Source organism: Meles meles, chromosome 16, assembly GCF_922984935.1.
Source record: "Meles meles chromosome 16, mMelMel3.1 paternal haplotype, whole genome shotgun sequence".
Taxonomy (NCBI): Eukaryota; Metazoa; Chordata; class Mammalia; order Carnivora; family Mustelidae; genus Meles; species Meles meles.
The window spans coordinates 77,619,118-77,688,847 of record NC_060081.1 but is presented as its reverse complement, the minus strand read 5'-3'; the positions used below and the strand labels follow the sequence as shown (position 1 = coordinate 77,688,847).

At 56.7% G+C, this 69,730-nt stretch overlaps 2 protein-coding genes across 2 annotated transcripts; both read right to left on the bottom strand.

The window, feature by feature from the left end:
* Positions 1–20,419: 20,419 nt before the first annotated feature.
* RBM38 (RNA binding motif protein 38) lies at positions 20,420–35,319 on the bottom strand. Its single transcript, XM_045981396.1, has 4 exons — positions 34,909–35,319; positions 33,988–34,111; positions 33,437–33,491; positions 20,420–22,059 (listed from the first exon to the last, which is right to left on the bottom strand). The coding sequence occupies exons 1-4, from the start codon at positions 35,143–35,145 to the stop codon at positions 21,759–21,761; spliced, it is 717 nt and encodes a 238-aa protein (XP_045837352.1). The 5' UTR covers positions 35,146–35,319; the 3' UTR covers positions 20,420–21,758.
* An 11,401-nt stretch (positions 35,320–46,720) lies between these two features.
* On the bottom strand, positions 46,721–67,787 carry RAE1 (ribonucleic acid export 1). The gene is made up of 12 exons (XM_045981123.1): positions 67,615–67,787; positions 65,146–65,242; positions 64,479–64,583; positions 62,115–62,207; positions 57,449–57,535; positions 56,441–56,527; positions 56,247–56,318; positions 54,740–54,847; positions 51,675–51,781; positions 51,517–51,592; positions 50,744–50,938; positions 46,721–47,865 (listed from the first exon to the last, which is right to left on the bottom strand). The coding sequence occupies exons 2-12, from the start codon at positions 65,233–65,235 to the stop codon at positions 47,779–47,781; spliced, it is 1,107 nt and encodes a 368-aa protein (XP_045837079.1). The 5' UTR covers positions 65,236–65,242; positions 67,615–67,787; the 3' UTR covers positions 46,721–47,778.
* Positions 67,788–69,730: the final 1,943 nt, after the last annotated feature.

Below are 69,730 nucleotides of genomic sequence, written 5' to 3'. Positions count from 1 at the left end.
AAATGAATTCAGCCGCTGGGGGGGCCTCCGGCTCCTGGCTGGTGGGTGGCCTGGGAGCAGGCTCTGCCTCCCACGGGCATGTCCACGTGACTGAGCCTCACCCTCTCTGCACCTTGCTTTAAGAGAAAGGGACCTGGACCAGATTTGATCTTCCAAGGGGCGGTCCCATGGTGGTTCAGGCAGGGGCACCAGAGTCGGGAACTCTCTGAACCTCAGTCTCCCCGTCTGCAGGATGGGCTGATGGGAACCGCGCCTTCAGAGAGTCTTGGAGGGGAATCAGTGGTGTTGAGGCCCATGCCATCGGCTGGCCGGGGACAGAGTTTGGCGCAGGATGGGGGCTCGGTTGGTGCTCTGTGTTGTCAGATCGGCGAGGGCCAGTCAAAATGAGAATGTGGGGCCCCTTGCTCAAAAGAAGCTAGGAATTTCCAGATGGAGACAGCAGAGCATTAACCCTGGTGCAGGGCCCCTCTGAGCCCCGCGTGACTACCAAGCCCCCCCCCCACACCCGTGACATGGGGGGGAAGCACCCCGGGGGTTGGAGGGGGTAGGAGACGGGGTGGGGTTCCTTACAAGGATGGATCCCTCTCTCCAAGCTCAACCTGCTGTCGAGAGGAAGACACAAGGTCAGAGCAGCACACGCAGCACACAGAGGCTCACGTGCAAGTCACAGCGGCAGGCACAGAACAAGGTCCTAAGTGGACAGTCACCATGTGCATCTGGGAAAGACCAGGGTGGGAGGCTGAGGCTCCCCACCCTCTCTCCCCTCAACTGAGGCTGGCTCTGGGTGGGGAGTTAGAGCAGGATTGAGCTGTACCTGTAACCTTTTACTTCTCGAAGAAAAGAAGATTAGCCCCTAATGGGACAAAAGTCATAAGAATGTTTAATTCGGGATTGGCGGTTTTATTGTTTTCGGAAGCATTCCGTACATTTTAAATTTTGTAAGCGTTCACCACTTTCAAAAGCCTATAACAAAGCCACCAGATTAGAAAGTACCTATTCTTTTATTGTCATCCTGTGAGAAAGGTGCCTCAGAAATCACGAGCATTAACTGAGCACCTACTCCATGCCTGGCCCAGGGCTATCTTCCGGGGAAACAATACCAAGTATTTCCCCTCCAGGAGCCCAGAGCCCAGCAAGGGGGACAGAAATCGGACACGAATATCCTTTGCCGGGACTCACATGACACAGCCCTGACCCTGGCATGGGGCTGCCCCTTGGCCACTTTCACAGGAAAGCGAGATCAGGTGGTTTTTGGCTCCTGCAGAAGGACCCCCAAAGCTTTGTAGGAGTCTGCTGCTGGGTACCCAGGGATGGGGGATGACAGGCGTGCGCCACAGCAGACACATTCAGACACAATCACGGGTGGGTGGAGGGAACACCCAAGGCTGCCCCAACCACGGCTAAGCCCCTTAGATGAATCAGAGGAATCGCCCTGAATTTTCAGCAGTCTTTCCTGCGGTAATAAGGAAACTGACCGCAGGCAGGGCAATCTGCCCCTCTCCCCAGTCCAGGCTTTAATTTTACAGAGGCTTGGGCTGGTGGTCCCTGCTGGGTCAGCAGGACAGGCAGTCCCCTGTGCCTTGCCACACTCTGTCATTTCTGTCTTCTTTGTTTTAGCTTTTTATTTTGAAATAATTTAAACTTGCAGAAAATGTATAAAGAAAATGCATATCTCTGTCCCCCAGCTTCTCCTAATATCCGTGCCCTATGTAACAGCTCAACTGTCAGAACCGAGACATCCACGTGGATGCGGTGGCATTAACACAGACTTTGGGGTTCACCAATGTCCCCCCTCATGTCCCCTTCCTGTTCGGGGATACCCAAGGCTTTGGTGATCATGGCCTCCGTCTCCGGCAGCCTGGGGAGGCTCTCGGCTCCTTTCTGGTCTTTCATGGCCTTGCCGTGTCTGGAGAGGGTCAGCCCTGTATTGTGTACGTTGTACTTCAATTTGGGTTTATCCGATGTCCTCTCATGTTTTAAAACAAGAGAGAATTCACAGTCCATAAAGTGCGCCCTTTTACACACACAGAGTTCCATGGCTGGGAGTCTGCCCACGGTTGTGCAACTGCTGCACGATCGAGTCCCAGAACATCGCTCTCACCCCAGAAGGACGGCCCCTGTCCCCCTTCCCACCCCCGCCATGGCACTTTCTCTGGTTCCTTCTCTCTCCGCGACTCTGTTCCTGCTTTTCTTTCAGTTTCTGTTTGTGTCTCTCTGTGAGTCACACTGTCGCTCTCACACATGTTCTGTTTTTCTCTACGTCTGCATCTGCCTCCCTCTTTCATTCAGAAAGGGACACAGGCCAAGCCAAGAGAATAAATAAAGAGCAACCAGAGGGCACACTCAGGGCTCTGGAGACAGACAGGGAAGGGATAGAGACTATCTGAGAGTTCTACCTAGATGGGGCAGCCAGGGGACCCCTCTGAGGAGGCGACCACAAAGCCTATCCTATGGGAGGAAAAGCAGCCACTGCTGGGACACATCCAGGCAGAAGGACAGCATGAGCAAAGGTCCTGGGGTAGGGAAGAACCCCAGGGGACAAGCCAGGGAAAGACAGGGGAGCTAGACAGGGGCCTCCCTAAGCACCAGGTTCACGGGCCTTGAGGCAGGAGCCCCAGCCAGCGCACTGCGAGTAAGTCACTGACAAACCTCAGAGAACCTTCCAGCATCCCCACTGGGGGCCAGACCCATCCAGCTCTGCCTTGGAAAGAACCTGCAGGGGAAAAGCACCACCTGGGCTGAAAACAAAGTCTGTGGACTGATTTGCCCAATCGTCTCCTTCAGAAACACGGAGCGCTTGCTGCATGCTAGAACCGTACGGGGCTTAGGCAGCAGCGCCCTGACCTCACGGGTCTAGAAGGAGCAGCAGCTCGCCCCCTCCCCCTGATGTGCAGGAGAGAGAGGCCCGGGCTGACATGGTCGTGGGCTCCCCCAGCACTGCACGGTGGACAGGCACAGACGAGCCTCGAGGGGTGGCGCCCCTCACAGCGCAGGTTCTGGAGCGGAAGGCCATGGGTTCCGATCCGCGTTCTGCGGGGTATCAGCTGAGCAGCCTTGGGGATACCGATCCCCCTCTCTGAGCCTCAGATCCCTCCTCTGTTAAGAGGCCCAGCTGAGAGCTAAGAGAAAACATGTGGTGAGTTCCCCTGACATTTGAGAGCCCTCCTTGGCCGATGGCTGCGCACAGACGGACGGACGGACGGCTGGCCAGGGGGATCCTGAGCAAGCTGGAGAGCCTGCATCTCCCAGAGGGTGCGGTGAGGCAGCTGGGGGAGGGGGCAGCGGAGGCAGCAGCTGGATCCTGGCTCCTGTCCTTAAGTCACTGAGGGCAGCACCAGGCCGGCTGGCTGGAGCCCAACAGCCTGAGTCTCATTTGTGATGCAAATGGCTGGCAGTGGCTTGGGGCCAGGGCACAAGTCCCCAGCGGGGGCCCCAGCTTTTATTCTGAGCGGAGCCTGGGGAAGGAAGGAGGGGGAGCCTGCCCCGGCAGCCTCGGCAGCCTCGGGGGAGCTTTCCAGGTGGGTTAGGGGTGAGCCGGGTCCCCAAGGCAGGGGAGACACATTCCTGGAGGCTGACAGGGAAGGCTGAGTCTGGGGCCACCCTCTGCTTCGTCAACGGCAGGAGTGGAAAAGTGGTGTGGCTGATCCAGGGCTCTGTCCCCCTGGAACCTATAAAGGTCACGGGTCCGGGTGATGTCCCTAGGATCCCGCAGAAACCAGAGCGCCGCTGTGTCACACTCCGCCATTTCTTGGCCATGCGTGGTGGCTCGGCAGCCCCTCCTGGATGCCTGGCAAAGCTGTGGCCACGTTGACCTTCTCCCTGTCTTCTCTGGCTCGGGGCGCTGCCGGGCTTCCCGCAGGCTGTTTCTTCTGCTGGAGCGCCTTTCCCTTCCCCGACGCTAGTCTAGCTCTGGGTCTCTGGCCCGTCATGCTGTACATGTAATTGTATGTATATTCATTTCCTTAAAGATGGTCCCACAAAACCTGCCTCTTTCCGGGGGGGGGGGGGGATGTCCCCTGATGCTCTCTCCCACCCCCACCCCTCCCCCCCCCACCCACCCCCCCACCCCCCCCCCCACCCACCCCCCCGTCCCCATCCCCGATTAGCCGAGTAGGTCACATTCCCCATTAGGTAATTCATTCTTTCAGCATTTACTGAGCAGCTCTTCTGTACCAGGGACTTTTCTAGGCCCTGGAGACAGACCAGTGAACAAGACAGACAAAAATGCCTGCCCTGTGACCCTGTACTCCCCCAGGGGTACAGGTAGTCGACAGACAAGAAATGTTCCAGCAGTAATAACTGGTAAATGTTGGTTTGAGGTGTGACCAGAGCTACAGAGAAAAATGAGCAGGGGAGGGAGACAGAGCATGGGGCTGTGATTTTTAATAGAGCGAGGCAAGAGGAAAGCCTCGTGGGTGCCTGGGGATGAGCAGTCCAGGTAAAGGGAAAAGCACATGCAAAGGTCCTGAGGCAGAGGCTCACCTGGGAGCGTCCAGCACTTCTCTGCCCCCTGAAATTAAATAACTATTTAATTATTTATTATTATTTTCATTTATTTATTATTATTAATTTTTAATTATTTAATTTCAGCCTGAAATTAAATAATTATTTAATGAAATTAAATAATTATTCCCGTGATGACTTACACAGTTTCAGTCTTACTCACTAGGACCTTGTATTTTTGTACTTGTTTACTAAACAAATGGAGAAAGGATTTACCTATGTGTTTATTTGAAGGGAGGGGTTGAACTGGTGAAGTTGTCATGGAGCCTCAACCTCGCCCTGAGGCCCCTGGGCAGCTCCCAGACTGGAGCCCCTGCAGGCCAAAACCTGGACTGGCCTTGTGTCTGGGGACAGGGCAGCGGGCAGCTTTTCCTAGGAGTCTGGGCCGCAGGCATGAACAGCTGAAGAACAGGGAAGGCTCCACAATCTCCAAGCTTGGTCAGAGGCATACGTGAGCCCCCTGTAGACACCCCAGAGGGAGCCAGGAAACCACAGGGCGGGGTGGGCGGGGGTAGGGGGGTAGGTTCCTGCCAGGTCACTGAATTTGGAAAATGAATTTTGAAAGTATGGTCCTTCAAGGCATATTTCAGGGAAGGGCACCTCACAGGTCGCCTGCGGGTCCTTGATCTGGGCGAGCATGGAGAGACCAGCGGGAAAAATACAAGTGAGTCCAAACTGGAGGGTCCGGATGCTTCCAAGGAGAAAACTGGGCATGGGGCAGGATGGGACAGACTCGCCTCTGTGACACCTAGTCGAGACATTGGGGGACAGAAGCTGTGCAACTATCCTGATGAAAACGCCACCACTATCCACAGCAGGGAGGTGCCGGCCCGCAGTTGGCCCGGGGTGCAAAGGAAGCTGGGTCACTGGGGCTCGCCGTTCCTTGGGACCTGTCTGTCCCCTCCTTCCCACTAAGCCAAACATCCCTGCAGCCCGTCCCCGCCAAAGACCAGCAGCGCTTCCCCTCCTCTTCAGGGAGGAAGGGAGGGCGGAGACAGCTGGGTGGCAGGTGGGGACCTCAGGGAGGTGTCAAACGCTATTCTGGGTGGCCGGGCGGAAGCAAGAGCGGAAGTCATGCTGGCGACCATCTTGGGCTCCATCACGGCAAACACGGAGATGCTGGGGGAACGGCACCCGGGGGTAGGGGGAGAGCAAAGACGCCAGGGAACGCTCCTTATCAGGCCCCATGCTCCCAACCCCAACCCGTAGGAAGCTGTGCCAAAGCCACGCTGGGTGCCCATTTTTGTTTTGGTGGGGGGTTGGGGAGAGCGGCTTAATGCATTCATCCCCACCCCGTTCCCTGGCCACTGTGCCAACCTCAGCCTCTGCTCCCAGACCATGCTCTTGCTGTGCAGGCCTCCCTACCCTCCAGCCTGGCTGCGTTCATCCAACCTCAGGGCCTTTGCACATGCTGTGACTGCCTCCGGACTGCTCTTCCCACTGTTGCCTCTGTGTATGACCTCTGTCCAACCAGCCGTCTGCTGGACCCACCTCTGACCTGGACCTTCCTGATTCTTCTCCAGCCACTTCCCTGTTTGTTTCCTTCACAAATTTGTAACTCAGTGATTTCTTGGCTTGTTCTCCTGATGAGGCGAGCTCCTATCAGGGCAGTAGCCGCACCCATCTTTTTACTGCTGCACCCCCAGTGCCTGGGCCCGAAGAGGCATGGGCATTTGTGGAGGGGGCAGAAGGATCTGGAACCAGCTGCGGCCCAGGACGGATTCCCCAGAGGACAGCAAGGGCACAGTTACAGAAAGTTGGCAAATGCCCACAGTGGCCTCCGCACGAGGGGACAGGTGGGAGGTCCGACCTCACAGAGAATTTGCTGTTTTCTTTTCTGGTAGGGAAGCTGGTACAGAGTGGCCTGGGAGGAAGAGCCCCAGGCCGGCCCGCAAAGGTGATTTCGAACCTCCAGCAAACTTCTCCCCGGCTGAGCCCCATGCTACTGTCTCCTACCCGGGGGCTGCGTTTCCAAACTTATGCAAGAAAAACAGGGAAGCCTTTCGTTACTCAGAAGCATGCTTAACTAGGACACAGAGTAAATAAACTGATATTTATACCACGGCCCCACCGGGTGGCCACTTGGCTCTGAGGCAAATATGGTCAAAACTGAGTGCGGACGACCTCGGAGAAGAGGAGCGAGGCCGTCCCCAGAGGAGCTTGGTGGGAGACGTCCACATCCCACACTCCCATGGACGCCTCTGATCATCCAGGAGAGTCTGGAGGCGGGGAAGGGGTCAATTCTCCTTGTCCCTGTGGCCCCCAGATGAGGCAGCTCGGCTCCTTTCCCCGGGGTCTGGATTCCTGAGGGCCTTTCGCAGGTCCGCTGCTGGCGGGTCCCACGCCCAGGGCAGGTATCCAGTCCCCCGTGAACTTTCTGATGAAGACGTGCCCCACACTGCCTCAGGTGACTTCTCAGCTTGAAAGATTATTTCCTTTACATTCTTTAGAATCCATATGTTCAGCGAGTATGAGTCCCCCTGCTATGGGCCTGGCCCTGGCACTGCGGCTGGTTCAGAGATGGGTCAGACACGCTCCTGATGATCCACCCCAGCGCCCAGTCCAAGATGGGAGACATGTATTAAATGAGCAAACAAAGAACCACACTGAGATGCCCAACCCCGATGGGTGCTCCGGAGGGGGAAGGCAAGCAGGGCGCAGAGTGAGGGGAGGGAGCAGGGAGGGGATGGGCACAACCCATGAGCCTCCGTGGGAAACACACTCCAGGGCAGAGGAACCTGCCCGTGCAAAGGTCCTGTGACCTCCTTCCTTCCCTGCTCCTCTCTGGTTCTATAATGATCTTGGTTATTGTTTGTTCGTTTGTTTTTAATTAATTTATTTATTTGAGAGAGACAGCGTGAGCAGGGAGGAGAGGCAGAGGGAGAGGGAGAAGCAGACTCCATGCTGAGCAGGGAGCCGGACATGGGACTCGATCCCAGGACCCTGACATCATGACCTGAGCCGAAGGCAGACGCTCAACTGACTGAGCCGCCCAGGCGTGCCCTGGGATGATCTTGGTTGTTTGTTTCCTTGCTGATCGTCCGTCTCTCCCAGGGAGCAAGAAACCCCCTGGGGGCAGGGGTCTGTCCACTTGGCTCCCTGCACCATCGGCAGAGCCTAGAATAAAGTCTGTGTACAGCAGCCGCTGACGCGTGTCAGCGCTGTTCACCGAGCGCGGAACCGATGAGTGCGCTGCGCTCCACAGAGCTGAGCAGAAAAGCCAAGAAAGAGTGAGGTCCCCCGGAGAGTGTTTATGTCTGCGTCACCCTGTCCTAGCAGAGAGATCTGGAGGGAGACACACCAATGTCATCTCCAGGGGGTGGCCTCGGACGGGATTTCTCATTGTACTTGGCCTCTGCTACCTTCCAGCGCGTTACTGTGAGATTATACTTATTTTTAATCTGGTGGTTGTTGTTGTTGCTGTTGTTGCATCTACAGAAGCAGTATGCGTTGTGGCTCCACGTTCAAAGAGAAAAGTTCGTGTTCACCAGGCACAGCCCCTCAGCCTGCCCTGAATTCCCTGAGCGCACCTTTCATCCCAGCCCCCCGCCCCCAGGGTCACACCTCATGGTGAGGGGAGGAGTTGGTCCCGGTGTCCACACGCAGGCCAGGCCGCAGGCGGTAGGGCCAGAGGCTGGGGCTCCAGGGCGAGTGTGGGTGGAGGCCGGGGGGAGAGGGCTGGGCCTCTCCCGCCCCTCCCCAGTGCCAGGAAGCTGGCCGCCTCCCTCCCTGTGTGACCTCGGGACACAGCCCCCCCACAGTAACCCTTTCCCTGTGGAGGGCCACCCCTGCCCCTGATCAGGAGCTCTACCCCATAGTGCCGGCCCAGCAGAGACTCCGGGTGCAAACGAGAAGGAAGAGGTGACCAACACATCATTCAAAACAGAAGTGACATGTGCGCATCCCTCAGGCAGGGCGGGCCCCCAGAGTTCTGGGTTTTCCCATGGTGATTTCTGTTGCTCTCTTCTGGAATATTCTTTCAGTCTTTCCTCATTTCTCCAGAATCACTGCCTTGCTGGTTTCTGAAGAGCTGCCCGATGAGGTGTGTCCGGTGAGCGGTGGGCACCCCCCGCCTCCCCCCGCACCCCAGCCCTAGTGCCCCCCGTCCCCCGTGTCCCCAACCCCGGTGCCCCTGGCCCCCTGGCCCCCAGCCCTGGTGTCCTCCCTGGCCCTCATGCCTCTAGTCCCGGTGCCCCCTGCTTCCCTCCACACCCCAGCCTCGGTGCCCCCCAGCCCCTGGCAACCACCACCCCCCTCACTGCCCGTACAGACTGACCTATCCCGGACACGTCATGGGAAGGGGAGCGCACAAGACGGGCCCCACAACGGCTTCTTTCCCTTAGCGCCTCATCCTCAAGGTCTGTCTGTGTTGTAGCATCTCTCGGCATTTCCTTCCTTTTTATGGCTGAATAATATTCTTGTCGTATGAAGAGACCATATTTGTTCACTCATTTTTCAACTGATGGACATTTGGGATGTTTCCACTTTCTGGCTACTATGAAGAGTGCTGCAGCGAGCACTCATGGACGAGACTGTGTGTGGATGTTTACTTTTACACGTCTCGGGTAGACACCCGGGGGTGGCATTTCTGGGTCACGAGGCAGCTCTATGCTTAATCATCTGAAGCCCCACTGGGCTGTTTCCCGCCTGACATTCTACCAGTGGAATTCCAACCCCTCCATATTCTTACCCACCAACTTACCGACAGCTACCAACATCGACCAACACTCACCAACTCACCAATACCTACCAACACCCACCAACACCCACCAACATCCACCAACATCCACCAACACCCACCAACATCCATCAACATCCACCAACACCCAACACCCACCAACACCCACCAACACCCACCAACATCCATCAATATCCACCAACACCTACCAACACCCACAAACACCCACCAACACCCACCAACTTACCAACACCTACCAACACCCACCAACACCCACCAACTTTCCAATACCCACCAATGCCTACCAACACCTACCATCTTACCAACATCCAACAATGCTCACGAACGCCTACCAACTTATGAACACTCAACAACACCCACAAACCTATCAGTTCCCACAATAACTACACACACCCATCAATGACCCGCCAGCACCCGCCAGCACCCGCCAGCACATGGTATTGACTGGCTTCTCACTCCAGCTACTCCAAGGGCGGGAAGCAGAATCTTACTTTTTTGCTTTGATTTGCAAGTAGTGTTATTCTTTTTTTTTTTTTTTAAGATTTTATTTATTTTAGAGAGAGAGCACACAAGCAGGGGGAGGGGCAGAGACAGAAGGAGAGAGAGAATCTCAAGCAGACTCTGGGTTGAGCGGGGAGCCTGACACAGGGCTCGATCTCACGACCCTAAGATCATGACCTGAGGCGAAATCAAGAGTCAGAAGCTTAACCAACCGAGCCCCCCGGGCGCCCCGGCACTAAGTGTTATTCTTTAATCCAGTTTCAGTTGTCCTGAAAGTCAGCCCCACGCCACACTCAGAGAGGACCTCAGAGCCCGTGTAAGGGAAAAAGACGGGGGCCCCCAGCTCCCCTGCTCTAACCAGCTGTACTCCAAGAGGATTCACCAAAAAATATTTTTTAAACGGAACCATCAAGACCCTAAAAAAGGAGACAAATTTGAGTTCTTCCTCTAACTCCAGCAAGCAGAGTCGTTCTGATCTCTGAAGGAACTAAAGAGAAAAACAGAAAAAAATAAAAGAAGAACGACCAGGTGGAAACATAAAAAAATTGAAAAGGGCTGAACATGACAGTTCTCAGGCCAAGCCTCACCCTAGAATCATCTAGAAGCTCTTGAAAACACAGCCATGCCCTCGCCCTTACCCCCGGAGACGGGGATCCTGGGTGGGGCCTGGGCAGGGCTGTTTTGAGAAACTCCCAGAGGCAGGTTTCGAGGCACAGCGAGGACCGGAGCCCCGATAACAGGGATTGCTCTGGGCGGGGCCGCGAGGGCCCTTCTTCTACCGCGGAGCGCAGACCGAGCCCGGAGCGGCTGACCCCTGTCCCGCGGGGATCGGGCCAGCAGCAAGCGATGCTACCGTTGCCGGTCCCCTGAGATCCCGAGCTCCTCGGAACTGGAGGGGTAGGAAGCCCTGAGTCTCCCCAGAGCCGGACCTGTTTTCTCGGGACAGGCAGGCAGGGCAGCAGGAGCAGCATGGGGAGTGACAAGGGACAGCCCCCCCCCACCCCGGGGCTCATCCCTCACCCTGGTCCTAAGTGCTCTCCCCAAGTGTGTCTCGTGAGGCGCTTCGAGCCATCATTCTCCATCGTTTTATTGATAGGAAAACTGAGGGTCAGAGCGTGTGAGTGACTTGCCCGAGGTCACGCAGCTGGTAAGGACTCAAATTCAAGCTTGAATCTGTCTGATTCCAAACCGCTGCATCATTAACCCTTGCACTAAACGCTCTTCTAAGGCAAAGTCGACTTTGTGGGGTGGGAACAGGGGCTGGCAGTCTATCCATCCCTCCATCTGTCTGTCTTTCCATCCCTGTACCTCTGCACCCATCCCTCCTTCCCTGTCTCTCTCTGTCCTTTCTTCCATCCACACAGCTGTCCCTCTCTCCACCTCATTCAGGGCTCAAACTGCCTGAATGTCCTCTCGTTAGACATGGGGCCAGTAAAACGTATGTGTGCCTGACGTGGCCCCTGCCATGGTCCCCGCTTGACTCTCTCCCGTGGCTCCTACCAACAAACTAAAATGCACCCCCCCCACACACACCGAGCTTGGTGAGAGGCCCAGTAAGGCCGGCCGGGGACTGTAGTAAACTGGAGAGCGTGTCTAATCACTGCTGTAGGGGAAAGCGGGCCCAGGGCTGCCAGAGAAGCTGGGGTTGGTGGCTGCCCTTTCCTTCCCACAGAGCCTTGAGAGCATCTCTCCGTGGCAGGAAATACACCCACACGCCTCATGGCTCATCGGGGCTGCATCCTACTTCACATCCCTGCTCCCTCCAGTGAGAGCCTAGCCGCAGGTTAAGGGGCTGGCTTTGGTGTCTGCCAGCTACTGGCTATGTGGCCTCTGGCAAGCTCCCTAGCTACCTTGAACCTCAGTTTCTGCGTCTGCAAACTGCGGACAGTGTGCAAGCATCTTGCAGAGCTGTGTGGGCTTCAACGAGCGGATACCGCGGAGCGGCAGGCGCGGGACCCGGCACAAGCGAGGTGCTCCGTCAGGGCCGGCGCCTCTGACCTGCCCGGCCCAGGAGGAGGAGCACGGCTGCCCCACACCCCTCGTCACCTCGAGGCTTCTCTTACACCTCGGCTGGAGCTTCAGGACGGTGGCCTTTTTCACAGGCCATCGCCTCAGCCTGGGCCCGTGGGAGCCAAGCAGCCTCCTGCAATGTTTACCTCTGTCTTGGCCCAGCAGAGTTCAGGTCGTCCGCTGGTCAGCGACTGGGTCCCACGGGCCCGGGGGTGGGTCTCCCGGGCAGTGGGAGGTCTAGGGTCGGGCAGGGGCGAGGCCGACCTCTGAGAGTGGCTCCGTTGGGGCAACGCAGCCCAGAGACCCCGGTCAGCTCCCAGGAGGAGCAGGACGCTGCCCCAGATTCACTCCTAGGACGCGCGGAGGCCGGGCTCAGGCCCTTGGCCCGGATGCTGGCGACAGTAAAAGAGACGGCTGCTCAGAAAGGAAAAAAGTAAAGAAAAGAAGGATGAGAGAGAACAGGCACGGGGGTGGGGGAAGCAGCTTAGACAAGGGGACCCGGGAAGCTATCTGGGGAGCAGGAGGGACATCTCCGCTGACACCCGGTAACTTCGGAACTAGGGCTAAGGGGCAAGACGGAGCCCAGCAGGACATCTGGCGGGAGAGTGGCTCCTGAGAGAGGCGCCCAAGAGCGGCCAGGGCCAGCTCACAGCAGCCAGGGAGGCTGACACCAGGAGCCGGGATTTCATTCCCGGGCAGTAGGGAGCCACAGAGGGCTCTAAGCCAGGCAACCGCACATTCTGTGAGTTACCTTCCTAGAAAATCAAGGGGGTTGTCATAGAGAGGAGACAGAGGGGGTAAGAGCAGCTGCTGGACCCCCACCGGCTCGGGCTAGTCCGGGGCACCCGGGTCCCCGTGAGCAAGCTGACAGCCACGGAAAGAACCCCGCCCCGTTAGTACTCAGAGTACACACACTCACACTTCGTTTTCTGACTTTTCTGACTCAGCTGTGAGGAGCACGGAGCTCGAGTAAGGCTGCCTGCGGACCTGCTGCCATTCACATCAGCTCCGTGTCCTTCCTCCCACGCGCACGCCTGTAGGCAGAGTATCTTAATACGCTTATGTTAGGACCCCCCCCAACCATGGTCATTTCATAATTTAGGAAAAAAAACTTTATTTTTAATTTCTCTAAAAATGCCCCCATCACGGGAGCGGGGAAGCCAGCAGGCGGCACCCGGAAGCAGCGGGAGACAACTCAGTTGTCTCTGACGCACCGAGTCTGGGGGCCGGGCTTGGGGAGGTTCGCCCCATCATCGACGGCCAGGCCGCTGCGCACCCCGACGCGTACACCAGGCTGCGGGGAGAGCAGGCAGGGGAACAGGGCTGATAAGCAGAGCCGGGCACTTATCGGCCCCTGCAGGAGGCCCGGGAGGTATCTGGAGGGCCAGGTGCCCACTCCACGCCATGGCCTGCGCAGACACCCAGCCCCAGGGCGCTCTGGGCAGCTGCCCCTGTCATTCCGGCTGTGTTGGGATGATCCCGGCCCAGGGGCTCCCAGTCTGGTGTTTCCATCTCTGGGGCACAAACACAAGTGGACTCAGCCACCAGGGCAGGGACCGCGGAGGGCCACACTCCCAAGCTAGCTGTGGGGTGAGGACGTGAAAAAATGGGGCGCGGGCCTCAGGCAAGGCGGAATGTGGCCTCCAGAGGCAGGATTCTTGGGCCCGAATCCTGCCTCTGCCAGGCACCAGCTTTCCTGCCCTGGGCAAGTGGCGGTGTGCACCCTGCCTTCCCAGCCTTGGTTTTGCCATCTGTGAACAGGGCGCAGTCAAGCTCCCCCAGGCTGCTGGGAGGGTTCAGGGAAAGGAGAGACACAAAGCCATCGGAAGTGTTCAATCCCTGCCAGTTCTCATCAGTCCTGGGGCTCCAAGGACGACCGCCATTCCGGGGTGAGAGACGAAATCACGCTGGGGGTGGCTGTCTCATGGGACAGCAAACACGGGTCCGTGTCCACAGGCAGGATGCTGAGAGGCAGGGGGCGAGCTTTATAGGAATTAGGGTGGTCTTCTCCCCTCTAGACTCCACAGCTTGCCCAGCTTCCCTGCGGGCGTGGAGGCTGGGGATTCCATGTGTGTCCCCCGCACGCTGTGCCTGCCCCCCGCCACGCCTACAGTGCGTGGCCTCCTTTCATCCTCGCCATGGCCCGGGCAGGGTGGCCACGGCGCTTACCCCACATGCAGGTGATATAACCGTGACACAGCCATCACCCCGGGATGGGCAGTGGTAAGGCAGCAGCCGAGATGGGGGAGGCCCAAGCAGCTGGCCCTTTGCCCTGGGTGACAATGGCCCTAGGAGGAGGGGTGGGGGGCAGGGGGTACAGTGGGAGGCCTGGCCAAGAGGTTCCACTGTAAGCTCCTAGACGCCGCAGGCCAGCAACACAGCCGTGGGGCCAGGCACACCAACCTGAGCCTGGAGCAGCCATTTCCAACCATGTCACCTTGCCCCTCCGAGCCTCAGTCTTCCCTTCTGTAAAATGGGACTAATAACCCACTCCTTGCGGGAGGGTTCTGGCAATGAGGAAATGAGCCAGCACACAGGAGAATATCAAACCATACCTCCGAGGAGTGCCAGACCGAGAACCCCACTCAAGGGCTCCCCATGTGAAAGCACTTCGGGTCTCAAGTCCCACTTGAGCCTGACACGTCCTAGGAGGACTGTTCACCAAACTCGAACACATCAGTGAGGAAGAAGTTCAGCTGTCACCCCTGAATCGCCCCCAGGGAGCCAGGGGACGAAGTTCCACGAGCACTCCCAGCCTCAGTTTCCCCATGTGTGAAATGGGCACAAAATGATAGTAGACTTAGCTCCGCGGGCTGGAGTGAAGGTGGAGAGGAGACACAGGCTGGGTCAGTGACAGTCCTCACAAATCGCCACGTGACCGTTATTCTCCTGGACGTACAGCGTTATTGCTGGAAGAGCCCGACGCAAACGACGAGTTGTCTACTACCTAAGGGACATTCTGCTTTCTTCCTTAATAACAGAAGGCCTCCTGTATCCGGGTAACTCTATACCCAGCCGAATACCTAGCCTCCCTCTCAGCGAGGGATGGTCAAGTGACTGAGTTCTGAACAGAGGAACATGCTGTGCAAGTTCTGGGAAGTCTCTGAGGGAAGTCTCAGCTTGAGGTACACCTTTCACGTTCCTCTTCTTCCTTTTGCTGCTTGGAACTTGGACACGAGGGCTGGAGCTACCACAGCCATTCTGTACTACGAGACAGTCTTGAGAAAGGAAGCCATGCACTGAAATAGTATAATGGGAAGTTAGAAAGAGCATGAGTTCCTGATGACTGTGAAGTTGTCATTGAAACTCTGGACGGCCTACTTCAGATTTTTTTTTTTTAAAACATGGGGAAAACACTTGTAGCTAAGAAGCACTGTTATTTTGTGTTTTTCCATGTATGTCACTCAATCGAATTCTAAGTAATGCAGGCCCCTTGAGACTGTGTATGTCCAGAATCTTGGTTGCAAGGGACAGAAGAACAAAATGAAATAAGCTCATGGAAAGGGGGGGAATTTTTTAGCTATTATAAGAGAAAAGCCCAGGATCTAGCTTCAGGCATAGCTGGATCAAGGGGTTCCCAACGGTGTCACCAAGATCCTATTTCTTCTTCACTCCACAGCTCTACTTGCCCGTGTGCTGGCTTCCTTCTCAGGAAGTGTCTCCATAAGCTCAGATCGTCCCTCCCCATCATCCCCTCCCTCCCAGCAGCTCCAGACTTATCTGCTCCCAGCTTGGCTTCCCAGCAGAGCTTCCTTCCCCAGACGTTCTAGTAGAAGTCCAGGACCGACTCTCATTGACCCAAGCTGGGTCACACGCCTATCCCTAGGAGCCAATCACTGGGGCCAGGGGAGTAGACTATGCTGATGGTCTGAGCTATGGAGCTGAGCTGGGGGCGGGGGGGGGGGGGGGGGTGGCTCAAGGGTGAGGCAGGCCAGCTCCTCAAAGGAAAAACCAGAGCATGTGCAGGTGCCACCTAGGGATCATCTCATCTGTGCAAGCAACTGAGGACCAGAGAGGCCAGGGGCCAGGTGAGCCCCACCCCCACCGCAAAGTAGATGGAGGTGATGTGTGGTCCCATACCCCGCCTGTCCCTTCGGGATTATACCACCGGAGCAGGAGCAACAACCCAGCAGTCTCAGAGAAGCCCTTTTCTCCTTCTCTCCTCTTTGGCCCTCAGTTTGCTCATCTGGAAAGTGGGATAATGAGGCTCCAACAAGTAAAGGAAGTGCCCCCGACCCTCGCAGCTGGAACCCCACACAGCTCCCGTGGCAGCCACAGTCCCCGAAGTCCGGGGGGGCCTCTCCCCACTGCGGCATCGTCCTCTGGCCTCATGCCCCTGCCGGCTCAGACACCTGCCCACGAACTGGCAGGGGGTTGGGGGAGCCTCTGTTCACCTGCCTCCACCTGTGGAAAGGGGGGAAACAGGACCCGCCTGAAGGGCCCGTGGGGAACAGGGAGCCGACAGATTTTCAGCACTGCCCAGGCCTGGGCACAGGGTGCATTGATCCCCATTGTGGGGTCTGTGATCACGCTTGGCTGGCTGGGCAGATGCCCCGCAAGCCGCAGGTTGCTAGGGACACGGCCCCAGGAAGCTCAGCACAGAGCGGGGATGAGCAGGGAGGGGATGGCGAGGGGGTATCATGGAGCTGATGGTCGCTGTGGGCCACTGGAGCTGCATCCCACGGGGAACACGCACCCCAAGTTATCCCCCACCCCCAAGGGTGAGGGAGGGGGTGCTTGCCCAACCCCCACCCAGCTGTGTTTGGGGCCACTCCCAGGGGCTCATCCCCCGAAGGCCGGAGGACAAGAGCAGGGGGGCTAGCGGTGGCAGTCAGCAGCCTTCTGGTGAGCCAGGAGGATGTGGAGGGTCTGTGATGTCCCGTCTGCAGCCACGGCCCCTGCCCCTGGGGGACCTCAGCCAGCCCACCCCCCACCCTCCCACCGGCACCCTCTGAGCCACCGGGCCTGGCTCACCGCCCGCGTCCCTCCTCCCAGGTGGGTCCAACCTGTGGGTCCTTCCAAACCCTGGATGTCGCTGACACACTTAACGTGGACCCCAGACCCCGGCAGCGGCTCCAGGCTTGTGGGTGGCATGTGTGAGTGAATGTGTGCGTGCGTGTCTGGGAGGGAATGAATTTGTGTGCACATACGTGTGGTTGTGTGTCCGCCTGCGCACCTCATGTCTGTGTCTACATATACACACACGTGCATCTTATATATGCAACGTGTATAGTGTGTCTCTGCGTGCATGCATGTGAACCATGTGTGAGTCTGCATGTGTGTGTACACGTGTGCCTATACACATGGGCACGGGGGAGTGTGCATTCCTGTATATACCTGGGTGCGTGTGTGTTCGTGTGTAGCATATAGATATGTGTGTGTGTGGGTGTGTGATTTGTGTGGTGCCTATCTATGTGTGCACATCTATGAGTGTGCATGTCTGTGTCGGTGTGTGTCCAGATGCGTGTCTGTGGGGATCGGGGAGAAAAGGAGAAAGTGTGTGTATGTGTGCATAAGCATTCGTGTGTGTGCGTGTGCCTGGCCCTCTGGGTGTGTGGGACCAGGGATGATGGGACACATGCAGATGAGGAAGGAGCTGGGGACCCCGGACCCCCCCCCCTTGAGCCCACGCCCCCTAGGCTGGCTGTTAGGGACACAGGCTAAGGGGACGGAGAGACCTACCCTTGGAGGGCAGTTGCTGACCCTTTCTCCAAGAGGCAGAAGGAGGTGGAGGCAAGCCACACTCTCCCGGCTGGGCTGGGTGCTGGGCTGGGTGGGGCCAGGGCCCCTCCCCTCCAGGGCAGACCCCTTCCAGAATGCCCACTCCCAGGGTGACTGAGACCACTGGTGAACGGCGGTCAGCGCTGGACCTGACCTGGGGCAGCGCAGTGGAGGTTAGTGGCTGGGGGATGGTCATTATTTACAGTCCCCGTGGCCGAAGCTGGTGGCCACGGTCACAGCCACCCAGGCTCCACCGTAGCCTGACCTGCCTTCCGCTTGGAGCCGGCGACTTTGGAAACTCTCTCCCCGGTTTGCCACCATCCAGAGCCCTCGGGCCTGGGACCCAGAGGGTGTTTTCAAGGCCCCGAGGCCTGTCCCAGAGGCTGCCACAAACTGATAGCGACAGGAAATGGGCTGGCAGCGAGTGGCCCTCCAGATAACCCTGACAGCACCCGCAAGCCCCTGCCGGGCCCTCAAGCCCTTATCAGCTGGAGCAAACGTCTCCCCTGAACTGGGAGTCCCACGCTGACCTCCTTGACCCCTTGCCAGTGTTTGCAAACTAAGACCCAGCAGGCCGGGAGGCAGGGGGAACAGGTCCGGGTCCCTGGTAAGAAAAGCCAACACGCCTGGCAGGATCTCACCCAGCTTGACCCTGGGATCCCTGACCCTTCCTCGACCCGAGGCCAGCGGTCCTGGGCCCCAGAAAAAGGGGATTTGTAAATCTCCAAGTCAAAGACACTGGAAAAGGCCCAAGGAGATCCCTCGGGGACCCCCAGGGAAGGTGCAGAGAAGGCAGCCCCTAGTCCACCCTAAGCCCCCTCCCTGCATCAGGGTGACGCCATCTCACTTCAAAGCCCAGGGCCGACCACGTGGAGTAGCGAGTGGGTCCCGGGGTCAGATCCAGCTCTGTGCAGGCACTCGGCTCACCATACTTCCTTCTGCCCCAGTCCGCGTGGACACTGCAGTCACTGGTCTCTGTCCCGCCCTCCGTTCCCCTGGCCCAGCCTCTCCCGGCTCAGGTCTGCCCCGCATGCTCCACCCTGAATGGATGACCCTAAAACCCCTGCCAGAAGTCTCTGATCCTCGCTCATCATCAGCTGAATCAGGTTCAGAATGCTTGCAGGCTCCAGGTTCCCCGATCTCAAACCTCTGGGCTGAGAGCCGAAGGTGGGACTCACCTGGTAGAAGCTAGAGGACCCCATAGTACGTGAAAAGGGCCTGTGGTGGGCTGTGACTGGTGTGTCCAGCTGACAGGGAGGAGGCTAGTCTGGGTCTCATAGTTCACAGTGATAACATTGGCTTTTCCTTCTAGGACAACTGGGAGCCACAGAGGGCTCTGAGCCGGGAGACGTGGTCTCACTTATGCTGAATTCTGATTAACATATAATCCTAAATTCTGGTTGCATGTGGAGCATGGACTATAGGAAGACAAGGACAGAAGCAGCAAAGGGGCCATGGGGAGGATCCAGGAAAGAGTGTGGTACCTGGGTTGGGGGGCAGTTTAGCTGGCAGAAACTTCTGGACATGGAGACAAGTTAGATGTAAAGGTGAGGGAAAGAGTTGAAAGGACCTGGATTCTCTGGCTCAGCCAGACAGGGAGGTGACGGAAGGAGTTGGGGACAGATTGTATGTTATGGGGCCCAGCTCTGCTCTGCGGGGTCAGGGGATGATAAGCCTGGTGCCTGGCATGCACCTGGCCCCAAGTAGGCCAAACCCACGACCTCTAAGCCTTTGCTCCAACTGGCCCCCTCACCAGGGGCACCCATTCCATTTGCCCTTAGATCTCCAGGAGTCCCTCCATTCTGTGCAGCCCAGCTGGGGTGTTTCCCCCCACCCCATCCCCACCAGACTCAAGGGCCTCCCCACTGACAGCATCAATCAGACCACACTGTGCTAAGTTTGCTGGGCCGTCTGTGCACCACTATCCTTCTGCAGACTGCACGCCACTGGGTCCCCCAGTTTCCAGTTCCATCACTTCTCTAAACCCATCACCTGTCACTTTCTCCTCACTACCCATTCTCCACAGCCACACTGGCCTCCTTGCTCCAGGCACCTACCCCAGGGCCTTTGCACTTGCTGCCATCTGCCTAGAACTGCCATTCTCCAACATCCTGCGATACCTGCTTCATAATGGCAATCAGTATCCAAAAACAACCCCGTATGTACGTTCGTTAGGTCTCCCCCACTAGATTATAAACCCCAATGGGTAGCATCACGTCTGCTTTATGACTCTCCCTAGTGCTTTGCTCTTTACCAGGTACATTTCTTAAATTGAATGAATGAGTGAATTCATCTCCTCTCCAGCCTTAACACCTCCTCCGTGAGTCCCCCATGGTTTCTCCAGCATGGAGCGTGGCTCTAGCAGAGTTCTGTGAAATGCCAGGACTATCTCTGGCCTGGGCCCCCTCCGCCACACGCCGACTTCCCTTCCTGTGACCTTACACTCTGCCTACCAGCACCCCTTGGGCAGCTGGCGCAGACACCTGTGCTGTCCCCTCGGCAGCCATTACTCAGGTTCTTCTAGAAGCTCCGGCCCTTGTCTTGGGGAAGTGCCCCCCCATTCCATGGGATACTGGGAGCCACCGATCACACCACTATGCCCGCCCCCGGCCCCAGCCACCAGTCCCAGGACGGAGCCCGGAGCATGTCACTGACGCTCAGCCCGTCAGCCATCCCCTGCACTTGAAGCAGGCGCCCGGGGTGGTTGGGGAGTGTCTGCTCCTTCCGCCATCAGCAGGAAGGTGGGTGGCGATGAGGTGGGCGCGCGAGCCCCATCACTCTGGATGCCCTAGGCTGGTGCAGGGCAGGACCTCAAGAAACAGCGAATTACAGTCGCCGGCTCCCCAGCCCTGACATGGGGCGTGATCTCGACCTGAGAGCGACGGGCCCATGATTACTGTGGCAGGGGACGGGGGTGGTGTCGAAGGCCCCCACTTCGAGAGTGAAATCGCAGACCCACTTTTTCTTTAAAGAAAACAAGTTTTATTTTTATAATCAGAACGTTCTAATAAAAATATTATTAATAACATTAGCTACCTTTATTTTCTGGGCCTTGGCTCTGTACCAGGCGTGCCGCGAAGTGCTTGCCCACGTCGGTCAGCCCCCCGAGGCCTCCCGCTTCCCTGAGGTAGGTCGGAAGGAATGCCCCCAGTGCCCCCGACTCTGTGGCCCGCCCTCCCAGAGCCCTCCGCCCATCTCCTCTGCCAGGCTGCCTCTTGGCTCACTCCCTCCCCTCCCCCTCTGAGCCAGGGGCCACCACACAGCCCAGGTATCCCACCCGGGAATCCCCCGATGGCCTGTGGGAAGGTCTCGCCTCCATCCTGAACTGCGCCCCCAAGGAAGGTGGGATGCGTCCCGGCTCAATCCCGCCGCCCGGGCTGGTTTATAGCAGGTGACGGCACCGGGGCAGGTGGGTGGGCGAGGCTCTGGGGTTCAGCACTCGGAGGCTCCTGCCACTCAAACCCCGCCTTGGCCAGCATCACCCAGGGCCCCACTCCCTCCCACCCTCTGAGGCCAAGGATGGGGACAAGCGCTGAGACGACTTGCTGTCGCCTGGTGAGACCGGCCTGCAGACGCCCACCCTCCGAGGGGCTCCGTGCCCCCCAGCTGGCAGACACCTTATCACAGGGAAGTACTGTCGCTGTGTCCTCAGGCGGGGCTGGCGACCCAAGCGAGTCTCTCGGAGTCAAAAATAGGTTCTGGATTCTTGGTGGTGGGAGTTCCGGTTGAAAAAATAGACGGACATTCTGAAATCATCTTAGTAGCAAAACATCGACGGTAAGAAAAAGAGTTGCAGCTTTGACAAAAAGGGGCGTCGCCAGCGGCCCTGCTGCGGCCAGGAGCCTGGGCAGGGGGCAGGCCGTGCTCTAGAAGATGCGAGTTCTGGAGGCAGGTGCCCCCCTCCCCCTGCAGCTCAGGGCCCCATGGGTGCACCTGCAGCGCACCCCGCCCCCACGCCCCCGGGCGGCGCTGGACTAAGGCATCTGGAGCGGGACAGTGTCTGCACAGCCTGCCGGGCAGCCGGTCCACAGTGGGGGCAGGTCCTGGTGGTGCAGGGGGGCGGGGAGGGGCACGAGGCGCGGGAGGAAGGGCGGCGGCAGGGCGAGGTCCGGGGAGATGGGTCCCGGGTGCATCTCCGGACAGTGTTCGGTCAGCCCCGTCCCCCGACGTCCTCCCTCAAGACGCCGCGGGGCCTGGATCGAAGGAGACGCGGCCTCCAGTCCGGCTGGGCTCAGGCGGGCGTCCCACAGGGTCTCCGGAGGCCCCGTGCGGGGCTCTGCCCCGGAGCCGCTGGCAGGCGTGGGGGTGCGGTCCGCGGCCCCCCTCACTGCATCCGGTCGGGCTGCAGCTGCGGCGGCTGGTACTGCACGAAGGCGGCGGCGGGGGCCGCGGCTGACAGCGCCTGCGGCAGGGCGGCCGGGTAGCCGTAGCCCACGAAGCTGGCGGCCGTGGCGGGTGAGGCGGCGTACGGGTACTGGTCGAAGGTGGCCGGCGGGTACTGGGCATAGGCCGGGCTGGCTGGCGTGTACTCGATGTAGGGCGAGGACAGTGACGGGACGGGGGCGGCCGGGATCACCACACTGGGCTGCACGATGGCTTGTGGGTAGACGTAGTGGGGGGTCAGCCTGTGGGGCCAAACGCAGAGGGTCAGGGCGAGGAGGCAGGGCCGGGGAGAGCTGGCTGCGGGGGGAGCCTGTGTTGCCCGACCCTGGCCTACTTCTCATTTGTGAACCCGTTGCGGCCACAACCTACCTTCTCTGAACACACCAGAGGGGCTCCTATCCCAGGGCCTTTGCACTGGCTGTTCGGCCGCCTGCACCGCACCTTCCCCGGCTCCGCGGGCCCTTCCCAGGCACCCCAGCCCAACCCCCGCTCCATACCCCTGCCATCCCCCACAGGGCCAGCTGTGATGGGGGGTGAGCAGACTTAAAAATGATTGACAATCTTCAGATGGGGACAGCAGAGCATCAAACCCGGGGTGGGCCTTCTGCGCACAGGCCACTGCGTGACTGCCCAGGTCACACCCCCTCCCTCCACTTCCGCGCTCATCTTCCCGACATCTGCGATCCGCCAAGGGACATCCTGCACGAACTACGGGCTCTCCCCCACTCTGTCACTGGCCGCCCAGGGCCGGGCCCAGAGCAGCTCAGCGAACACGTGCTGAGCCACTCTGTGAGCGATGCAGTTAAGGACATCAATGAAAACGAAGAGGACAAGGAGAGGCCCTGGGAGCAAGGCCACCAACCACCGCCAGTGCCCACGCCCTCACACGGTGACAGTCACACGTGCTCTCAGGCTGCCCTTCATGGCATCGTCTGGTTTCACAACAGAGAACAGAGCTCAGGGTGTCAGTGACCTGCCCAGGGCCCCACAGCTGAGCAGACCACAGCAGTATCTACGGGACGGGTGACAAACCAGAGGAGCCCGAGTGTCCCCTGCAGGGGAGAGAGCAGCAGCCAATGTCCCTCCAGTGCATGCCACACATGGCGGGCACGAGACCAGGGGCTCCGGCTCAGCCCCCCAAGGACAGAGACCAACGTGGTCTGTCCACGCCACAACAAGCCACGTCAGACACACGCCGCGTGGATGACCCCGGAGCGCACGCTGAGGGAAAGCTGTTAGACACACGCGGTAGGGTCCCACCGACAGACAACCTGCACGCAAGCAAAACCCAGGGGGGGAACGCGGTCAAACCGCCAGGGGCTTTACAAGGGGGCTGGGATGGCGAGTGAGGACCGACGTCTGTGAATGCCTTTCACGCCTGAAGAGGGTATCTGCTCGGGGACCTGTCCGTACCAGCACAGCGCAGCTCCCAGAGGGACAAACCCTGCAGGAGGGTGAGCCACCGGCGAGGGCAGAGAGCCCGCTGGGCCCAGTGTGGGCGGGGCTGGGAGGAGGACCAGTGCGGGCGGGCAGGGCACAGGGGATCTGGGAAGGAGTGGGCGTCGGGCCACACCTGCCCGGGCCTGAGGGGTCACCAGCTCCGACCTCAGCACCCTTACTGCTGCCATTTGCCCTCCGAGACGGCAGCGTTGCGGTGCTCACCGCAGCAACATGCCCCTGCTAGTGACAGGCTGTCCCCGTCCCCGCCCCCACGCCCCACCTGCTGCAGTGTTCACCGGGAGACCTGGGCAGCTTCCCCCAGGAACCCCACACTCTTGCTCGGGGTCAAAGCACCCATTGCTCCTGCCCCAGAAGCCTCTGCCGACCGCCTCTGTCCTCCCCACATAAACAAGAGCCTTGAACAGAGCCAGGCTTAAGTTCAAATCCTGCTCGGCATCCCAAGCACCATAGCGGCTTTCTCCCCCGTCTGCGCAGGACAGGGATCGACCCCTAGAGCTTGGATTCCAGGACAGGGACAGACACACAAACAATCCAACCCATGAACCGGAGCAGGACTGCAGGAAGTGGTCAGGAAAGGCCTCCCGGAGGAGGGAGCAACTGCACTGAGCCCAGAGCACAAGACAGACCTAGCTGCGGGGAAGAGCTTTCCAGACAAGGGAACAGAAAGGAAAAAGAAGGATGTGCACCGGAGGACCGGGACAAGGGTGGCAGGCTGTCCGAATGAGACCAGATCCCCAAACCCCTCGGCCCTCCACGCCTCTGTCCAGCCCCAGCTGCACGCGCCCTGCGGTGTCTCCACTGTTCAAGGCCATCCCTACCTGGGCCTGTACCCGCCACTGCCTCCCCTGGAGCCCTCATCCCAGGGATGCCCTCCTGACCCCACCCGAGGTTGGCCCCATTCCCTCACGTCCCCTGCATCTCAGCTGAGCCACCAGGAGGGTTCTGCCCCGACGCCTAGCTCCGGAAGAGTACCGGGCACGCCGTGCTGCTCGAACAACCTGTGGGACCAGTGTCCCCGCCGAGAAACACGAAGGGCTCTGCGGTCGGGGCGCCTCTCAGGACAGGAGCCAACTGCAGACACGAGGAAGCGTGTCTTGGTGCAGCGCCCACTGGGACGTCCCTGGCCCCATCGGTGCCCCCATCCGGCTTCAGGAGCCTCAGGAACATTCCTGAACCGGCAGCTACGGAAGCATGAAGCCCAGAACTTCTCCAAACATGGGCAGGGATGCCCCTGCCTGAGACACCCAAATGTCTGATAAAAACACGGATCCCCTGCAGACCAAGAAGTCAGCCAGGGTCTGGGAATCTGCACCGGACAGGCCCCCCAGAGATTGCGATACACACCCACATGCCAGACACGCGGCCGAGACCCGGGCCGTGCTGTCCCCAGCAGGACGCAGGGCTTTAAAAATGACAGATTGTGGCCATATCCCACCCCCCACCCCCGGGCCCAGCCAGCAGAGGCAGTGGCCACACTTAACCAGCTTCTACACACTCCCCTGCCAGGACCCGACCTCTGTCCTGGCCACCCCGGGGACACGCCGACGTGGGGTGAGCCAGTATGTTTTAGGTCGAGGAGGAAGAGAGCCCCCCATCTGTTGACACGTCAGGACACCGCGCACCTGCAGCATTCGCCTCCTTCCCCGGGGTGCCGTGCACCCCAGCCCTCTGCGACAGGCCCGAGGTAACTTACCAAGCAGGAGCTGCGTCACCCCATTCCCAGAGACGGACACTGCGGCTCAGAGAGGCCTCGATGGCACCGTCACACGGCCAGGGAGCGGCAAAGTGGGGTCGGCCTCCTTGTCCATACACTGCCTGAGACCTGTGCCCGCAAGGATGGGCGCTGGCTGGAGCCTGCGACCCTGGGCTCACCTCGGGGGCCAGCCCAGGTCTCCAGGAGGCCACCCAGATGGCAGAGCAGCCCCAGTCCACGACCTGGAAGCCCCCGGTGACTCTGTCCCTGCTGAGGAGCTCCGTGTATCCAGAGACTGGACCCTGGACAGGGGTGTGCACCCCAGACTCAGAGCCAAGGAAAAAGGAGGAATGGCAGGCCCTGCTGCACAGTGAGGCCAGGAAAGATGACGGTGCTGGGTGAGTCCAGCAGAAGGGGCCACAGAGTAACCCCCGCCCCCCCCACAGGGAGGGAACGGGCCCCACGCAGTCTCCCTCCTGCACGTTGGCGCCACAGCTCTGCCTCTGGGGACTTAACAGAGGTTGGCCTCAGGGCCCGCTGTGAGACCCAGGACCCTCCACCAGAACACCGGATCTCAGCCTAGGCGACTCTGTCCCTCGAGGGACACCAGGCCATACCCAGAACATTTCTGTGGTCCCTCAGGTGGGTGGAGCCCACGGAAGCCGCCAGCGCCCCGCCAGACACAGGACAGCCCAGCACAGGGAATCCTGTAGCATCACAGCTCCTCCCACGTGGAGGGAGCCTGCCAGGGCGAACTACAAAGCCAAAGGCAGATACAAGGCTCTTCCGTGCTTTCATGACCAGGTGCCCTCGCCTGGGGCTGGGAACGAGGCCAGGTGGGCATGGGGCAGAGCTGGAGGGGTGCGCCCACGTGCGGGCGAGCGGCATACAAGCACACAGGGCACCCCCGGGCTCTCGGGGGAGAAAGAACACCCAGCCAAACCACCGGTCTGAGGACAGCCCCGCACCGTCCCCGGGCCCGCACGTGGCAGCAGGGGGAGGCCGTGGCCCCAGGGCACTGGGGACAGGGTGGATGTGCCCAGCAGGTTCCTCGCTGCCCCAACTATTCCCCAGAAAGGTCACCGCCAGCCTCCACACTGCCGATCTGCAGGTCTCTGAAAAGGGCACGGGCCTCACAACACTTCGTGCTGACCGAGGCTGGTCCACCGGGCCTGCCCACTCTCCCTCGGCCACAGCCTTGTTCCACCCCATGCACCGAGCCGCCTCATTCCCACCCCCGGTCCCCGAATTCTCCCTCTTGTCCACACTAGCGCCCCTCAACCACATCTCTCCAAGTCGAGCCTCCAACCACCGCCACGCAAAATGGCAGCAGTATCACAGTCCCCACCCCAACCTGGTGGCCAGAGGGTCATCTTAGAAACATCAACAGAGCAGGTCACCCCCAGGACCAGACCTCTCCTGTGACCTCCACACTGCCCAGAACCAAACTGCTCCCCCACGGCTTCCCACACAACCAGGCCTCAACCTCCCCCAACTTCTCTCCACTCACTGTCCCCACTCCCACCAGACCCCAGGAGCTCCTCTACCACAGGACCTTTGCACCTGCTACTGCCTCTGCTTGCAGACATCTCCCCACAGCTCAAACCTCACCTCCTCCGAGGCCTTCCCTGACCAACCCCCGAGGCCAATGCCAGCACACCCCGCCCACCACCAGTTTTATTTCCTTCTCACGACCTGAAACCTCCTGGTCATTTACTTTCTGTTCTCCTGTTTTCTCCACAAAACCAAAACCGAAGCCCTATGAGAGAAGGCGCTTGCGCTGACTGCTGGGTCCCAAGCACACAGCACGTCATCTGTCAAGGGCGGAGGGCCCCGGGCAGGCCCAGGACGGCCGGCACCCAGGCAAAGGAGCCTCCCCCAGGGTTGCCAACAGTTTCCTGGGCCAGAAGTTGAAGCCTCGCCGAAGGCTCTAGAAGCAGCCCAGCCTGCAGCAGCTGTGCTCAGCAAATCACAGGTGGGGGCCCCGGGGAGGCTGAACCTGCTGGCCCAGTTCAAGGCTGGCTTTGGTGTTTGCACTGCCTCTGTGGGGATGGGACCGCCATGAGGCTTCAATGCTCCGTGCACCCTGGAGAGCCTGGCAGCACCAGAGACCCCCCCCCTGCCCCCGGGCCTGAGGGAGGGCAAGGAAGAGCCCCCCAAGCCAGCCAAGGCACACGGAAGATCCTCTGTGTCCCAGCCACCCCGGCCCAGCCCAGCCCCAGGAGAGCAGCCTCAGAGCCCTGGAGGGGGAACCGGGCCAGGCAGCAGCACGGTCAGAGCGGGGTCAGAAGCTAAAGGTCAGGTGACCAGCATCTATCACGGTTCCTCCTGCCAGGGACCAGGACGACCTGTGGGTCTGGACTCCCGTGGCCTCAGTGCAGTCCACCGGGGAGCCGTGATGCCAGCCAGGACCCAAGGTGCCCCGGGTCAACCACACAGCACCCCCGCTGACTTGACCCAGGGGAAGTCCAGGGGTCCAGACGCGAGAACGCTGAGTTTGGATCTGTTCTCCCCTTCTGTCAGCTAAGCGAGCCACTGAGCCCCAGAGCTCCCAGTGGGTCCCTGGAGGTCCCTTAAGAAGGCAGAGGTCTCGCGGGGTGCTGACACGGCCAAGGGCAGCCAGCACCCAGGGCCCAGACGACCGACCCCACTCTTCGCACACTCAGAGCAAAACTCAGCCAGAAGGAATCGCTGCAACCCTAGAGGCTTCCATTTCTGAATGCAAAGCCACCCCCCAAAATAAAACAGGCAAATGAGCCCATTTCACTTTTTTCTGCTCCCTAGAGGTTTTGGCCCCGCCGTGCTGGACCCCGAGGCAGGCGCTGGGGGTGCGGTGCGAGGCTCTGGCCGAGGGAGGGGCCTCGAGCCGGCGCCAGCACTGGCAGGAAACAGGCGCCGCGCCCGGGAATCCCCGTAGGGGGACGTGAAGGCTCCCGGGGCCACCTGCCAGCAGGCAAGGGTGCGGGTAACGGGCACCAGGCAGGTAAGACGTACGGTCGTGGGACCGTGCCAGGCCTCGGCACGGCATCTCCACCCCAACATGTCCGAACCTGAATTCCCACCGTTCCCCAAACCTTCCCCCACACCTGCCTCCCCTTCCCCAAGGTCGATCCAACCTCCACTTGTTCAGCCCAAAGCTCTGGAATCATCCCGGACTCCTTTCACACACTCTTTAAAATGTACCCAGAATCCCGCAGCTGCTCGCCCTGGCGTCTGAGCCAGCAGCCACTATGGCCTTGCCCGGGGACTGCCAGGGGGACTGCCATGGGGACGGCCAGAGCCTCCCTCCTGGCTTGGCAGTGAGGGCCCGCCCAGCAGCCAAAGGGATGCTCTCAAGACCCGAGGCCCTCATCCACTTGGGCCGGCCTCCGTCCCACATCAGTCAGAATAAAATCTGAACGCGCCCCTGGGCCCCCCACTACCCACTTCCTCCTGCTGGCACCCCAGCCCAGCTGCTCTCCCCCCACGGTGCCTCCTGCCACCTGGGCTCCCTGCGCACGCCCCTCTGCACCCCTCACGGGGCACAGCTCCCCCTTGTCCCCAGCCCTGGTCTGCAGCTAAGGAAGCAAGCACCCGCGGACCGACCGGGCCGAGTGAAAGCCCTCCGGCCGCCTCCTCCCCCCGACCCAGGGGGCACTGGGAGCCTGATGACAGACGTCCCCCCACGACCCTGAAGAGCCCTCATCCCCCTCACATGCAGTCAGGGAAGCTGAGGCTCCACGAGGAAAAGTCATGGCCCAAGGCGAGGCACACAGGAGTCGTGAAAAGGGCCTCCAGCCTCCTCAGCTGCAGCTTGGGTCTCCGCAACAGGGAGCCTCCTGGAAACACTCCCCTGTCCCCCCGACCCGGCCCAGGGCACAACCCACGCAGTGCCCGGCAGAAGGCCGAAGGCCCTCCCCGCCGGGGCAGTGGGCCGAAGCGAGGAGCTCCTCCTCCCAAGGAACCCCAGGGCCGCCCGGAGCCTGGTTTCTGTTACCGCCACCGGGGACAAACAACAGGTGTGCACGGGCGGCCCACAGGGGAGGGCCACGCGCCGGCCCACGCCTCGCTCCGGTGGGTGCCAAACAGGAAGCTCACAGTGTGGGGAGCAGGGCCACCCCAGGCGCCCTGAAAGTAAAAACAAGCCAGGTGACGCCACAGCGGGCACCAGCTTCCCCCCAGCCCCCACGGCCTCCGGCTCTGACCTCACTTCCTGCCGTGCCCCCCCAAGATGGTGACCCTCCCCCCACCCCCTGCCAGGCTCTGCCACTCACTACCCCCCTCCGCCTTTATCTACTTTGGATTACGAAACAATAGTAGAATCCCAAGAAGCCGCAACCACGGACAGGGAGGTCCTGTGGGCCCTCCTCAGTGTCCCCCAGGGGTGACGTCTACCAACACCAGGAGCCTGATGCCAGCTGGCAGCTCTTAGCTAAGCCAGAGGCCGGGTCAGATGTCGCCCTTTTTGGCATGTCTGTCCAGGACACTCTGTCACCAGCCCAGATGGCCCGGCCACCATGACAAGCACCAGGCAGAACCACTCTGCATGAGGACCTCCCCCCACCGAGGGTCGCTCCACCCAACACCCCTGCCGGACCCTCATGGGCACTTAAGGGTCTGGCGTCCCCGCAGGAAGGCGAGCACCCTGAGGCGGGGAACCGGCTGTGTCTGTCTTCTGTCAAGTATCCTGGGCCCAGAGTCTGGTGTCCAGCATGCTGAAGGCCTGACGAAGGAAGGAAGGACTCTGAGCGCTGTGCGTGCCACGCTTCTGGGGACACGGCCATCTTCCTGTCCATCCCCAGGTCCCCTCCCACCCTGGTGACCCGGGGACTGGGCACAGACCCCTCAGCGCGCACACGCCTGTGGCCTAGTAATGGCGAGGGCAGTGGGGGCCTCACAGGGGGACTGGACGCTCTCAGAGTCCAGGGCACACACTGTCTGAAGAGGATTCCGTGACGGTCGTCCGTCCTGGGGTGCCTGGTTCTGGTTTGTCCAAGAGCTGCCCAGACGGACGTGCAGGGGTCTCATGGAAGGAAGGAGGGCACTACAGCCTCCCAGCTGCAGGCAGCAGGAGCTCAGGCAAGTTTGTCCCTGCCCAGCTCAGCCAGTGCGTCCCCAGGCTGCACTTGTCAGGGTGCTGCCGTGAGATGGGTCCCTGAAAAATCCCAGATCTTCCTGCGTGGTACCTGCAACCTGGACCCCACCATGTGGACGGGGAGATGAGCTCGAGCACACCCTGGGATCCCTGCTCCAGCACACGGCGACCCAGCTATCTGGGACCCGGGGCCTGACCTCCCCCCAGTCGCCAGGCAAGGAGTGGGGCTTGTGGAGAAGGGGCACGAAGGCCACAGCAAAGCCCCCTTAACAACAGGTGTGGGGGCTGTGCCCAGAGAAGCAGCTGGCTCTTCAAACAGAGCCCAAGAAGAGGCTCCAAGTGCAGCCAGGCCCGGGACAAATCTCAGATCCTGACAGGCCTTGGGCCCAGGCTCGGACACACACACCCTTTGATACCAGGAGGTCCCTTCCAGGGCAGACCCAAAACTGCCCCCGACACGTGCCCTCTTCAAACGGCTCCGAACTTTCCTGCCTGTGGGCTGCGGACTGTCCCACCCGGGCAGCGAAGAGACGCTCAGCTGGATGGCCTGTGGCCTTAGTCGTGCCCTCCCGTGATTAAGTCACTTGTCACCTGCCAAGTAAAGACCCTCCCAACCTCAGGCCTTGACCCCAGAGTTACAGGACACGAAGTGCCCAGAAAATCCTGAAAGACCCCAATCTGCTTTAAAAAACGGAGTGCGGGGGAAAAAGCTTAACACGTAAGAAGTTCTCCAGGCGATCTTCGGAGCTGACATTTACGACCCAGCAGGCAAAAGGCTCACGCCGCAGCCTTGCCCGAAAGCGGGGCAGTGGAATCTTTGTAACTGTCTAAGCCGCAGGATCGGAGCCAGGAAGCCTGCGGGAAGTTCGGCCAGGCAGGAGAGGGGTTAACTGCTTTCAAAAGCCCGAGCTGCCCGGCTCCGGCTCCCACCCTGCCCTCGGCCAGCGGCAAGCCAGGCCTCCCTGCCAGCCCGCAGCGCCCAGCGGCCACTGCTGAGTCAGGCCGGCCGGCTCCCGCCCGATTGTTCTCGTTCGCAAAGACAAAAGACAAAAGAGACGCTGACGGCCCAACTCTCCTGACTGAGGGGCACTGTGGGGGGGGTGGGGGAGACGGTTGACCCCGGGCAGCCCCGCCCCATGTCTCTGGGGACAGCACCCCTAGGGGCCCCTCCCGCCACCCCAGAGCCCAGCAGGGCCTGGTGGGAGGGCAGCGTGACCCTGAGAGGCTTCGGTCCACCGGCCTCTGGAAACGAAGAGCTGGACGGTCCCTCTGACCCCTTGTCCCTGTTTGGGTCTCCGCCCCCTGGCAACCGGCAAACAGAGCTGGCGGCCTCCTCATTGTCACGGGTGTCAGGTGCCAGCCAGAGATTCAGTTATCAAACACTGTCACCTGAAGTCAGGAACGCACAGCGGTAAAATCCATGCTGACCCCCACTACCCTCGTGTGGATGGCATTCAAGGGGCCCCGAGGGGAAAGGCTGGGGCACCCTTCCAGCCACCTGCCCCAGAGAGTGGCGGGGCAGACTGTGGGTTTGGAGCCAGCCAGCCTGGTTTCAGATCGCGTCACTCAGGTCACCTTGGCAGACCATGAACCTCTGCCTCAGTTTCCTCATCGAGGAAGTGAGGATAACATCGGTTCCGACCTCAGAGGGCTGTCGTGAGGACAGGAGGGAGTGGGGTCAGGGGCACGGAGCACCCAGCCCCAGGTGCTGGCACTGTGGGAAGGGCTTATCGTTTCCGTCGGGGAAACAACAGAGGCACCATCACCAGCCAAATGGGCCCGGATGGACCGTGCCGGAGCCGGGACTGGAACTCTGTAGGCTCCAGAGGCGGAGTCCTGACGGTTCCTGGAGCCTTAGAGCAGCTGTAACGGATCAGAAAAGAGCTTGAACTTGGAAGGGGAAGGCACTGCTTCATCTGAAGCAGGACGGAGCCGCAGGTGCTCCCGGCCTGTGCCCCGAGCTTCGTGCACGGGCGGCCCCCTCCGGCCCCGGTCCCAGCTGCGTGGGATGGACCTGGGGAACAGAGCCAGAGCTATGGAAATTGAAGAACGCCCTCCCCGTGTGACCTGAATCCCAAAGAGGAAGGACTAGGGTGATGGCAGGTGTCCCCAGATACCTTCCAAGACGGCTCCAGACGCTGATGAAGCAGATCCCAGGGCGAGAAGGAAACCCAGAACCACCTGCTCCCGGCCGCCCCCGGGCTCCCTCCCAGAGAACAGACCGAGAGCCGAGCTCCCACACACGCCAATCCACGTCAAGGCCACCACGCAGACACAGATGCTGCCCGTCTGGGCGAGCACCCCCAAGCCGCCCCCGAAGGGAGGTGACAGAGCAGTCCTCGGCCATCTGTCTGACCCGCGCAGTGCATCCGGGCCCAGCTCCCAACCTGCCCGGGGGCCAGGCCGCCCCTGAGCTGGGCCTTCCTAGGGCAGACACACGCTCATACAACATGAAGCACAAAACCCAAGGCTGGGACCTGGTCTCTGAGAGCTTAGGAAGTGCTGACATCCTACAAAGGGCCGCCTGTCTGGTAACCGCCTTCGCCACCCCCATCAACCTGCCCCCGGCCCTGGGGCACAGCCGACATCAATCAGGGGGCTGGGAAGTCACACCGCAGGGCAGGCTCCTTTGTGGCCCTGAAGTGTGTGCGCCCTTCCGCAAGCAGCTGCCAAGACTCATTAGAAGTTCAAAAAAAAAAAAAGTGAGAGGGTGGTGGGATGGGCCACACCAAAGCACCGCGGACAAAAGGTCCACAGGCCGGGCCCCCTTGGGCTGGACATCTGGCCTGGGGCCTGTCTCACCTGCTGCAGCTCTCCTAGGCACCAGACCCTGGGAGGCAGAGACCTGCTGCCACCATCTGTCAGGCGCCAGAGCAGGTCACCAGGCCCCCTGAGGAGAGCGCCAGCCGCCAGTCCCACAGAACGTGGGCCATGCTTCCAGAGTGTTCCTGTGCCCCCGCCGGGCCCAGCAGGAAGCTCTCCACCCGCAGGACTCAGAGATGTCCTTACCGTCCCTGTTTCCCAGGGAGGAAACTGAGGCACAGATGGCTGTGTAAGCCACTAGAGGCCACACACCTAGCAAGGGGAAGGCCAGGACTAGGGACTAGGCTGGCAGGCTCCTGCGCCCACACACTGTGGCCTCTGCCGGGGAGGGGAGAAGCACTCTCCGCCTTCTCTTAGTCCTCTCAGCCTACCACGCCCTGCCCGCCCTCAGAACACAATCCCGTTTCTGGGAATCAGAGAAAGTGTGGAGGCGAACAGCACCATCGACATTGTGGGGCCGGCAGCCCTGGGGAGAAAGACTCCCTTGGACCGAGGGGCGCCCATGGCCTGCTCCGGGTGGTCTGCCTCCCCACCCCCAACCCTGCCCCCAGCAGCCACATCCACTCACCCATATGTCCGCTGGATCAAGGTGGGATGAAGCTGCTGGACGCCAATGGCAAAGCCTAAAATGAGACAGCAGTCAGGGGCTCGGCCCCAGCCCAGGGAGCAGGAGCACACGGCTGTACCCCAATCCCCAGCCCCAACAAAAGGGACCCATAATGGACTTCCTCTACGCTTCCAGGCCACCATCCCACCAAGCCCAAAGCGCCCTGCCCAAGCCAGACAAGGGAACAGGGTGGCCGCAGCCTCTGGCGGTCGGTCCTCGCACTCTCCAGCCCCGGGAACCAACTTCCTCCCTTCCTCCAAGACAGCTGAGGACTGGGTGATGTGTCCTCCTCACCCTGCCCCACACGTAGGGTGCCTCCCATGCCCCTAGACCAAGGTGTCCAGCTCCCAAGCTGGGGGAGGACGGCCTCGTGACGGTTCTGCAAGCACATGATAGCAGACAGCCACTCCTGGGGCAGGGCCGGGGAGGGGGGGCCGTTTCCACCCCACAGATACCAACACTGAATATAGCAATCAAGATGAGCTGGGTAAGGAAAACACGGGCTCTCTCACCCGTCTGGAGGCTCCTCGGCTTGGCACCCAGATAGGCCAGGTTCACGTTGGCCTTGCGGCCGTCAATGTTGGGATTAGGGTCTTTGCAAGCTCTCTCAGCTGCTGCCCGGTCGGCCATGGTCACCTGGAGGAGCACAGACGTTTCAGGGGCTTCCCTTACTGGGTGGGAGGAGCAGAGGGTTCTGCTCAGACAAGGGCCCTCACTTCCCCCTCTGCGATGGGGGGGGGCAGTGACCCAGAACCTCTGGCCCCATCCCCACTGGCCTCCAACCCTGGGGCCCTCCCACAGAGGGCCCCTGGATTCCAGCTCCTCCCTCCAAGTTCTTGCGCTGGGAAACCCAGCCTTCAAGGACAGAAGGGATGCCCAGGGGAAACAAGGCACCCTCCCCCGCCCCAGGGAAGGCAGCGGCCCAGCCCTTTCTGCCCGCCTGCCCGTGGGGGGTGCGAGTGTCTTCATGGGAGAGGTTGGGGGACGCTACTTAGAAGGGAGGGAGACAATTCTTCAGGCCATTTTTTACTTAAACCGCTGTTTCTTCGGGGCGGTTAAGGAAGCTTTTGTAAAATACTGGAGAGGAAGGAGTACTAAAGGCCTCCAAAGTGCCCTGAGGCGAAGCCTCGGCTCATGCTTGCTTGTTGCTCCAGGAGGTCCTGGCAGCAGCCAACTGTCCCCAAAACCTCTCCGCAAACTCGGAAGTGCTAACTGAACACAGCGGCTCAGCCTTTTAAACCGGGAGTGGGGTGGGGGAGGGAGCCGGGGCCAGGTAGCGGTGGCGCGACCGACTGGAGCGTGAACCTCCGCCCCCGAGCCCAGGAGGGGGCGGCAGGTGCCGGGGCGGCTGGGCGTGCGCCCGCCGGTTAACTCAGCGCCCCCGGCGCGGTAAGTGCGGGACGGGGTGCGCGCCCGGCCGCGGGACCACTTACGAAGCCGTAGCCGCGGGACTTGCCCGTCTGACGGTCGGTGATGACCACGGCCTCCTCGATGTCCCCGAAGCCCTCGAAGTACTTCCTGAGCGAGGCGTCGGTGGTGTGGTAGGGCAGGCCGCCCACGAAGATCTTGGTGAACGTGGTGTCCTTCTGCGAGCCGTGCATGGCGCCGGGGGCGGCCGGGGGCCGCGAGAAGCCCGCGCTGGGAGCGCACGGCGCGGGCTGCAGCAGCATGGGGGGGGCGCCCCGCCGCCTACAGACCCGGGCTGCGCGGCGCTGGGCTCATGGGCGGCGGCGGGGAGCGAGCAGGGGAGCACCGGCGCCGGTCCAGCCGCCGGGCCCGTCCACTCGCGAGCCGCTCGCGCCGTGCGCGCCTCTGCTGCGCTGCGCTGCGCTCTGGCCGGCGCTGCGGGCACTCTGCGCCTCGGCGCCCGCCCCCGGGCTTTGTAAGCGGCCCCGCCCCCAGCCGGCCGCGGCCCCGCCCCCCAGCCGCGGCCCCGCCCCGCCACGGGCGCGCAGGGGCAGCCGGGAAGCGTAGTCCCGGCCCCGCCCCGCCTCGCCCCGTGGACCCGGAAAACCCTGGGGCGGGGCGCGGGCGGGGGCGCAGCGGGCCGACTCCACTTTTCCTCCGCAAGAGGGGAGGTCCGCATACCTGCCGGATTCCCGCCTCTGCCCTTGTGCAGTGAGTTAGAGGGAAGCGATGATGAGCAACATGTTTATTGAGCCAACATTTATCCCAGGGCGAGGTAAGATACGGCAACATGTATTAGAAGGTGAAATGATTTGTGTTTTGTATGCAAATATGATTCATTCGACGAATCCATTTCAGGGCCCCTCATGCAACAGGCACCGCAGGATGGGGCCGCATGGGTGCATGGAACATACACTCTAGCTCCACGGAGGTCTATGAATAAGGCAGGTCAACGTCAAAAATACAGTGTACAACTGGGAGGGACAGGAACCTGGCGTCTGCCATCCAGGAGGGTCCAGAGTGATTGCAGAGACCCCCGGAGGGTGTCTAGCCAGGGGGAGTTGCTCTGGCCTCGTCAAAAGTCCATCCGCAGCTGATAACATGGATTCCTCCCTCTATATGGGCGACCCTGGGGGAAACGCAAGCTCAGAGTGGGCCGGTCCCTCTGTCCCGGTCCCAGCCACAGAAACAGGCCATGCCAGGGCCTCTGTGAGCTCCACACCAGGCAGGACTGGCTACAGAACTCGTTCAAAGTTACTAGGAATTTCACATCAAACAGTAGAGCATTAAACGCACTGGGGGATCTTTCTGAGTTCGGGGCCGTTGAAGCTGGCCCCGGCATCAGCACTCCCCGCTGGCGGGTCACAGCTTCGGGCAGAGCAGGGCGCCACTCCGGGCCTCCAACCCTCCGCACGGCCAGGGGCAGCTGTGCACACACTAGCGCCGCTGAGAACTGCAGCTCTAAGTGGGGTCACTTTGGGCGGAGCCCGTCGCCTCGGGGACAGTGGGACACAGGCCGGGGTCCGCCGGACTGGGAGTGGCACGGCCTGCCTTGTGCCCTAGTGTTTCAGGTGTTCATCCAGCACCTTCTCTGTCTAGGCTGTGTTCGACTCCAGCCAAGACTGTCTCAAGTCCACGGACCCCTGGCCGGGCTCTCCTTCCTTCCCTCAAACCTGTGCCTGAGCCTCCCCCCGACGCTGGGAGGGGAGCCCCCAGTCTTTAGCAGTCTCCTAGGACACAGTCCTCTGTCCCTCCTCATTCCTCCCTCAGTCCTATCACTCATGTCCCTCCAACACCCCGGCCACACTCCTGCCTCCTTTATCCTGCTTCTTTATTTCCTTCGAAGTCCTGGGTTTCCAGACCCCGGTCACCTGTGCGTGTGCGGGTGTGATCTCGATGCCTTGCTCAAGCTGTAAGGCCTGACAAGCAGAGCGCCCTCGGCGAATGTTTGTTGAGTGAATGCACGATGAAACGGAGGTGAGGAGAGCTCTCCCCCAGGCAAGGGGCCCTCAGAGCGCCCTTTGGAAACTTTGATTAAAGCGTGGCCTAAACGTGTTTCCTGGAGGCCAGGGAAGGCGGCCATCACTCGAACGCATGATCTTGGGTAAGCTGAGTCCCTTCGGCCGGGCCTCAATTTCCCCTTCCGTCGCAGACAGGGCCTCTCGGAGGCTGCCCCAGCCCTGGCCAGGACGCACTTGGGCGGGGTGGGCGGTGCTTTTGCGGCGGGTGCTTTTTCCTCGGGCAGCCGAGGCTCTCCGCCTACAAGTCCCAGAGGCCCCTGCGCCCGGCCCCGCCCACCCCGCGGCGGCCCTGCCCGCCCCGCGCCCCGAGCCCCTCCCGGCGAAAACCTGGCGCGGGAGGAGCGCCGGCGTGGAGCGCGGCTGCACGCGGGCGGCGGGCGTCTGCGGAGCACGTGCTGGCGCCGCGGGGGCCTGGGGTTTCCCTAGTCTGGGGCGGCCGCCCAGGCCGGGGACACAGGCTCAGAAAAGCGGAACGCGCGGGGCTCGGGCGGGGCGTTTGTCCACGGCGGGCTGGCTCCGTGCACCTCGCGCTCCTTGGCCCGGGGAGGGGGACCCCTCCTCCTCCCCCCGGTGGGGGGCCGTGTGTGCCCTCACGCGCGAATGCTTGGGTCGGGGTTCCTTCACGCGTTCGCTGTGGCCCCCTAAGCTTCTGCATTCCTGACCTCTCCCGTCGGGTGGCGCCACTTCCCCACGTGCCCCTATCTCCGCTTGGGAATCCGCTTCCCCCATCAGATCCTTGTGAATGGTCCCTCAGGGTCAGGCCCCGGACACTGCAGGCAGGAAACAAGCCTCCACCGCCGCCACCACCCCGAGGGCTTACTTTTCAGGAGTGGGGAGACATGAATGAATGGTGACTGTTACGTTAGGTGAGGTGATGATTTTTCTAGGGCGGTGAGAAGGGAGCAGACAGCAATAGGTGTTCTTCAGAGTCAGGGAAGGCCTGTGGGAACCCGGAGAGCCAGAAGGACAGGGAACAGCAGCGAGAACAGAAAATGCAAAGGCTCAGGCCCACCAACGTCCATCCAACATTTTTTGAGTGCTGGGCACTTTTAACGTGGTCGATCCTCGCACACCACTAATAATGATAAAGTTCATTATTTGTTTGGGGCCAGGTCCTTGACAAGGTGACGTTACGTATATTAGATGATCTAACCTCAAAACAGCCTTTGTTATCAGTAGGTACTATTAGCCCAGTTTTCTGAGGCCCTGGGGATCATGACCTGCCCCGAAGGCAGACACTTAAGGACTGAGCCACCCAGGCACCCCTCCCCATAGCTTTTAAGGAAGATTTGTCTCCCCACTTCGAGGGCTGGGCCCACTTTGAGGGTGGGACCACAGAGAAGTTAGCTTCCAGCTAATCTGGAAGCGTGGGTCCTTGCCTGAGACCGTGCCCGGGTGTGGCCACATGTGGGATGAATTGCGTCTCCCCCCAAATATGTTCAGGTCCTAATCCCTGGGACCCATGAATGTGACCTTATTTGGAGGTAGGGTTTTTTATAATATAATCAGTTTAAAAGAAGGTCATATTGGATTAATACGGGGCCTAATACAATAACTGCGGTCCTTACGCGAAGCCCATGAGAAGATGGGCGCGCAGGTGACAACAGAGAAGAGGCTGGAGAGAGACACCTACAAGCCAACCACGCTTGCTGGTGGTACCGGAACTGAGAGAAAGGCACGCGTGGAACAGACTCTCCCTTCTTCACGCGTTCAGAGGGAGTGCAGCCCTCCTGACACCTTGACTGTGGACTTTGGGCCTCCAGAACCATGTGCGAATACATTTCTGTCGTTTTAAGCCAGCAGCCCTAGGAGACTCACGCAGTTGGAGGTCCTGAGGACGACAGAGCTCTGAGCGGATGAAATCCCACAGCCTGTCCCTCTTGGGTCTGGGAACCGCCTTCAGAGCCCACTGAGGGTCCTGGGACTGCTGGGTGTCATTCCCGGACCCAGGCGTGGGTGGCAGTCCTGTACCGCTCTGGGCTTCAGCGGCTCAGCCGGGATGGGCGGGATCCAAGTAAGGGTTCTTCCACTTAACCATCCTCCTCGTCCCCACCCAAGCCCCACAGGGAACAGAACCAGCACCTGCCTTCCCTGCGCCCCTCCCGGCGAGCCCCACATCCTGGGCTCTTCCCCTCAGGGAGCAGCCAGGCTAGGACCCCACCATCCCCACCTGCGTCTCAGAGGCACTGTCTGGTCTCTAACATCCCTCAAAAGCTAGTGTCCCTGCCCAGCCCCCCCTACCTCTGTTTGCTTCTCTAGGGACTGGTCGTCTCCCCGCCAGAGGCCAGCTCCAAGAGGACGGGCTGCTGTGTCCCCAGGGCCCGGCACAGGGAAAGCACTCGGTCCGTGTGTGCAGAGTGAGGGAATAAGCACACGGAGGAGCCCATTCCAGAAGACTGGGAGTGGGGGTGTGCAGGGATCTTCGTGGAGACCCGAAGAACTCAGGGTTTCCGGGCCTCGGGCTGGATTCACCTCAAAGCCAGGCTGCGGGGGCTGGGGGAGGTGGGGGAGGTGGGGGAGGACAGCGTGCAGACCCCCTGCGCCCACCACCCCCCCAACTGGAGGCTCTGGGAGCCTTGAAATAAAACATCAGGGCAACAAACAAAGGAGACTTCAGGCTTGCAGACTTTCTTGGGCCGGCAGAGCCGGACTGGCCTGGGCCTATGGCTTGGCGGGGCCCCTCCCTGCTCCCCCTCCACGGGTGGTGAAAGCTGCTCAGCTTTCTTTGCAGGGACTGGTGGGGGGTGGGGAGCAGAGGTCAGGCCGAGCCCAGACAGCCCCACGCTGGTGTCCCGCATGCATCACACATCCGCCAGAGACAAGCCCCCTGGGCCTCAGTTTCCTCAGCTCTGAAATGGGCATCATGGTAGCGGCTTCCTCGTAGAGGCCCCCTTGTGAGCTGCAGGAGGAAAACACAGAAAGTGCTGAGGTCATCCTCATGCTGGGAGCTTCGTAAATGCCAACTCCTGCGATTTTGGGGTTTTGTTTTACCAACACGCCTCTGTCTGCAGCCTACACAGCCACCTGTGGCCGGGTGGGGAGGCGGGGACGTCGCCAGCCCTACCGCACAGGCTCCTTCAGGGGTTCCCACGGCTTGTGGGGCAGAGTCCCGAACCCCTCCGTTGGAGATGCCCTCCTGACGCGCAGCCGGTGTGGAAAGGCCCGGCCTGCCCCAGCAACGCCCCCTCTTGGGGGCCCCCAACTCTTTGTGGGCCTGGGATCCCGGGCAGTCAGCCGAGACCTCACTCCCCTCCTCGGACGGATGGTTTCAAACAGGAAGATGGTTAGCCGTGCAGAGGAGAAGAGTCACCTTAAAATACAGCTATTAAAACATTTTTAAAAAAATAAGTGCGTGATACAGGCATGTGTGTGCCCTTTTGCTGACGCGTTAAGTCACAAGAGCGAGTGGTGGCTTTAATGGTGCTGTGGTTGTGAAGGAGCGATGAGCCACATGTCCGGGAGCCCCGGGCCCTGCATGCCACGGAGCCCCAGGGTTCAGGGTCGCATGGGCTGCTGAGAGCGCTGGTTGTCTGTGACCGCCTCTGTGAAGAAGCCTCTTTCCCCCGTCAAGTTCACGACCCTGCATTCCGCCTCTAGGCTGGGTGGGTCTGTGGCCCTGCGAAGAACTCCTTTGCTCACTGCTCAGGCGACCCACCCTTGACCGCTTAAAGCAACGCTGCTCTCTCTTGTCCTCCTTGTTCTGGAGATCAGAGCCCCGCAGGCGTCTCCCTGGACCCAAGTCAAGGTGTCGGCAGGGCTAGTTCCCTCTGGAGACTCTGCAGGGCTGTCCGTCGCCTGGCCCTTTCTCAGCTACTGGGTTCCTTGGCCTGCAGCTCCGGCTCCTGTCCTCAGAGCCCGCTGCTGCTCGGTGGTCTGTCCCACGCCGCAGGAAGGGGACGCTCTCTCCCTCTGCCTCCGGCTCCCACCGCTACGCAAAAGATGATCTCCCCGTAATCAGCAGCATCTCCCCATCTCAAGGTCCAGAGCCTCAGTCACATCCGCAAAGTCCCTTTGCCACATGAGGTAGCACGGAAAGCAGGGGCCGTCTCGGGGCTAGTCGGGGTGTTTCATCAGCGGACAGCGTGGGCCACTGCCTCGGTCCCCCTTAGGAAAGTGGCCAGTGCTGATTTGAAAACATGGACTATAAGCAGGACAGTTCCCGCTCTGACGGCTGCACACCTTCTACCGCTCTACAGGTTAGCGGGCGTGGTGTGCGGCTCATCCCGGGCTTCGAGAACTCTGTGAGGGCAGAGACTGGGGAGAGGCTGAGCCTGTCCCCGCAGTGGGAATGAGGGAGCTGGCCTGCTTCTGGGGACCGCCGGTCTGGGGGCCCTGCCCCAGAAGGTGCAAGAGACACTTCCCCCGGGAGCCCGGGAGTGTGTTGGTGACGGTGCCTGCAGGTACGGGGGGACATGGGTCTGTTGTGCTCCACGGTGGGGGCGAGGGCACCAGGTCACACGGTTGAAAGGGGAACAACTACTGGGAGTGCTGTCCTGGGGAGCTCAAGCTGCTGTGGCAAAAGGCCACGGAAACGGGGGGAGGGGGAGGAGCTTAAAAGACAGTTTATTTCCGCAGTTTTGGAAGCGGAAGACCACGGTCGAGGTGTTGGCAGGGTTGGTTTTTTGTGAAGCCCCTGTCCTTGGCTTGCCGCCGACGGTCTCCTCCCCGTGTCCTCACATGGTCTCTCCTGTGTGTCTGTGTCCTAATCTCTTCCTAGAAGGACACCAGCCACACTGGATTAGGGCCCATTCTGATGACCTCGTTTAATTGAATCACGTCTGTGAAGAGCCTGTCTCTCAATGTTGTCACATTCTGGTGCCCTGGGGGTTGGGACTAACCCCAGGGCTTGGGGGGACACAATTTATTCCATAACATCTACTTACTTTGCTTTGGCAGACAAATCGCAGAATTGCGCTTGGGGCCTCCCATGTGCGTCACGGGGCCCCTCCTGCAAAGTCCCAGTGAGGCGGCCAAGGACTGGGGTCATGTTACAGGAGATCCCACGAGAGGAAGTGGCCCCCGGCACCAGGGGACATAGGGGACATGCCACAAACCTAAAGATAATGGGAAACCCCATGCCTTAAAGAATTCCCTCTGCAAAACTCAGCCTCCGTTGCACTTTTTGCTTTAAAGGTCAAGCCCAGGACACCTGGGTGGCTCAGTTGGTTAAGCGGCTGCCTTCGGCGGTTCAGGCGATTCACAGGCTCCTGGGATCGAGTCCCATGTCCGGCTCCCTGCTCAGCAGGGATTCTGCTTCTCTCTCTCTCTCAAATAAGTAAAATCTTAAAAAAATAAATATAGGTCAAGCCCAGAGTCAGAAAGATGCAGAGTAGAAATGCAGATTTACGGGGTGCCTCAGGCCCAAGGTCAGGAGGGGTTGCTCAGCCTGCTGAGGAAGGCCCCGGGGCACAGAGCGTCACAGGCAGCCCTTCCAGCCCCCGGGGTCGCGGTGAGGTCGCGGTGACACTGCCCTTCGCGCTACCAGCATCAAGGCTCCAAAGCCGAGGAAGGGCCTCATGCTTCGAGCCGTCCCCCTCGTGGAGAAGAATCGGGAACGAGAGGCAGCATGGCCGGTGCCCAGGCGAACCGGGGAGCGTGGGTTTGGGCCCCCCAGGTGCTGGCGGTTGAGCTGCTTCTAGCGCTTTCGTCCACCCCGTCCCTGCCCACCCCTGCCCAGGAGGAGACTCCAAGAATGAGCTCGCCTGCCAGGTCTCTCTAGGGCCTGCCTCACGTTTTCAGCAAGTTTGCAACGGGCTTTTATTTGCTTTGGCAACCGCCCTCATCTCTGTATTTCTCCGTGTATCTATGCAAACTCACAACAGACTCACAGCGGGCTAGCCGACGGTTTCGTCTGCTTCTGTGGGCCTTGCGGTGACACACACCTGTCGCGATACACACACACACACACACACACACACACCCCTCTTAGCACGGCAGCCACGCGGTTCTCCTGCCTCCTCCCGCCTCGTGCTGCTGGAGCTCGGAAATCAGGGCACCGCACTTGGCAGGCGATCCCGCCGCTGAGCTGGGAAACGGTGGTCCTCTGCGGGCGCCAGCCCAGCCCCTGTCACAAGAATGGGATGCTCCTGCAGTCAGGACGATGTCCCCGGACCAGCACATGTACGTCTAGAGCATTCAGAGTTACTAAAATTTGCCTCAAAATGGCCCTGGTGGCCCCCAGCACCCATCCAGGATGAGGCTGGCATTTCCTTCTCTTTCTTCCCCAAAGCAGGGCGCGATAATACCGAAGGGCGAGTAGGGGGGCCTCCAGAGTCGTCCACACCACAGGCAACAGAACTTCAGTGTTCCGTAAGGAAACCGGGCAGTGGTGGTGGGGGGGCATTACATTTTAAGTAGGAAAATCAGGAATCTGACCTCTGAAAAATTACCAAATTTAGCATTTTCTAAGGAGGCCATCAATCCTTGTAAAGGTAAAAGTGTGCAATTTTAAAGGATATTTTTCTAACAGGATAAATAATCCTTCAACCCCAAGTCCCGACTATCTTAACAAGCTTGGTAACACCACCACGTGGGGAGCCCGCACTCATTTCTTCCAACCAGCCCAAGTCCGAGCAGAGTACGCAGCCACTCCCTGCAGCCCGGCCCTGGGGGTCGTGGGCGCCATCTGCTGGCGGCCTGGAAACAGGGCCTGGGGCTGCCTGGGGCTGCCCAAGGCCTCCTTCCGGACGACATTGTGGACATTTTGGGATAATTTGGTCCTATGGGAGAGGAACGTCCGTGGATGTCACCCCCCCGGAAGTGACAGCAGTAGAATCTGAGCACTTACTACGGACCAGCTACAGAAGCACTTCGCAGGTTTGAACCCTGGACACTCTCACCAGTCTTTTGCGAATGTATTTAATGTCTCCCGTTCTATAGATGAGGTCCCTGGGGCTCAGGGAAGTAGAAATCACATGCGCACGGTCCCAGGGCAGGACTGCAAGGCAGGCAGTCCACGTCCTTAACTACGTACAATGTTATACGGGTATTTCAAAGGTCCTATTACAGTCCATGGACATTTGGGGGGCAGGGCAAGGAAGCAGTCATGACCCTTACTCGTGGCAGAGTTACCTGTCCTCAGCCACGTAAGACGTAACAGGGGAAAGCCCTAGTCCAGGACATGATTAACGTCTGTAACACATACACGTGTAGACACATACAGACACACAGAATGGTAGCCCGTTGAGCAAACAGTGATGGATGAGGTGGGGAAACGTGTATATTTTAACACAGTCTTGCAGCTCTGTGAAAAAAACGCTAGTAGCAACAACTAGTCATTTCACAACTGGGATCATGATTTAGTCCGAAAAATGCTGACTTCTGTGTTCCTAATGTGTTTGGTAATTTCTCAGAGAGCCCCTCCTTCAGAGGAAAATCACATTTCGGTTGAATGAAAAAAAAAAAAAAGAATCAACTTGGGGCGCCTGGGTGGCTCAGTGGATTAAAGCCTCTGCCTTGGGCTCAGGTCATGATCTCAGGGTCCTGGGATCGAGCCCCGCATCAGGCTCTCTGCTCAGCAGGGAGCCTGCTTCCTCCTCTCTCTCTGCCTGCCTCTCTGCCTTCTTGTGATCTCTGTCAAGTAAATAAATAAAATCTTTAAAAAAAAAAAAAAGAAGTGGATTGACCTAAAGAAAAATGAGGAAATCACGGTGAAAATGGTGACCGGATGAATGCTTGGGGAGCTGCGCGGGAACCGGCCCTGAAACACCCCAGCAGGCACGCCTGAGCAGCTCCTAACACAACAGAATCCCGCTTCTGGGGCAGAAGGACGAGGACACCAGCTGGCCGCTCACCCTGTTCTACCTGATCCCACCCGTGGCAGTCTCGTGTCCAGACCCAGGATAGACGAAGCCGCCCCTCACATGGGCCGGCCAGGAAGGGTTTGGGAGGCCCCTCTGATGGCAGAGGGCTCTGGAGAAACTCGCAGACCCGCACGTAGAGCACCATTTTCCAGGCCATTTTGGAGTCTGTCTCCCAGAACACGCGGTGAGACCAAGCATGGCAGGAACAGAGGTGGGCCTTGCTGCCCACAACTCCCACCTGCTCGGCCCCGCCTGAGCTCTGCCTCCTTTCTTGTGAGTTCTCGCTGCTGGGCTGTGTCCACGGTTACTGCCAAGTGTGGCGTCGTGAGCAGAGCAAAGGCCTAGGAAAACCAAGTGGAGACATCATGCAAAAGCAACCTGTTAACTTCAGAATCCGGCCGGCGGGTGTGTGTTCACTGTGAAGCTGGAGACACTCCCCGACACGTTCGGTGATTTCATGATAAAATGTTGGGAAACGTAAGTGAACAAGACAGCCTGCCCTCTCTCCACGACGCTTACACACCTTTCTTTCCATGAGAGTGGGACCTCTGGTTTTAACCGGGTGTAAATCTTTTTTTTTTTTTTTTAAGATTTTTTATTTATTTATTTGACAGATAGAGATCACAAGTAGGGAGAGAGGCAGGCAGAGAGAGAGAGAGAGAGGAGGAAGCAGGCTCCCTGCCAAGCAGAGAGCCCGATGTGGGGCTCGATCCCAGGACCCTGGGATCATGACCTGAGTGAAAGGCAGAGGCTTTAACCCACTGAGCCACCCAGGCACCCCTGGGTGCAAATTTTAAGCTTTTGAGAGAGTGAGCGAGCGAGGGAGCACGTGCATAGAGGGAGAGTGAAAGGGAGATGCAGACTTCCTGTGAGCAGAGAAGCCAATACAGGACTCGATCCCAGGACCCGGACATCACGACCTGAACCCAAGGCAGACCCTTAACCGACTGAGCCATGCAGGCGCTCACGGGTGTCCATCTTTAATGGCACAGTGACTTGTCTTTTATTAAGGCCATCGAGAGTACACTTGTATCTTTCTGAACCAGAAGATGCCGGCAAGTTCATGAGCAGCGTGTAGTGTGGGTACCTGCAGGGGTGATGTTTAAGATCTGAGAGCTCCTCAGGGGCGCCTGGGTGGCTCAGTGGGTTAAAGCCTCTGCGTTCAGCTCAGGTCATGATCCCACGGTCCTGGGATCGAGCCCCGCATCGGGCTCTCTGCTTAGCTGGGAGCCTGCTTCCTTCTCTCTCTCTGCCTGCCTCTCTGCCTACTTGTAATCTCTATCTGTCCAATAAATAAATCTTTAAAAAAAAAAAAGAAAGAAAGATCTGAGAGCTCCTCAAACTCCACATCCTTTCAGAAAACATGAAAATAATTATCTTAAGAAGTTCAGCGATTTCAACAAATATTTCCTGGTTCATCGTGAGTGAACCCATAGCAGGTTTTTATGCTCTCGGTTCTGGACAGCTGGAGAAATGAGCCTTGGCCCCATCTACCAGGGTTCACATCTCTGTGGGCGCCAAGGAGCTCCCTCATTCCTCGTTTCCGGTACCCCAACACGGGTAACTTTGATTAATGGATTCTGGCAAATGTTTTAAATTAGCCAACGGCACAAACTACCTATCCCCTTGGTGATGTGCTGAGGCCCAGTCTTGGAAAAGAACACGGCAAAGCTCCTGGTTTAGACTCATGATTTCGAGGTCTCCTCTGGAGCGTCACCAGTCACTAGCTTGTAAAGAGCATTACGCAACCACGGCTAAACCGGTGCTCACAGACGCTGCCTCCGTGCGGCACAGCGGTCCTGCTTGCCCTCCCTTCCCCATAAGCACAGGGCTGATTCATGGAGTGAGGTGTAAATAAGTAACTTGAAAATTCAGGCTTTTTTTCCCCACCAGTGCACCGCCTTTCTCTCTCAGAAAATACATTTTCATCCGAAAAGATAGAACGGAAGAGTTAATGAGTCTGATTTTACTTGTGAGCAGACTACCGAAGAATTTAAACCATTCAGCGCAGGCAATCTCTTCTAATAGAAAATTTTATTTTCATTGCTTTTCATGAGAAGGCAAACACAACTTACAACATTGTCAAAGGCAGATTTCCAAACTCAGCAAGTTGTTTACGTACCAGCCCCGAACAGTAAAGCGTAAGCAGCCTTTGGGATCATGGGGTAAAAACACAACAGACTCAAAAGTCAGGAAAAAGCCATGTTAAGCTGAATTTCATTTCGGATACTTACCAATCAAGAATTCTCAATGACACGGAATAAAAATAGCTACCATACTGGGGCGCGACTGAACAGCACCGGGGACGGGGGGCTCGGGTCCTAACCTGATGGTTGGTCCACAACCATCACCCACTCGGGCTTGTGCACAAAGGCCTGCCCCTCGGCATATGGGGCAGGCCCCACTCCGGCCACGGGGACCTCTGCCAGCAAAGCCAAACACCACTGGGGAGGTTAAGGATGGCACGAAGGAAGCAAGGGAAACACACATCCAGCCTCTGCCGGCCTGTGCTCGCCGCTACCACTAGGCGCTCCACGCGGCAGGCACAGCTCAGGATGCCCTCTCGAAGGGGCAAGGCTACTGCATGTCCCCAAGGGCGGCTCCAATCACAAATCAAAACCCAGGACGCTGCGGGACAGTATGGCCACTTCAGAGCTTAGGGGGCAGGCAGGGGGAGAGACACACAAAGGGAGCTTAGTAGGGAATCTTCAAAATATTTTATTACAAAACACAGTACAGCGCTCATGGGACGTTTCCCGGTGTTCTTGAACACAAACACGGCTGAATGAAGAACGGCAAAACACGTGGCAGTCGCCCACAGGAACCTAACTTCTAGAATCATTTCAGTCCCCGTGGAGTCACAGAAGAAATCTGTAACAGGCAGTGGAATGGAGAGACAGACAGTCATCGCGGCCGGCGGGGCTCCTGACTGCTGATCGAGGACACTGTTTTCTCCAGGGCTTGAGTCCACATCCAGGGCTGACGACCTACCAAACACTGGGACCCGAATCCGTACAAAGACGAGGCAGAGTGGAGAGGAAACAACTCTGGACAACCCAGAAGTCTCCGGCCACTACTTCTTATTCCTGGGTTTTAGCTCTTCGGCTGCATTACGCAGGAAAATGTAATTTTTCTTTTGGGGATTATAAAACTCATGTCCCTATGGGGGGAGAAAAACACACACAACAATCTTATCATTAAAGAGTAAAAATCAGCATTTTGTGGGCACTTTGTATACGCCAAGTCCTGTGCTACGTACACGAGATAACGTATCTGGGAGAACAAAACAGGTTTATGGAGGGACAGAAAAGCCAAAATGTTAACCAAATCTAAACTCTGGTTTCAGAGGAAAGGTTAGGGCCTTGGCGGAAATCTGTCTTCGGTGACCCACTCAGAGGCATGATCTTCTACGTATTTTTCAGCGCTAAGCCTCGTTAACCCCTCACCACTTCAATGCCAACGTGACCGCCGCAGGAGCAAGGCCCCCAGGGAGCGCAGCGGAGGACTGGCTCAGACGTGAGGTTTCTTAGAAGAGGAGACATCTGCTCTATGCCTTCCTAAAGGCAAGGGCCAGGACGAGCCAGCCCACACCGACCCAGAGACAAGTGCAAGTACATGCGGTGGTCAGTGGGTCCGCCCTCCGTGGGGAGGCGGGAGGGGAGCCGTGCGAGTCTCGGGGAGCCTGGAAATCGGGACCAGGACGGACTAAGAAGGACCGTGAAGGGCGAACTGAGGCCTTCAAACATCATCCCCCAGGGAAGAGCAACGGCGGCCGCAGCAGCTCTAAGGGGCGTCCACAGGGACAGGACAGCGGAGGGGGTGGTGGGCACGGCAGAGCAGCGGCCCCTCAGGTGTTGGAGGACCGTCACATTCGGGCAGCGACCTCATACCCTTCGTCCCCTGTGATCGCAATTTCATGCCCGAGAGAACTGTCCTTAAACCAGGAACAGTGTGAAATTCCCAAAGCAACTCTTCTTAAGCGAAAAACGTTACAATGTAAGTAATTCCCAGTGTAAGCTGACATTAACCGTCTGGACGAGTCCGGCCCGAGTGTGGCGCTCACAGCGATGCGCCTCCTCCCCCTTCCAGCGCACTCCAGTTCGCCAGCGCCCGCACCACGCAGCGCCCGGAGCGGCACCGGGCGGGGGGCAGGGAGGGGGGTGGGGGGTGCAGCCTGAGGCAGCCGGGCCTGGGCACGTGGACCAGGGCATGCCCCGTGTGGAGAACCAAGGCCCCGGCCACAGCCTGCTCCAGCCCCAGCTCGGCAGGACCGGACGAGGCATCCTTTGCAAAAACTATGCGTGTGGCCGCCACTGGCAGATGGACACGCACGTGGCGCGCTGGCCCCACGGACCGCCTGACAGCGGGGCCACTCAACGCCGGGGCGGACGCCACGATCCGCGCACGGGGTGAAAGCAGCCACGCCAGAGAGAGCACGTAGTGCAGGACTCCTCTGACCCAAAGTTCTGGAAGACGCAAGCTCATCTACAATGACAGGAAGCGGGTCGAGGGTCGTGTGTGTGTGTGTGTCGGGGGCAGGATGACGGCAACACACATGGAAACTTCTGGGGGAGCAGAAACCGTTATCTTAAACAACAAGGTCATGTGGGCTGCGGCGACGGTTTGCTGGGTACAGACGGACACCGAACGCGCCCACCACGCATGAGCACTGCACCCCCGGGGGCACCTCAGCAGCACGGCTCCCAGAAACCCGGCTCCGCTGCCCGGCCCGCATCGGTACAGTCCCGGCGAGAGGGGCTCGGGTGCGGCGGCCGGGCGGGCAGGGGCACTGCCGCTAAAGCCACCAGACACGGCCGACCGCCCCGCGCTTCTGAGAGAGAGAGAACCAAAGGTGACGCCGAGACCCCCAGTGAGCGGACAGTGACGGACTCGAAGGGGGACCCAGGGAGGCAGCGAGTCTGGAGGCCAGAGCGCGTGCGGGCGGAGTCACCCGCCTTCCACCTCCCAAGGGAAGGCGCTCGGGGCGCGAGTTCACACAACCGGGGCGGGGATGCTGGGAAGAAGTGGAGGGCAAGCTCGGGAACCAAGTCAGAGACTGAAGGGTCACTGGTTTGCGCTGGGAGAACCCCAAGATGAACCAGTCAGGTGAGAGCTGACGGGGAAGGGCGGCCCCGAGGAGGCAGCCAGAGGAACGGAAGCTGGCAGGTGCCAACCCCGCTGCCGTGGTCGTCGCTCGGGGAGAACAAGCATTCTCAGCTAGGGCCCTAGCAGGGCCGCAGGGGTCGGTGTGTCTTACAGAGGGACGAGGAGCTGCTGGGCAGGCAGAGAAGGTGCTCGCAGGAGGAGAGAATGGAGGGGTGCCCGGGAGTCTGGGGCAGGAGGCGGGCGGAAGGGGATGGCAGGGCAGGCGGGCACGCGTGCGGATGAAAGGGAAAGACACTGAGGAGGGCAAAGCCTTTCTGGGTGAGGCCGGCGACCTCACCGGTCAGGAACCTAGGCAGCAAGAGCAGAGCAGGGAAAAGTCTGGAAGGCTGCTGCTGCGGAGAAGGGGCTGCGGGGGGGGGCACGAGAAAAATGAACAAACGATCCAGGAGACCCAGCGGCTGAGAAGCAAACACGGGGGCTGTGCACCAGTGGCCTGGAGCCCCAGTCCCGAGTCTGCTCCCCTTACCACCGCGCTGGGAGGCCCCCAAAATGCAGCCATGACCCTGTCGGCCCCAGATAATAAAAAAGAAGCAATTTTTCCAACGAAAGCCTCATGACCTGGCCCCACCGCGCCCCCTCACTCTCTGACCGCAGCCCTGGGCCTCCCTGACGGACTCGGAGCCTCCTGGAGTCTCTCTGCTTCTGGCCTCACAATGACCAGACCCTTCCCAGGGGAAGGTTCCCAGGGAAAAGGCTCCACAGGTATGACTGAGTCCCCACACCTTGTGAGGAGGGCCGCCTATGTCCCTTTGCAGGGACGGGACGGTGACCTTGGCAGGTCCAGAGAAGAGTCACAACTCAAGCCCAGGCCTTCTGACTGCAGAGCCGGGCGCCGCTGCCTCAATGACCCTGGCGGGCCTGGGGATGCTCACCTTTGACCAGTCGTAGCTGGAGGCGTAGGCGAATATGTTTCCGTTGTGATTGAAGCAGCAAGCCGCTATCGGCTGGTCTAGCTGTTCGGAAGTTTTTAGTTTCGTTCTGGCATCTTTGTCCCAAAAGCTGAATCTGCCATCCGACCCCACAGTGGCAAGTGTGCCGTGCACAGGATGGAACGCGATCCCATTTACCTGCAAGGATTCACACGTGCACGGTGAGAAGTGGTAGAGGAGGGAGGAGGAACCAGATTTGTACTGACACGCCTCCTGCTTCACTCCGGAAACAGAACGCGCGGCCGCTGCTTCCCAAGCGCCGGCTGCCCGTGGAACATGGAGAACCTAGCTGGGCTTCCGGAATCCACGGGCAGCCTAGAAGCGAATCACGTCCCTTGTTGTGAACACAAGGCAGCAGAAGTTAACAAATACGTAGCCAGCCAGGACGCCAAGCAGTGCCTCAGGAAAGCGCCTTCTCTTTCTCAGCAATCAGCAATTTCTCAGTTTCAGCTAAGAGTCTGAGCGCCCGGCAGTGCTCAGGAGGAGAGGGAAGGCCCCCGAGGGAGCCGTCCGCTTGCACTCAGCAGCAGCACAAAGACAGCAAAGATGGCCAATGTGTCTCAAGAACAGAAAACCAGCATCTACAATGTAAGCCACCGGTCTCTGCCCGTGAACATGCATGATGCCAGAGGGAGCTTTCCTGGCTTGTAATGACTCAGCCACCCACCTCCAAGTCTAGTTTCTCAATCTCAAAGTTGAAGTTTCTAAAAACATACCGCATAGATGTCCTGAGGAGCTGAGGTGTTGGTTCCGTTTGAGCGGTGACATTTGAAGGTAAAGTTATCTTTGGCGCTGAGAAGCAAAGGCCCACATGAGTTTCCCATTCTGAAAAAGTCTCAAGTGAAAATTCACCAAGTGAACCGAGCCCACTTACGGATTTGGGGGGTTGATGTAGTGAATAGCAACCCTCCCCTCGATGCTTCCCAGGGCGAAACCAGTTGGCTTGTTCTGTTTGTCTTTAAAAATAGCCACACATCGATGCTATGATTTCAAAGAAAAAAAACAACAACACAGTATGTTATCGTAAAGTAAGATACAAGACTTCGTAACCAAGTGAAGGTCCGTGGCATCCACCTCATTTCTGGGTTTCACAGAACCAGAAACACATTATGCGAGCACGTAAGTTCTAGTTCTCCACCAAGCAGTATTTTCTACCTTTTGAGAAACTACCTGTACTCAGCCCCCCGACTTTACGAACAAACTGCAGAGCATGCGCTGTGTCTGCCCCCCGGAAACCCGCCAGGTCCTCTTCCGGCGCTGGCCCGATTCACAGCCCACCACTAACCAGGTGGACACCCTGCAGCAACTCGCCCAATGTTTCTGGGCCTCTGCTTCCCCCCATGGAGAAGGGAAACCGCATCTGCCCGGTGATCACAGGGAAACAAAGGTCACGTGGGACAGTGGACATGGCCAGGACTTTCCCAACTGTGACCACACTATGCAGAAGTAACACGCTGTGCCTCACCTGAGTCTCAGGACCCAAACAAGGGTTCTCCTGGACTCTACAGAGGGTCCCACAAAAGAGCTGGGACCCAGCCACCAGGGGCAGAGGCCAGGGCCTTGGTGCTCACTCCCACCTTCCGGTCTGAGGACCTGGCCTCCTCCAGAGGACCACCCACCCTACCCAACCTGAGCTCTTATCTTCCATGAGGAGTTCAGGAAGCATGGGGGCAGGGTCAGAGCCGGGGGATGAAGCCACAGAAGATGGAGAGAGAGAGCAGTTTGTTACTGCAACGCTTGCTAAAGCTCACAAATTTCCTAAGTAAATGGAAAAAAACATGCCAGCTCGATTTCTATACCGTTTGCCTTTTTTTTGAACAACAAGCCCATTACTTTTGTGAGTGGAAAAAACATTAATGAAAAGAGGCAAAAACCTGTAAGTCACCAGGAACCATGACTGTGCCTCTCATGCTCAGCACAGAGACCGGGAACTGCACACTCCTGGGGGCACCGTTTACAAGAACACAACCACACAGTGGCCCTATGCAAATGCTGAGGCCCTGCCTCGGCAAATGAAAGGCCAGGGTGCCTGGCGCAGGCAGCAGGTGATGAAGGCAGTCAGACTAGGTTCTGTCACGGAATCTGGGATTTACCCAAAGGGAAACGAGGAGTCGGTGCTGGGTTTTTAAGCACAGATGTGGGAAAGTCAGATATGCCATCGTAAGAGCTCCCTGACCCACGCATGAGGAGCAGACCAGAGGGCCAAGATCTAAGCTCTTAGTCACGCAAGGGACTCAGATCAGATGAGGCAGGAGGGAAGGAACGAAATGAACAGATTCCACAACACCTGAAGAGCAGAAGGGAACCTGGAGACCAGTGAGACAGGAGAAAAGGAGGGGAGCAGATCAAGGATGACTTCCAGATCTCCAGCTCAGACGAGCAGGTGGGGGTCCCCTCTCCTGAGATGCAGAGCACATGGGGTAGAGGCGGCTGAGGGTGGCAGGCAGGAGCAGGTGAAGGCTGTTTGTTCACTCAGCAAACATCTGCAGAAAACTTCTATGCATCGGCCCTGGTCCCAGGAGCTGGGGATGAGGAGGCAACAAACAGAAATCCCTGCCTCGCCTGGACTGACGTTCTAGCGGGCAGTACGAGACACGATATGTAAAACATGAACGCGCAGCTCTGCTAAGACACACACACACACACACACACACACACACGGTCTTGGGGAAAGCAGCCAGGGAGAAGCCTGACGAGACGAAACATCTCAAGACCTGCAGGAAGTGGTCCCAGGTTCGGTGTGAGACACCGCTGGGCTGAGATGCTGGGAGACACGCAAAGGAGCTGTCAGACCGTGGGTGTCCCTCTAGGGATCCCAGAGACGAGGTCTTTTGGGGATCTGGGTCCCCCGCCCACAAGGTATGCCTACATGACAGCAAGGACAGGGATGAGATTCTGCTTCAGTAGAGAAGGCGGCCGGCAAGGGCAGAGGCCTGGGGAGTGCAGCGAGAACTGGCAAGGAAGACAAAGCAGCCACCGGAGAGGCAGAGGGTGAGAGGTGGGCAGTACAGAGGCCAGGGACAGGGTGTTCAAGAACAGATAAGAACAGTGGTGAATGCTGCTCTGCTAAGCTAAGCTGAGGGGTGCTCAGCGTCTACTGGAACTGCGGATGAGGGAGCCGTCGGCGGCCAAGGCAAAAACCGTGTCAGCGGAGTCATGGGGGCCGAAGCCTCAACGGAATCGGATGAGAAACGAGTGGGAGGTAAGGAAACCAAGAAAGCTCACGTGAGATGCTTCACTGCAAAGAAAAAGGGTCCAGGTGGCACCGGAGGGTGTAGGGCAGGAGTTTGTTTTCGAGAACTTTCGGAGCACTGTGCTAGTGGTGCTGGGCGGGGAGCAGCAAGTGTCCAGATACCGGGTGGTGGTGGTGGGGGGGGTTGGGGAAGGTCAATCACAGCGCCCCACCACAACATGGGCCTTCACAGAGCACAGACCTCACCTAACTGGCAGGAGTAAGGCAGGGAAAGACACAGGCGCAGGCCGACTCCTAGATTCCCCAGGAAGAAGACAAGCAGTTCCCCACCACGATGTTCTCTGAGTAGGAGCTGAGCTGATCAGCTGAGACAAAGGCTAGAGGAGGGAGAGCCTAGGAGTGAGAAGAGAGTGAAGAAAACCTAAGAGTCTGTGGCAGCGGGGAGACTGCAGGGAGAAGCCTGGTGGTGTGTGGGCCCCGCGAAGGCAGAGCTGAGGCTGGGCGCTAGGACCCGACAGAGCCCATCCATGGTATACAACTGTATACAGCAGCGAGATGACAGAGAAGTCAGGCTCCTCCAGGGCTGGACAGTATCTGCTCACAAAATACGTGTACTTGTATCCTTAAACTGACCCCTTCGAAAACACTTCTCGGTGTCGGAAAGCACATCGGTACTGCCCACACGGGCCCTGAACTGTGTACGACACACAGTAAGCATGTGCTTCCTGACCGGACAGGTGACTCGCCTGATGCTTCAGTGGAGACTCTATCCTCCTGAACTCGGACGGTTGGTTCTCTAACTGGTAGACAATCAGTCCTCTCTCTGCAGTGGCCACCACGGCCATAGGGTAGATCTAGGGAACAGAGGAAAGCAAAGACGTGCTTAAAATGAAGGAAAGTGTTATTTTCTTTTAATACCAAAATATCAGATCCGTGTTTTTAGACTCCAAAAATAAGTCTGAATTTTCTTAAGTTTAAAAATCCAATGATACCACAATACTCTTCATGAAAACCTAGGGCAATAATTATTCCAAAGTAGAACATGCATTTTTAAAAGCCTAATTTTTTAAAACTATAAAATACAGGATTATTTTTAAAAAACACAGAAGAATATGGGGCACCTGAGTGGCTCAGTGAGTTAAAGCCTCTGCCTTCAGCTCAGGTCATGATCCCAGGGTCCTGGGATCGAGCCCCACATCGGGCTCTCTGCTCAGTAGGGAACCTGCTTCCACCTCTCTGCCTGACTCTCTGCCTACTTGTGATCTCCGTCAAATAAATAAAAATAAACCTTTAAAAAAAAAATACGGAGGAATAGAGAAGAAATGAAGAGCACCTACACCACCCTTCCATGGCTGACTGCCATTAACATGCTGCGTTCTCCTCGGGGGCTCGTGTGAGCATCACGCATGCACATGTGGGCATGTCCGCTCCGTGTACTTTATCACCTCATGCGAATGACGCGTGTTGTCCAAGAACACCAGCAGCTGCTGTCCAATATCCCCTCAAATGAGCTCATTTAACTGCACTGGTCTTGTGGGCTCATCAGGCCACATCCAAGCCTTCATTACATTATACAGAACAAAGACCATCTGCGTCTTTATTTTTCTCATGATAAATTCCTAAAAGTGGAATTACTGGCTGTTAGCACAAAACTAAGACTTAAAACCAAACTGGGGCACCCAGGTGGCTCAGACGGTGAGGCGTCTGCCTTCGGCTTCGGTCGTGATCCCAGGGTCCTGGGATCGAGCCCCGCAATGGGCTCCCTGCTCCGTGGGGAGCCTGCTTTTCCCTCTCCGACTGCTGTTCCCCCTGCTTGTGTTCCCTCTCTCTCTCCCTGTCAAGTGAATGGATAAAATCTTAAAAAAAAAAAAAAAAAAAAAGACTTATAATCAAATGGAGAGAGAAAGTCCTTCAGTTTCTCTTCCACTCAGTCCCCAAAGATCCAACACCACACCACACAGTCGGTGCCCACTTTCCTACGTAACAGTAACTGTTATATACGTGTGGTATGCGGCTCCCGAACATCTTCAAGTAACAAATGACAAAAAAACTTGAGAACCAATATTTAGTATTTGGGGACAAAAGCAGCACAAAAATTTCCTGATTTAAGAGAACTGAGGAAATCGGAACTACATCCTGTGTATTCATTATTCAAGTTAGAGGGATTTTTAGATCACCCTCTAACTGCAAGATGTCACAAGGTAAGATCTGTATTTCTCTTAAAGGATATGTACGAAGTCAGGAACTCCTTACCACATCGGCACAGTAACATCTTTCAGGGAGCTGCAAGACCATCATAGGATTTGATGATCGTGTATCCCAAAACTAAAATTAAAAAACAAACAAACACCCATTAAGTGACCATTTCAGAGCTATCGTCCCAACAGTGTAAGAATTCACGTCACTCCTGGCCAGGCCATGCAGCCCCCCTCACTGGTGTATCAAACCTTCAGAGTCTTATCCCAACTCCCGGTCATCACGCAGCTGTAGTTGGGCGCTTTGATCCAGTGTATGGTCTTCACAGGGGCATCATGCTTGCAAGAAGACAAAATCAAAACAAGTCAAGATAAATGTAACTACATGCTAAGCACCTTTAGTTCTGGAAACTCAAAGAGAAGGCATAAACCAAAATACTGAGGTCCTACCAAACAAACACCACAGGATATCCAAACCCTTCCTAGAGACCACGGACACTCAATTTCACCGAAGAACGTATAGCTACTTTCCATCCTGAAAAATGTTAATTTTATTTTACCTATGAGAGTTAAAGTAAGCCCCTCCCCATGGAAATATTCAGAAATAATTAGTACAGTTTTATCTACTGACTCAGGTGGCGTGAATGAAGAGATCAAAGAGATGCTTCCGGCACACAGCCACACAAACTGGGAGCCCAGAGTAAGCAAGGTCTTTCCGAAAATGGTTTTGGGTCAAGAGGCCCTTCCCAACCAGGTCGGACCTTCTGGGTCTTGCTTCTCTGAGCTTCATTACTTCTGCCCTTCGCGCCTGCTGCTCCTGGTAGACTAAAAGCTCCGGGGGTGTGTACCCTGACCGGCAGTGCCTGGCACGGAGCAGGCATTCAATAAATACTCATCCAGTGGACCAGTGTCCAAATGCAGCTGGTAAAAGGCAAGCCACACACGGCTGTCACAACGTCAAACACATGAATGTTGAGGCCCACCTGTAACATCTGTCTTTTCTAGGCTTTGATGGCACTAACTCCTTAGGACGCCCCCCTCACCTACACACATACAGAAGATCCAAGACAGACCACCTGTGAAACGCCAGTAGGAGTGAGAATGGTTATTACCCTGGTGTTACTCTGATGCTAAAGAGGTTTCTGGAAAGCGTAAGTCTAACTGATTTGATAGAGTCAACTGTTTTCTATACTCGAGAATTAGAATTTAAAAATCATCACCACCCCAGGCACCAGCCTTTCTGGACTCAGTGTTTATTACCTGTGCAATCTGTATTGCTTGATTGCTGTTGAGGTCCCACATTTTGGCAGTTTTATCACATGATGCTGTAAATACTTTGCTCCCATCCTAAAAGAAAAATCAAGAAAATCTGTCATTCTAGAAAAAAATATATACAATTTCTATCTGAATGTTAGGTTGATCATCTTGGGGCAGGCTTTGCTTTGCAATTTTATTTTTCTAGTTATTTAGGGGCCGGCGCATCATAAACTCCTGTGTCAAATGCGAAACACAGTTCTCGCTCATTTCTTTATGACGGATTAAGTTTTCTAAGAGATACCAAATTAACAGGATAAAGAAAAAAATCAAACAGCATGTGAAGTTACATAGGGAAAATGAAGACTCCTGCCCCTGACCCACTCCTTTCTCAGGGGCCACTGCCTTCCTTCCAAGAGTAGTTTTTGCAAATCCTGCATCACATATGGCACCGGGGGCCACCTATACAGTTTTTTTTTTCTTGTTCTGGTTTATTTCAAGCCTTTTTAAAAAGATTTTTACTTACTCGAAAGAGGGAGGCCAAGCACACAAGCAGGCAAAGCAGCAGGCAGAGGAAAGGGAGAGGCCAGCCCTCCGCTGAGAAGAAAGCCCAACCCGATGCTCGATGCCAGGACTCTGGGACCGTGACCCAAGCCAAAGGCAGAAGCTTAACCAAGTGAGTCACCCAGGCGCCCCAATTTCAAGCCTTTTTGGATCAAAAGTTGCAAGAATGAAACAATGATCAGCTATAACGCCTGCCCAGAGTCACCAGCGGTGAACTCTCTGCACAGACAGTGCGTCACTCTCTCTGCACACGCAGGTGCAGCCACTACCAGCGGGCGCTTGTCCGGCTGCGTCTCTGACAGCGTTCTCAAGTGTGCGCCGGAAATCTACACTAGTTTTCAACAGTCACTGGACCTACAGAAACTACAGAACAGCTTAACGAATCAGTAATCACTGTGTAGCGGTCTTAGAAATATTTAAATATAAAACTCATAACCTGGTCATACATGAAGCAGCACAAGAGAATTTTTAGAAAGAGAAAAGACTAAATGGAAGTCTAGGCCAGGGGTTAGCAAACTTCTTCGGAAAGGGCCATCTATCGAGTATTTTAGTCTTTACAGGTCTCTGCTGCAACTCCATAACGGTCATAATAGCTTGAAAGCAGCCGTACACGTTACCTACATGAATGAGTGTGGCTGTGTGCCAATGAAACTTTATTTACAAAAACAGACAATGGCCACATCTGGCCCATGGGCCATAGTCTGCTGACCAGTGACCTAAATTATCTCGTCTCTGGTTCCAAGGTTCCAAGATTTACTGCCAGCCTTCCTGAGCAAAAATGGCTTCCCCTAAAACGCAACAATTCTCCAACTGAAAGAAAAGATAAAATCCGCTTCTTGATCAGGGGAGTTGTAAGGGTAACTCCATGAATCCTTAGAAGGATCCCCATGTATGTCGTGGGCTACCCTGAGACTGAGCGACACAGTGGCTCTCGATGTCGTTATAAAATGCCCACCCTGCCAGCCGCGGCCGGCACTACGGAGCAGCGGCATGCCCGACCCGCGGCCGTGCAGACAGGGAGGCTCATCGGTCCAAAGGCCAGGGGAGAGAAACGGTGTGTACAAGCGCTCTCCAGGCAGCTGCTCCCCGCCCCCTTGCTATGGCCACACCGCAAGCCATGTCCCTACGGCACCCAAGAAATCATCTCCACCAAGTTTGGGGTTTGTGCCTCAAAGGTAACGGCTCTTCCGTGCTTCTGTGCTACTGTCACGCGGGTAGCCTCCTCCCCCACCGCTCTTCCCGCCTCCCACACGGGTCCACTCCCCTTCCCGAAGCCTCTGAGGGAGGCGGTCCAGCACCTGCGCTCTGGAGCCAGGAAGGTCTGGGTCTGGGCCTAGACTCAGCCACTCACCACGCTGCCTCCGACAAGTCCGTCAACTAAGCCTGTGCCAGTCCCTTCATGTAGACGCAGTCTCGCTGCCGCAGAGTGCGACAGCCGCAGTTCTGTCTGTCCTGACATGAATGGGGTATTTGCCCACCTTGCCTACTTCCTTCTTCACTATATCCCCAGGGCTTTAGCGCCCTAGGAGAGCCGGATAATTACTTCCTTAATTAAATACCATCTGCTGTAATGATTATTACCTTCATTTTACAAAGAAGGAAACAAATACAGGGAGATTAAGTAACCTGACAAAGTCAAAATGCCAGGAAGCAGGAGCCCCAATCTGAACTTGGGCCTGCGCTGGATGACACAAAGCCCGAAGAGTTACAGGCACACGGCTCGCTTTTTTTTTTTTTTTTAAGATTTTATTTATTTATTTGACAGAGATCCCAAGTAGGCAGAGAGGCAGGCAGAAAGAGAGAGAAGCAGGCTCCCCGCTGAACAGAGAGTCCAACGTGGGCCTCAATCCCAGGACCCTGGGATCATGACCTGAGCGGAAGGCAGAGGCTTTAACCCACTGAGCCACCCAGGCGTCCGGCTCGCTTCTCTTCTAAGATTCAGTTCAACTCGTCTCCTCAGTGAGGCCTTCACGGCACCCCTCCCAAAATTCACAGCTGCTTTCTGTGTTCCCTACAAGCCAGCACCAGGACACCCCGCCCCTCTCGGAGCTCCGCTCACTACGTTAGAACTCCTCATCACCGGGTTGGATTCCTCCATTAGATGACGTACAACTTGGAGAAAGGAAACAGGCTGTTTTTATAAATGCCAACAGCCACTCAGTAACATGGGGGCAACAGCATTCCTATCACAGTTAGTTGTACTTCTTATCCTACACTTTGTAAGAAACTACATTCTGGTCCGTTATCCAGTCGTTAAAGAAAGACTGGCAAAATCAGAAAGATTCTCAACCTACTCAAGTTGCTACTTTTCCACATGTAAATTAAAAACAAGTTTTATCTGCAATAAATGTATCACTTTTCAAATTGTTTTCACAGATCTATTATTAGTCTCATAATAACCCAATCCGATAGGTCAAGCAAACATTTTTCAGATGACAAATATGCTTGGAGAAGCCCGGAGCCAATTCTAGGGGCCCTGGGTGGCTCAGTGGGTTAAGCCTCTGCCTTCAGCTCGGGTCGTGATCTCGGGGTCCTGGGATCGAGCCCCCTTTGGGCTCTCTGCTCGGCAGGGAGCCTGCTTCCCCCTCTCTCTGACTGCCTCTCTGCCAACTTGTGATCTCTGTCTGTCAAATAAATAAATTCTAAACAAAACAAACCAAAACAAAACAACAGGAGCCAATTCTGGCTCCTAAATCACCTCAAAACATAAATAGGAAAATCATTTCTTAATTATAAATTAAATAAGATCGCATAAATGAACGGTGTCATTTGAAAATGAGAACATAAACTAAGAGGAGTCTGGCAACTTCTCACAAAGTTAAACACATACTCGACACGGGACACAGCAATCCCTCTAGGAGATATTCTCCCAAGAGAAATGAAAACTTCTGTTCACAGAAAACCCAGCACACAACGGTTTATAACGGCGTTATTCGTAACGACCAAAGTGGGAATCAGTCCAAATGTCCTTCTCCCAGCGGCTGGGCGAACAAACGGCGACACGGCCACACACCGGGCCGCCGCTTGGCACGAAGGACAAACTACTGACTGACGGAACGACCTGCGTGGGTCCCAGGCGCGCTGTGCAGAGCGAAAGAAGCCAGACGCCAAGGAGACGCGGTACAGGACTGTTCACGTGACACTCTGGGACAGGCAGAACCGCAGGGACAGAAAACACGTCGGTGGTTTCCAGCGGCTAGAACTGAGGAGCATGTGACGGAAGGGCAGGAAGGAATCCGCGGCTGGTGTTCTGTATTGTGACAACTGTCCGCGTTTCTTCCAACTGACAGAATTATACACTAAAAAGGTTCCAATTTTATTGTCTGCAATTTTTATCTAATGAACCTGACTAAAATTACACAGAAGGCCTGACAGGGGCCTGGAGACTTCGCTTCCCCAGCACGGACGTACACCTGTCTGCCCGTTTTCTTGCCTCTGCTGGGTTCCGCCGCGGGGCAGCAGTGGCGGGAGGGAGGAAGGCTGGGCTGTCACCACACTGGCTCCTCCTTTAGGAAGGCGATGGGCCCCTTTACAGCCTCCTGCCGTGGCTCCCCAGTTACCTTCCCTGCTGCTGCCCCCCTGTGAACGGTCCCTTCATTACATTCTCCCCAATCAATAAAAGCTCAAAGCCAGATAAACTTGAACGTATTTGCTTATATTACTGATGCTCAGGATTTGGGAGGAAAAAAGAGAATTCCAAAAACCCAAAAGACTTCAAATGCCTATTAACAGAAAATGATTCTTTTTTCCTCTGGGATTTATTTTTGGGGATACTAAACTTTTCATTTTAAAACGACATAAATTCACGGCAGAAAGGTAGCACTGGCTTCCAGAAATTATTCAATTATTTCTTTAAGATAACGTGTCAATAAAATAATGAACTTTCTATGCAAGAAAAACTTTCAAATAAACTAATGCTAACGTTAACTGACTGTATCAGGAATATCGATACGTTATTATACTGACAATCAGAAACTTAGAATTCCCACAATGTGTATACATACACAAAATTTGTGGTTCAGGTTATATTAAAGTAGAAATATATAACTACTCCAGATAACATGTGATTTTATGTTGTAGAAAATATGAAAAATGGGATGACACTCACATCGCTCCAGCAGACATCTAAGACAGGCCCCGTGTGCATCTGCTGGGCTTTTGGAATAGTCTGTCCACTATCTTGAACTTCCCAGCAGCGAACCTAGAGTGACATGACAAATTAATGCAAACACAGCAACTCGTGACATCTTACAGGCATTTAACACCTAATAACTAATGGGTGCGACTTAAATATACACAAACTTATCACATCAACCTAATTATCTAACTTGAAGAACAAAGTCATTGAGGGCCGCCTGGGTGGCACAGTCAGTCAAGCGTCCGCCTCACGGTTTCGGCTCAGGTCACGATCTCAGGATCGTGGGATCTGGCCCTGCGCTGGGCTCTGCGGTCATCTCGGAGTCTGCTCGAGACTCCCTCCCTCTGCCCCTCCTGCTCAGGCTCCCTCTCTAAAGTAAATAAACTTAAAAAAAAAATAATAATAAAGCAACTGAAAAGTCTACTCAAGTGGCTATTTTCCTGTATTTCCAAGCCATCAAAATATACAAATTCTTTTGCTTACACCTAAAACTACGGATAAATTTATCACATTTATGAGATGTATTTGTCTTCTAAAGCAAAATGCCATCCATTACCATTCAGAGAATCAAGACCAAAGGGGAAACTTACCTTTCTTCTCTGAATACTCTGGTTTTTTACAGTTTTTCCTGATTATAAACATAATGCATTTTACTTAAGAGATTTTGTAACTATGACAAGAAAATTTAAAAATCACCTTAATCTCACCAGTCTATAGTTAACTGTTTGTTGTGCTTTCAATGTTACCATACACACATATTTTCTTCAAAAACTAGATTATAGGATAGCTTCACTCTTTTAACTGAAACTTTCCTCCCTTGCATTATGAATTGCCATTAAACAATTCATGTTTTTCAGCAATAAATCACGTGAAGTCTTTCCAGAAACTACAGGTAGAAACCAAACCTGCTGAACCATGACTACCTTCCTCCTCCTGCTGTTCTCTCCTCAATCCCCTCACTGCCCCTCTGTTGCAGAAAAACCTTTCCCAAAACTTTTAAAATGCTAGTCCAGCATACAAACATACCATAAGATACATTATTTGATATTATAATTTTCAAAACTTCCACTAGCATGAAGACTTTTTAAAAATGAGGTTGGGGCACCCAGGTGGCTCAGTCAGTAAAGCATCTGCCTTCAGCTCAGGTCATGACCCCACAGTCTTGGAATCAAGTCCTGCATTGGGCTCCTTGCTCAGGGGGGCAGGAAGCCTGCTTCTTCCTCTGCCTGCCGCTCCCCTTCCTTGTATGCGCTGACAAATAAATAAAATCTTTTAAATAAAATAAAAAGACAGTGCAATACAATGAAGCAGTAGCAGACAGTAGCTAGGAATACAGATCCGAGCCCACAGTGCCAGGTCAGCAGCCTGGCGGCCAGTCCCTCAAATGCGGGAGCTGGGCTAGCTACTCTACAACCCTAAGCTCCATGTTCTGCGTCAGAAGCTAGAGAGGACAACAGGATCATAGTGCTTTCGCTGTCAAGAGATTAATTCAGTTATGCACGTGAAGTACAATACTTTACCCCAGAGGGGTACAATACTGCCTCAGAGGAGAAGCACTGAGAGGCAGGGTATACACTTAAGGATTTCTGATAGATACTGCCAACTGGCCTTCAGAAGAGGTGCGCCAATTTCCATACCTACCAGCGGTACACGGAAGGTCTCAGCTTTTCTTTGCTGGGACCAAGTGTTATTCTTTTTAACTTTTCATCTTGTTAACTTGGTAGAGTCCATCACAGAAGTCTGAGTTTACCTGCTTATGAGTGTGGCTGAACGGTTCAAGTTCACAATAACATGCCACCTGCACTCCTTCTGCAAAGGGCCTCTTCATGTCTGCTGATTTTCCCACCAGAGTTGTTTTTTTTTCCACCAGAGTTTTTATCTTCCCTCTTATGCACTGTGATTTCTTGTCCTTTTTTGTACACAACAGGTTAAGTATACCGTCTTTGCAGGGTTTGTGCCATATCCCAAGTTGAAAAAGTTTAATATTTGCCTTAAGAACATTTTCAGGATACCTCGAAGTTTATGTATAGCACCATGGATACGTCATTCTCAATGCCACTACATGTGACTTGGAAATCCAGGCCAAGTCACTGAACTAGAGCAGGAGTTCTGAGTGAGGCCTATGACCATATGACCATGCTTTCTTAACAGACGGCAGTGTGACAGGCAACGTCACCGCTCAGAAGGGCCACTCCCTCTGATTTCTTTAAAATGGCTGTGAATAAGCTTTGCCTTTGCTTCATTCACTTGGAAAAGAACCGAACCAAATGGAAAGCTAACCTCGCCCATACGAAGAGATAAGACTTCTCGACCATGCATGGAAGGGAGACTTACATCGTTAGCCCATGACCCTGCGATAAGGAAGTTCCCAGGCAACGTTGGTGGGCTAAAAGACAGACAACCAATGCTGTCATCAGGAGACGATGTCACTTCAATATCCTGGGGGGGGGAAAAGTCAACGTTACAATGTATGCATCATCGATTTCATTCAAAATTGTTTTCCTTCTCACCGAACACTCATGGCGGATTTTCCTTGTGCTAAGAACTAAGTGAATTAGACCTCTCTTGCTGTGATCCAAATAGGAGTAATAAAGAAGCTAGCAGAAGGGCTAGCCCTGCTGGGCCGGAAGCCACACTCTCAATGAATGGCCAGGACGATTTCCACGTGCTGGCCCACTGGTTCACTCTGGCCCTAAAGTGCTCAATCAGAGTCATGGCCCGCCCCCACCCCAAAGGAAATTCTCACTTAACAGCTGTGGGCTGGGCCCTGGGAACCCACAATTTAATAAGCACCCTGCTAAGTTACGTGGGGAAGAAAGCCGGGGGGACAGGACAGTAGCACAAGAGACACGGTTTCTGTGCTCCAAGTCTGAGAAAGTGGGCTAGAAAAAGATTCAGAGCTTTCGCCCCAAAGGAGGCTCCCAAGCTATCTGGATCTCTCTCACTGTGGGAAACCCTGGCCTGTAACTTCAATCAAGTCCCACGAAGCTTCACGCAGTACCTTCATAGGGTTGTGGTTGTCTGTGCTCGTGCTGCCAAACATGCTGGTCCCACTAGTTCCAAAACCCGAGGTTGTTCCAAACAGACTCATTGTGGCCCTAAAAAATAACAGAAAATGTGAAGGATAGGTCTTTTCTTCAGTAACCGATATCACTGAGAGCTAATATGAAGCCAATTAGGTCACAGAAGGGAAAAAAAGACTCTAAATGACTTGATGTCAGGTTTTTCTCTTCCAAAGAGATCTGAATATATGATCATCAGGGCACCTGGGTGGCTCAGTCGGTTAAACATCTGCCTTCAGCTCAGGTCAGGACCCTGGGAGCGAATCCCACATGAGGCTCTCTGCTCAGTGGGGAGCTTGCTTCTCCCTCTCCCTGCATCTCTGCCTACTTATGCTCTCTCTCTCTATGTCAAATAAATAAATAAATAAAGTCTTTTTAAAAAATGCGAAAAGGAAGTGTTTTTAAATATGTACTATTTCAGAATAGTTTTTGACATACAGAAAACTGTAAAGATAGAGTTCCCATACACCCCCATATCGTTTCCTTATTTCCTTTTTACATTTGTCGCCATTAGTAAACAAACACATTACAGCAAAGGACTTTTCAGTCACCAGCTGGAAGAGAAATCCACCGCTTTCTTACATAATCTGAGACACTTAGCTTTGCACCAGGACGGTAACAATAAACCAGCAGAAGGCCCCACTCCTCCAGGTCTCCGCTCAGTGAGAGTTCACTTTCTTCTTAATAATTTCTATGCTCTGGCTTAGGTCAATTTCTCTGCATGATGTTACTAAGAAAAGCAATCGGTCCTGGCAAAGATTCAGCGATTTCTCTGTAGGAGGAGTTTTAAAAAGTAATCGACTCTGGTGTGACTGGGTACCAAAAGGTCTGGTATTGTTCTCTGGACAACACAGAATGGGGAAATTGCTAGGGATTTTGGAAACGCACTTGGGATTCCCGACTTCATGAACAAAATGAGCGCAGATATCCTGGTCAAAGCAACAGCTCTGAGCACGTTAGTATCTTGGAAAGCAGCTCGGTGAGAGGAAGCGGGATGTGCCAGCTACCTGTGCCTCAAATGCGAAGGTGCACTTGACGCACCGGTTAACTGCATGAGTGAACAGAGGAATAACAGGGCTTGGGCAGTCGGAGTCTAGGAACTAGCTACGTGGCTTTGGGAAGGTTATTTAGCCCTGATTTTCTCATCCACAAAAAGAGTCACTGACATCCGGTTCAAGGAATCATGAAAACCAAGTGAGATCAGTCGCACACCCGGTGCCTGAAAATTCTTTCTTCTGTCCCTTTTTGGGATGAACTCAGGGGAGGAGCAAGGGTCATTCAAGTATTAGTCAGCCTATGCGGACCACACACTATACAGGGCATGGGGAACCCTCAAGAAGTTCAGAGGACATCTCCAAGCAATCTCCTCGCCTGCCCCACTTGCTGCATTCCAGCCCTACTGCTCTGGGGGCACCCTTTCTGCCTGTGATCACAGCAAACTCAGCCCCACCCTGCAGCATTCCTACTACCTGTTCCTTCGACCTGGGATGATTCATCCTCCCCCAAACCTCCAGCTGCCTCAGTCTGAATCTTCAGATCCCAACTCAAAAGTTGTCTCCTGAGAACGCTGGGGGGTGGGGGGATGGAGATGTTCTCAAACTCTGGGGGTGATGTTCCCATAACCGTATTCAACTTCCCAAACGCATCAAAAGGCCCAGTTCTAAGTGGGTGACAGCAGGTAAGCTGTACTTGAATAAAGCTGTTAGACCTACCTTATTCAAAAAGGTCACCTGCTCAGAGGCTCCCCTGCCTTCCTCATTTAACATACCCAACCTGCCATACCAGCACCCTGTTCTCTTCGTAGCACCGGTCACGACCTGGAATTGTGTGCAATCAACCTCTTCCCAGGAAAATGTCAGCTCCGGGAACAGAGGGCGGTCTGGACTCCTCTCTAAGATACCTCCGGCCCTCGGCAGGGCGCCTGGGCCAAGGCGGCTGGTATTTAACAGACACTTGACGGGGGCGGCGGGTCTCTGTGTTTACAGCCACTACTTGGCGGAGGAGGGCAGAAACAAACCAACAGACCAGTTTCAGAGGAAAGTGCAACGAAGACTAGCGCGGGAGACCGAAGGGGACGGACGCCTTTCTGCAAGAGGAGCCAAGGGAGGCTTCTCCGAGGAGGTGGGAGCGTGTGTCTGATAAGACAGACGTGTTAACAGGGAAGAGCGGAGACGACAGACGCTGCCATTAGCTGTGACCCGCCCGGTGCCTCAGTTTCCCCAAGAGAAGGACGAGGGGGTTAGACCCAGGGCGACCCCAGATCCCCTCCCAGGGGCCGGTAATGAAGCTCGCTAACCGGCCGGCTCGCGCCCAGGTGCCTCGCCGCGGGGCCCACTCCCCCGAGGGGGGGCGGGCGGCGTTGGAAGCGCCATGGCGGCGGGGAGCGAGGAAGGCGGCGCGGGGCCTACCTGAGAGTCACGCCGCGGCGGAGAGCCGGTGGCGGGTAGCGGGGAGGACTCGGGAGCCTGCGAACCCGTTCGGGAACGGAGGAGGAGAAGGCGAGGTGCTGGGCACAGAAACCCCAAGGGCCGAAATAGCCTCACGCCGGTGGAGGAAACTCCAATTACCGCGGAAGCACCGCGCAGGCGCCTCGGAGCCACTTCCTGTGTCGCCCGGAAGTCAGGTAAGAACACGGCTTCCCCCGCCCACGAGGCGAGGGCACATGCGCAGAAGCGCCAGTGACGCCGAGAAGGTGTCCCCGGGCCAGCAATTTGCGGATTGGTCGAAAGTTGGCGGGGCCGCCTGCTTGTTGCCAAGCAACCGTTTTGATAAATTCGCAGCCTGCTGGGGGAGGGTCGTTGGTATTTTCTCTTGAGAATGAAAAGTCTAGCGTGTTTCTGATTCCCGCCAACCTAAGTCCAAAGCCATCCTCGGAGAAGCCGACGGAACGCTGCCTCGGTCTGCGGCGAAGTCGGCCAGCCTGGGTCCCGGCCCCCACCCCGACCTCGTGTTTGCAGATTGAGGGGAGGCGATCTAAGCCATCCGGGGCTCCCTGGGCCTCGGTTTACCTCCGTGAAATTGGCATAATGGTGCCTGACTTCGAGGGGATTTCTTAGTTAGGTTCAAGTGAAGTCACAAACGTGAAAGACTTTTTGCGAAGTCCAAGGTTCCGTAAGACTGTGAAGGGGCTGTTCAGACACAGACACGTGTGCCAGCTCCAAATATTTCCGCTGGTGGCTGGATTTCTGAAGGAAAAAAAGAGGCAGGGGTCCGCTGAATCTTCTTGGCTAGTCGGTGTGGTCTGCGATCCAGGAGTCTTGGCATCCTCAGGGAGCTTTCAGATCCGCAGGACCTTGTTATAAAATGCAGATTCAGGGGCACGTGGGTGGCTCAGGTCATGATCCCAGGGTCCTCGGATGGAGCCCTACATGGGGCTCTCTGCTCCTGGGGAGCCTGCTTCCCCCCTCTCTCTCTGAGTCCCTCTCTGCCTACTTGTGATCTCTGTCAAATAAGTAAATAAAATCTTTTAAAATTAAAAAAATAAATAAAATGCAGATTCAGAAGGTGTGGGGGGAGAACCCACATTTCTAGCAGATTCCCAGCTGAGCTTGCTTCGCCATACACGGCAGCTGAACATCCAAGAATCTAGAGGTATTTGGAACCATTTGGGGGAACTTCCGTAAAGCCCTGCTGCCTGGGATCGCGGAGATTTCTGATCTGGTCAGTCTTGCGGAGGAACAGAGGGAATGAGTCGTTTTTGATAAGCTCCCCCAAGTGCTCCTAAGATGCAGGCGAGACTGAGAACCTCTAGTCCAGGTCGTGATAGTAATAATGGCTTTTTTTTTTAAGATTTTTAAAAATTAATTTATTTGACAGAGATCATAAGTAGGCAGAGAGGCAGGCAGAGAGAGAGGGGGAGGCAGGCTCCCCACTGAGCAGAGAGCCCGACTTGGGGCTCGATCCCAGGATTCTGGGATCATGACCTGAGCAGAAGGCAGAGGCTTTAACCCACTGAGCCACCCAGGGACCCCATATTAGCTCTCTTGAGCACTTGATGTTCCATCTCCTGTAATTGCCAGGGTAGCCCTATCAAGTAGGTACTCTCATCTCCATTTTATAGGAAGGAAAACACAGTGGAGAGAGAGAACATACCTGTCAGTTAAATCGCAGATTTAGCTGTTAATTGTTACATCACAGCCAGAGAGGTCCGTCTGGTACCTATCTCCACCAGCATAATCTTGGAATCCTCTCCAACAAGTACTCCCTCCTCAAGGACACCTTTCCTCATTCTTTCCCAGATGGATGATCTCATATGATCTCTTCTTTAATCTCTCAAAGCCCCCCCAGTGCTTATCATATTCCGTCTCATAAAACAGTGCAAGTATTTGCCTTGTCTAGCTTCCTGGACATTATGCCTTACTCCTATGCATACCCTTCGCAGCACCAAGCACAGTGTCTTACACATATATGCTGTTAGATCAGTACTTGTTGAATTATATTTTCCATGCCTGAGGAATATTCCAGAAACCTCTATTATGATACAGATTCTCATATAATACTGGTTATCCTGCATACTTTGGAAGA

Coding starts and splice junctions, on each gene's coding strand:
- RBM38 (XM_045981396.1), bottom strand. CDS start 35,145: ATGCTGCTGCAGCCCGCGCCGTGCGCTCCCAGCGCGGGCTTCTCGCGG. Junction 34,112..34,908: donor AGTCCCGCGGCTACGGCTTC/GTAAGTGGTCCC, acceptor GTGCTCCTCCAG/GTGACCATGGCCGACCGGGC. Junction 22,060..33,436: donor TTGATCCAGCGGACATATGG/GTGAGTGGATGT, acceptor TTGGCCCCACAG/GCTGACCCCCCACTACGTCT.
- RAE1 (XM_045981123.1), bottom strand. CDS start 65,235: ATGAGTCTGTTTGGAACAACCTCGGGTTTTGGAACTAGTGGGACCAGC. Junction 54,848..56,246: donor GATGTTACTGTGCCGATGTG/GTAAGGAGTTCC, acceptor TCTGTTCCCTAG/ATCTACCCTATGGCCGTGGT. Junction 47,866..50,743: donor CCAGCTACGACTGGTCAAAG/GTGAGCATCCCC, acceptor CTCCCCCCATAG/GGACATGAGTTTTATAATCC.